The sequence below is a fragment of the Solanum dulcamara genome, chromosome 10, assembly GCF_947179165.1.
Source record: "Solanum dulcamara chromosome 10, daSolDulc1.2, whole genome shotgun sequence".
Lineage (NCBI taxonomy): Eukaryota > Viridiplantae > Streptophyta > Magnoliopsida > Solanales > Solanaceae > Solanum > Solanum dulcamara.
This window is the reverse complement of record NC_077246.1, coordinates 24,556,343-24,621,051: the sequence shown is the minus strand read 5'-3', so window position 1 is coordinate 24,621,051 and position 64,709 is coordinate 24,556,343. Positions and strand designations below refer to the sequence as shown.

General features: G+C 35.0%; 2 protein-coding genes across 4 annotated transcripts; both read left to right on the top strand.

The window, feature by feature from the left end:
- Nucleotides 1–27,794: 27,794 nt before the first annotated feature.
- Nucleotides 27,795–29,941, top strand: LOC129870550 (polygalacturonase-like). The gene is made up of 4 exons (XM_055945368.1): nt 27,795–28,452; nt 28,548–28,837; nt 29,184–29,412; nt 29,519–29,941. The coding sequence occupies exons 1-4, from the start codon at nt 28,015–28,017 to the stop codon at nt 29,735–29,737; spliced, it is 1,176 nt and encodes a 391-aa protein (XP_055801343.1). The 5' UTR covers nt 27,795–28,014; the 3' UTR covers nt 29,738–29,941.
- A 16,991-nt stretch (nt 29,942–46,932) lies between these two features.
- Nucleotides 46,933–51,164, top strand: LOC129870431 (pentatricopeptide repeat-containing protein At2g37230). Of its 3 annotated transcripts, none has more exons than XM_055945223.1 (2): nt 46,933–49,341; nt 50,828–51,164. In XM_055945223.1, the coding sequence occupies exon 1, from the start codon at nt 47,119–47,121 to the stop codon at nt 49,312–49,314; it is 2,196 nt and encodes a 731-aa protein (XP_055801198.1). In that variant the 5' UTR covers nt 46,933–47,118; the 3' UTR covers nt 49,315–49,341; nt 50,828–51,164. The 3 variants fall into 3 exon arrangements, with proteins under 3 accessions (XP_055801198.1, XP_055801197.1, XP_055801199.1); XM_055945222.1 differs by having other exon boundaries at nt 50,647–51,164; XM_055945224.1 differs by having other exon boundaries at nt 50,576–51,164.
- Nucleotides 51,165–64,709: the final 13,545 nt, after the last annotated feature.

Below are 64,709 nucleotides of genomic sequence, written 5' to 3'. Positions count from 1 at the left end.
CAACAAGGAATCAAGTGTTGTTATTCAACCAAGCCTAGAACTCACTCAAGTCTCTCTTTGGATTGAAGAGACCACCTTTATCCATGGTTAATATGATCTAAGGGACTGTATTTTAATCAAAGAGACCATATTTTTCCATGGTTAATATGATCTAAGGGACTGTATTTTATTTAATTAAGGTATGATGATGTTCCCTACTCTTATGTATTAGATTTTCTTGATGCTCTAGCTATACTCTATGGGTAAGACTCATGGGACGGTGATAGGAAGCTGTGAGTCCATATTTTACCCATTGTAATTGATGTAATTGATGAGGAGGGAGTATGTAGATGGATGTGTTTGATGTTTTATTGATTAAATGAGGGTTTAGTTATATTTTATTAAGGAAGCAACTTCCTTATGATAAAATGGAAGGCTAGGCATAGAAACTATGACTTGTATCATTCTTGCAAGCTTGTCGCTCGCCAAGTGTTTAATGAAATCTTAAATAGCTAAAGAATATATTGTACGTGCTTATATGAGATACTATTATTTTCATTGATGGTAGTATTTCCTGATAAATTTAAACTATGAGTTTATAAGGGAATTTGACATTGTTTTTTAAAGAACTCATGAATGGTGTTTGGAAACTATGAATTTGTGTTTATATGTATAATTTGAGTAATTAAGGGGATGGTTATTTGTGAAATATGGATTGGTGAGTAATATTAACCTCATAATTAGTCATGAGCCCACTTGGGAAGTAGATAAAGAGAAAGGTGTGGCGATACACCATTTATCTATCGTAATTGTTGAGCTTGTCGCTCCTAAACCATTATTGTGTTTTTGGCTCTATTGTACTTCTTGATTAGTTTCTTATACTGCCTATATGATGCCATGTTATAGATAAATTTATCATCAAAGGCATTTGACACAGCGACGTAAGACAATGAGTCCCAAAGTAAGGTATGTAAAGCTAAAACCTCTTACGCCATTAAGGCACGACCCAGCATCGCATGTTCCTACTATAAATGTCATATGAGATCACATGATGAAGATTCTTATCTTGCAAATATTTCCATGTTGGATGCCTAAATCAATAGAGTTGTAGTACTCTTTTTCTAGTCAGAAAGTCATATGTTTCACATTACCATATGTGTCTTCGATTAAAACTGCTAGCATCTATAGGGTATATATGTATCATAAAGTTAAAAGAAGAAATTTGACACAGATTATCCATATGAGTATATACCACATAGATCTATGATTCTTAAGCTAAAGGAGATAATTAACGAATGTTTTACGAGTTATATGATTTATGAGTTGCTTATTACAAGTTTTTGTATGCAATTTGAGATTATAGCCTACACTGCTGCGTGGGGTGGGTATTTTTAGGGTTACTACGTACGATGCTATTCTGTGCACAGAATTTAGATAGAGTCAATTGAAATTCTCATCGTGGATTCACCTGACTTATACAGGCCTGCGGGCATACCATATAGGAGCCCAAGGGGGCGTGCCTTGAAAGACCTCGTTACCCGGACTATGAGATATCACTTGTAGTCATGACAGTGGGCTACATATGCCATACAGAGTTCACAGATCGCAGATAGTATGCCATCATGTGACTCCCTGACAGTTAGTTTTACAAAGAGACATAAAGTTATATAATGAAGTAAAGATATCACTTAGGCAAATTATAGGAATATATATATATATAAAAAAAAAATTAATAAGCCATGTAGCGCTAAACGATGACCCTTGAGATTGGTCACAGCTCCAGTTTGGATTATGTCTCCTACATACATATGCTCAAATTTGCCTATCTTGATATTTGATTCATTTGAGAATTCTTACATGTCTGCTTGTTATTTAGTCTGCTTTACATCTCAGTACATGTTTTATATGTACTGATGTCTCTATTTTTATGGCGCTGCATTTCCATTGATGTAGGCTCTGGTATTTAGGATAACAGACATTTCCAATTGCCTAGAGATTTCTAGTTTAGCAGTGGTAAGATCCACCTCTACCTAGAGCTATTAGATATCTAGAGCCTTTATTTTGATATATATATACATATGTTGGAATGGGTATGTTGGGGCCTTGTCTCAGCCAATTATCAGATTCTCAGATGCACTCTTTAGAGGCGTCTTAAACTTAGTTTTATTTTAGTTGGAAGTAGCCTAGTGAGCTCTTTTGTTTTCTATGGTTAGTGTATGTCTTGGTATATGTTCTACTGCTTATGAGTCTACAGGCTTAGTATGAGTTTAATACATATATTTGCAAGTGCTCAAACAAGTCCTCATTGTCCGCTCCTTCCTAGCTGGGGTGTGACACACATTTAGGCTATCATAGAATTTCAACAAGTTCATGTCAAGTTCAAATCAAGGAGTTTACATTTCTATTCGACATTACAGCACACGTAGTCCTTTTATTACCCCCGATCTTTTATTAGGCTTAATTTACATATTTATCATCCCAAACCTTATTCTCATTTCACCCCAACTTAATCTACAAGATTTACATATTTTAAAAATTCACTTGCGTGAATCAATATCCAATCAATCAAGTATTTGAGTCTGTCCCTTCCAAATAGCCTCCAACATACCAAAATCTAACCATATTACGATTCACAATCAAAAATTGAGTCCAATAACCCCAAAAACATGACATTCGGGGGAAAAGGGTCAAAATAACTAAAAACTTCAATCCCGCAAATGGGGACTAAATCTAGAGATTTCATATAAAAATGCTCTTTGAAGTATTTGGAACTCACTGATGAAAACCATTTCGAAAATGGAGTTGAAATCAACTTAAAATCATCATTTTATTAAAAACCAAGTTCTTGAACAAAACCCTAATTTCTTTTGTTCCAATACCACAAATTTGAAGTCAAAATCCATAAGTAATCAATGGGTAATGAAGGTTCTAGCTCAAAATAACTTAACTGGGCTCCCAAAGTTCGAAAATAGTGAAAATGGGCTAATTCTCGACTTTTAAAAAGAACATTGTTCAAGTAAGATTTACCCTTCGCAATCGCAATGAACAAAATCTCACAACCACAGAGAGTTAATGGGTCAACTTGTTAAACTGACCCTCGATATTGCTGACATTACGCGATCGCGACTCCCCAGAAAACATAGCTATGTGATCGCTATATCCATCAAGCAATTGCAAAGAATGAGGTGAAACACCTACGCAGTGGCGACCAACACCCTTCACGATCACAAAGAAAGGTGTGTTAGGCACTAGAATACAGCAAAACCAGCAAGTCAAAAAAGTCTCAAGATCACGAAATCGACCCTTAGGATTCGTTTGGAATCCCATGTACACAAACTTGATTGGCTACCATACGAATTTTGATGTTCTGGACTCAATGGAATCACCAGAATTTAAATTTGAGGTTTCTTTGACACAAAATCTGATAAGTTGCCAAGAAACTAACTCTCAGCCTCAATGCCCTCAAAGCTACCAAAAAATACACAGAAACTCTTCCTAAGCATAAAATCATCTCCTGAATCTAATAGATCGTCGAAATTCAATTTCAAACATCCAAACTCTAAATGTTGATCAAAGTCAGCTCTAAACTCAAAAACTCATTAATTTCTAACTTAGGACCTCAAATCCTCGATATTACTCCAAATCTGTTTCCGTCAACTCTCCTAGATCAAATTCCACATTCTAGAGTTGATGGAATCAAAGGACTTCCATTTTGATATTCGAAACTCCAAATGACACCGAATAACCACTATTTCATAACTTAAGGCCTTCAAAACTCAAATCTTTCCAAAAACCTTAGTTTTTCAAAGAATGTTACAAATTCAACTTTGAATACTGATCAAACATGACTCGGAGTAACTATCGGGAGGGATAAAATGGTCATTTTGACAAAAATTACCAAAAATTACCTTCAGGGTCATTACACTAATAAACGCCTAAAGTGCTAAAAAAACTCCAGCTCATCAATTCCCATGCGTGGAAACAACCTAATATGCCTTGAATTTCTTGAAACTCTAGCGTTGAAGAAGAATCCTAAAAGTCCATCCTTAAACCTTTTGATGAGTTATCTTAGAAATCCTAGGTCTTGATCAAATATTATAGCTTAGGATTCATAATTATATGTTCAAATCACTAACAAATCATGAGAGTATGCTTACCTTGATGTGGAAGAAAGTTTATCATTTTTATAGATGGTAAGTCTTACTAAAAATCAAGTCTTGAACTCTAGGAGTGAGTTCTTGAGAAATTTTCTTGAAATTCTATGGATTCCATGGGTAGGAGGTATTGATTTGTTTGTTGATGAAGGAATCATCAATATTTTATGGAAAAATCTTACCTCGGATGATGAATGAACCTTAGAGAAAGTTGGAGTTTTGAGAATTTCCCTTTTAGGACAAATTTTTGTACTTGAGAGGTGAACCATGACCTTTGGGTACTTTTATAATACTTCTGGCGTGCACAATCACACAGATTACGTTTTAGGCACACAGCCGGTGCATATCAAGGCAGTAGCAACTGCCTTCAGTGCGCTATCGTGCAACTAACAGGTTGGATGCGCAGCAAGGTAGTATTCAGTTAAATGGGCATAACTTGTGTACAAATATCAAATTGATGAACGGTTTATTATGCTAGAAACTAGAATCAAATACCTTTAATTTGATATGTTATGGTACACATAATTGTTAATATTCTAATAGCTATGCTTGATTGAAGTTGACCCTTGTATTATCATATACGAGAACTTAATAGATAGAGAAGTTTTCAACTCCACTTTGTGCTAGAGGTTCTTTATGACTTTAATTCACATCTAATACACTTCTAATACTTAATATATTAAGTTTAAACCTAGGAAAAAACAAATTCATCGAGTTCAAATCAAATTTCATATGTAGAATAGTTTAAATCATAATCTGAAAGTTTGAGGTGTTACACATGTCTAAGTATAAGAAAGTAAGTTGTCTACCATGATTTAAAATAAGTTTCTACCAGCAATCACTTTCAAATAAGTTTTTGACCTATATTAATAACCTTTTCAAAATACATTACCTTACTTTTGATTGACACAACTAACAATGTATCCTCTATTTATGAGATATACTATATTAATTATACAATATATGCAAAAGATATAGTGTGTAAAGTTAATATTTAGCTATTTAGCTATTTTTCATCTAAGTGCACTCACAATAGACTAAGGAAATATTTCATACACAACACACATATATACAATGAATAGTTGGACAAAGAGATTAAAGAGAAGAGACACACTCCATACTCACAAGGAATTCATAATCTATACATGCAGATAACATAGGCTTTTCCTTATATTCTATTGCCACTATTTTCATAATGCTCTTGTTGAGATCACATAAGGACTTTTTTTAACTTGTAATGTAGGCTTTGGTCTGAGTAGGATATATATTTTTAAAAATAGTGACTATGTCCTCCTTAAACACAACACTTTTTTTGTCGCTTTTCACTTTTTTAGCCTTTACTCTCCTTCATTTCTCCATTTTTCTTTGCTTTCATTGACTATGGTGGATTCTTTTTATCACTAATAATTCTCTTTTTATTTTTTTTTTAGATTTTCTTTACTATTTTATTGTTTCCACGACAAGTCAAGGTCTAAGCATAACTTCTTCCCCACCTCTAACTTATGTTTGAAGCCTCGATTATCACCTTTCTTTTCACCGTTAACGACCAACTTATGCTTTTTAAGCCTCACATTTCACTTTCAATGTGAACAAGGAACAAGTTCAAGAGCAAAATTATTTTCAAACAAGGAGCATTAGTTTTCAGTAGGGGTGTCAACTGGGCCGGGTGGCCCAGTTTTCAGCCCCCTAAGACCAGCCCATTAAGGGTCCGGCACGGAAGAGATCGGACTGGGTACCAGCCCACCCTAAAAACATTTGGGCCGATCCGATCTATTTTTTGGCTTGGACTAGTAAGGGACCGGTAGCCGGGCCCACCGGTCCACGGACCGGTTCAAAAAAAATAATTTTTCAAATTTGGCCGTTCGGGCCACTTTTCAGAAATAGCCGTTGGGTGGCCCAGTGGCCATTTCTGAAAATTGGCCAAAAATGGCCTTTTTTTAAATAAAAATAATTATTAATTAATTTTTTTTTTATAAATACCTATAATATTTAATCATTTTTTCCTCCAACAATTATCTGATTCTCTCTCAATTTCTCAATTTTCTCTTAAAGTGATATCAATCTTTTATTATTTTTTGCAATTAACAACATCAAGTAGAAGTTTTCAACTTTCAAGTGTTCAATATTTCATCAATTTTACGATTCTTTATTTGATTCCGACAATTTGGTATAATCGTTCCTTCACTTGCTTTTATTTAGTAAATTAATTCTAGCATATTTAAATATTTAATTTTTGTGTTTATAATTTTTATTAGTTTAATTTACATAATGGATAGATTAAAAAATATATGTAAAATTATTAAAAATTTGTGTCCCGATGGAGATAGTGGTAGTAAGAAAAAAAGTTTCTTCGATAGAGGTAGTACAACTAGAAATTATCCTCGTATGTATGAAAGACCGCCTAGTGAATTTGGAGAAATAGGTGTAGCTGCACATGATATGAATGAAAATAAATATCAAGAAATTTACGGTATAGAAGAACCAAAGGAATTTCAAGTAGAAATAGAATAAGATAATAATGATGATGTGGATGTTACACCAACTAGTCCTGATGTAGATTTAGGTAATGCTCAATCTAGAACTGTTAATCTTCCTCCACGGCCTATAAAAGAAAGAAAAAAATACTAGTTTAGTATGATATTATTTTGAACTCATAGCCGAAACAACTAAAGTTCAATGTAAAGAATGTCAAAAAAATTCGAGCATAAGACCGGGGGTAATAGAGGTGAAACGGATCAATTGACTAGACATCTAGACAATGAGCATCCTGGTTGGAAAGAACGAATATGGGGTGCTACTGGGCCAGTACAAGGTAGAATAAATCCAAAGAGTGGAAAATTAACAGGGGCGTATAATAAAAAGAGGGACCGTGAATAGATAGGTAAAACGATAGTTGTAGATTGTCTACCTTTTTCATTTGCTTCTTTTGATGCTTTTATTCATTATATACAATTAATTTATAATCTCATGTTTAATGGTATCCCTAGAAGTACTTGTAGATTAGATACTTTTAGATTTCATGGACAATATGCATATTATTTACACTGGTTATTAACAAATCTTTCATGTAGAGTTTCACTTACTTCTGATCTTGGTCGTGCTATAAATAAAAATAATTATTTAACTGTTACTTGTTATTGGATAGATAGTAATTTTATTATGCAAAAACGTATTTTAGCATTTCAATATGATGAAGACCGAAGGCATAATGCACAATTTATTTTTGATTCTATATCAATGGTTGAAAAATATTATGGTCTTGAACACAAAGTTTTATGTATTTCTTTTGATAATGCATCTAACAACACCGCTGCTATTAATTCTTTGAAAATTGAGTTCCCCCCCCCCCCTTAGAAGATATTTTTCATATTAGATGTGCTTGTCATATATATAATTTAATTATAAAAGATGAACTTTATCTTTTTGAGCCAACAATTGAAAAAATTAGGCATGCAGTTGGTTTTATTCGAGGAAATAATAGAAAAATTAGACTTAAAAAATTTAAAAGAAAATACAAGAAAAACAATCTTAAACCAAGATTAATGCCCAAAGAAATTGAGACTATGTGAAATTCGACTTATAATTTTTTAAAGACTTGTAATATTCATAAACCCCTATAACTAAAACTTTTAATCAATATGCGTATAAATTTTTTGAAGTTATGTTGAAAGAATCTGATTAGACTAAAATTAATGATGTTGTTATATTTTAAGAAAAATTGTATTTGGCTACTCTTGAATTTTTCGGTTCTTATTATCCTACTGTTTCTAGTATTTTAGCTTATTTAGCCAAAATTTCTGTATTGCTTATAGAATATAAAATGAAAGATGATTACAAAAAAGTTGTTGTTGAAATGATAAAAAAATTAAAAATATTTTTTCCTATTCCTCATATTTATTTAATTGGTGTTATGTTAAATCCGTATATGAAATTTAATAGTACGTCTGAATGTGTTCGTCTTATATATACTTCTATAGAAATTGAAAAAGATGAAGATCCTATTATGTTTAAGGCGATGAGTGATACAAATAATGATATTCAAACATTATATAATCATTATATCGATTTACTTGATAATGTTACCCCTTGTCATATTGTTCTTCTATCTCATTCTTTTGACGAGCCATCATCTTCTAAAAGACATGCACGTGGTATGCATGCCTATTGTTTTTCTAATTTATCTATTTATAATAGAGTACAGTCTACATCACAATGGAACATACATCGAGACGAGCTTAATTATTATTTGAGACAAACTCTAAAGATCTATGATGAAAATAGTGCCACTACACTAGAACGGTGGAAGAATAATAAAAAATAATATCCAATATTATCAACTATGGCTAGGGATATGCTAAATGTTCCAATGTCAACTATTGTATCGGAGAACGCATTTAGTCAAGGAAGGTAGCAGATCGAAGACAATCGACACTCTTTGAGAAGCAATGCCATAAATATTTTAGTTTGCCTCAAAGATTGGATTAGATCAGAGCATAGGTATAAAGAAAAAGCAAAAGATACGGAAGAAAATGAAAAACTTGAAGAAATAATGTCAATTGGATATCCTTCGGCACAAGCTAGTCCAAATTACAGATTTGTTGATTTTGAAAATTATGAGTCAATTCCTGTTAATGTTAATATAGATGAATTGAAGAAAATAATTCAAAATATGTAGAAGTTACAATTTATTATATACAACTAGTTGTAAGTTTGTAACATGAATGTTTTGAATTTTAACAATATATTAATAAAGTCAAAGACTCATTGAGTCTTTGCATTTCTTATTTTTTTTCCCTATAAATTTTGTATGATTCAATTAAATAATTATTTTTACTTTACATAATCATATAAAGAAAATTAAATTTGTAGTCACTATAAGATTTCAATACTTGAAAAAATATTATTATAATAGATAGTATATTATGAGTATATTAGATATACATTTTAAGTATATATAATATATATTGTAAGCAATAGTTAGTATATTGTGAGTATATTAGACATACATTGTAAGTATATATAATGTAAGTAAATCACTATAATAGATAGTATATTTGTGAGTATATTTGTGAGTATATTTATTATAATATAAGTATATATATACTAATAGATAGTATATTGTGAGTATATTTGATATACTTTGTAAGTATATATATAATATATATAATTAATTATATCAATATAATATATAGTATAATATTAGTATATTTGATATACATAGTATGTATATATAGTATAATGTTAGTATATTTGATATACATAGTATGCATATATAGTATAATGTTAGTATATAATTATAATAGATAGTAGATTGTGAGTATATAGTGAATATAACACTAGATAGATAGCGTATTATGAGTATATTTGTTATACATTGTAAGTATATATAATATATAATATAAGTATATCATTATAATAAATAGTATATTGTGAGTATATTAGATATACATTGCAAGTATATGTAATATATAACATAAGTATATTATTTTAATAGATAGTATATTGTGAGTATATTAGATATACATTGTAAGTATATCACTATAATAGATAGTACATTGTGAGTATATTAGATATACGTTGTAAGTATATAGTATATTGTGAGTATATTAGATATAGATTACAAGTATATATATATATTTTTTTTTTTTTTTAATTGGGGAAGAGACCCTACACGAGGCTCCCACCTCTCGTGCACAGTCAGGGGTTAAGCAACACCCCCAAGCCTTAACATAAATAATCAAAAATAAAAATACAAGGAGGGGGACATAAACCTTACCTCCGATCCTATGGTGGTTCATAAGTCGGCTAACCTATTAAGGTCGGCTAACTCATCCCCAATACAAAAAGGGCTAACTATAACTAGAAAGCAGTAAACCTATGAGAGGACTCCTCCTGATACAAGTCGACTAAGAAAGCATAAATGAGGGAGACTCTCCCCTTCCATGAGAATACAAGAAAGTAACTTACACTAGTCCTATTCAATTATGCTACGACTCAGGCATAGCTACATTGAGAAGAACAAGTATACGAACCTTCTATCTCGCATGGGTTGAGGAAATTCTTTTCATCTTTGCCCTTTTTAGTCATATCGTACCAAGTAGGTCCAAGGAGTTATGTAGCAACAACAATAGCAGCTAAGGGGGGTGAAATGATAGGAAATAAATGGAGCCATAGCAGCCAGCTTTCTTGGGGTTGTAGTTAAGGAAGCTGAGAGACAGAGTATGTGTTGAATCCCTAGCTTAAATGTATGTCTGAAGGTGCTGTGTCTGTTGGTGCTCCATCTTCTTGTCTTCTCAACAATGAAAGCAGTCAAGGAGTTCCAAAATACTTGGATGAAAGGAGGCTGCTGCAGGTGTTGAAGGTATAAAACATGTATGCATGGAGAGTTGGTGGGAGTAGGTGAGGCCCTTGCAATTGTGGTTGTTATGTCCCTTTGTCTGTGACTTTGTTTACCTGCACAAACAAGCAAACAAATAGACAACCAAGTGTGATAGTTGTGGTGTTTGTTGCAAACCTGTAGGCAGCTTCTTGTTGTCTTCAAAGAAGGATTGAGCAACTCCTTTGAGGTTATCTTATGTGCCTGCACATAACAATTAAAGGAGCAAGGAGGTTCAAGAGTTTTTGGAAGCAGTGGATCTGCTACAGGTTTTGCAGGAATGGAATGTGTATGGGTGTAGGGATGCTGTGTTGGTGAGGTCCTATCTTGGAAGGATGTTGTCTCTCTGTTGATGCTTTTCATCTGCCAGGGTTTCCCATCAGTTGTTGTACCTGCACCATAACAGAAAAACAAAAAACCAACCAGACAGACAGGGGTCTTGGAGTTGATGGTTGTATCTGTGGTGTCTTCTATGTAGTTGTTGTTAGTGCATGTTGATGAATCAATCCAGCAACCTACAACAATACAACAAATAACCAAAGGCAAGAAAGAACTTGCACCAGCTAGCAACAAGGAAAGGACCTCCAAGAGTGCTTTGGAGTCTGTTAGGATTTTCAACGTCGCTCGACTAACGTCTCCAATTATCCGATTGAGTTGAAACTTCTTGAGATATGCACAAACAGTCCTTTCTTTAGTTCTGCAAGATTTGGTGATTTTTTGCACAAGTTGGAAAAAAGGCACCCTCTCAAGGCCTAAGGCAACTGACTTTTTCAAAGTCGCTCGCCTAACGTCTCCAATTGTCCGTTTGTGCTGAAACTTCTTGGGACTTGTCCCTACCTTATTTTCTGCCATCCTGCAAAGTTTGGAGGCCTTTGGACAGGTCCACATGGTGCAACTCACCCTGCACTTCATTCTCTGCTGTAGCTTAGTTACAGGTGTTGCAGGGAAGAAGTTGGCTTGAATGGGAGGCTGAAGAGAGGTCCTAACATGCCCTGCTGTAGACCTTGTTCTTGGAGATTTCAATTGTGTATTGAACCTGCACAAGTAAAACAACCAGAGGAAAACTACCTCCAGGACTTCTGCACAGCTAAAACTGTGCTGTAGTTCTGAATGTCCATTGTAGGCATGTAGTTTCTCCTTGTATGTTGCATGTTGTTGGAGTTGTTGTGTGTTGTGGCTTGTGAACATGTTTCCTAGTGTTCCATGTTTTAGTGTACCTCCAGCTATCTGCAAATGCATAGAACCAAGCCTGCAATACCAAAAACAAACATGCACAAACCTTAAATCGGCTAACTTTTTCAAGGTCGCTCGACTAACGTCTTTGATTGTTCGTTGGAGTTGAAACTTCTTGGGCTTTGCAATTACTGTATTTTCTGTTGTCCTGCAACTTTTGGAGGCCTTTTCCACAAGTTGGAAGTTCCAAATTGAGACTTGCTCCATCTTGAGAGTTAAGTCGGCCAACTTTTTCAAGGTCGCTCGACTAACGTCTCTATTTATCCATTTGAGTTGAAACTTCTTGGGCTCTACAGGAGGTGTATTTGCTGTAATCTTGCCCAATTTGGGGTTCTCTTGGTGTTGCCTGATGTACTTGTTTAGTGTTGGAGGTTTCCTCTGACTTATGTTGTTGATGTTAGGTTGCTGCTGCTGATGATTAGTGACATTCACTTCTGCTGATGTAATGGAGCTTTTGCAATTGATGTTGTTTAGTTGATGCAGGTCTATAGTGGGTTGTTGGTCCTTAAACATTGTTCCTGCAAAATTAAAACCAACAAGAAGGGAACTCCTAGAGTTGAATGAGCCTCCACCTGCTGTTGATGTACTGTAGTTGCTCCATGTGTTGTTGCTCAGCTGCTGCAACTCCACCCCATGGCTCAAAGTTGCATGATACCTGAACAATGAGGCACCCAACAGTAAACATAATTGGAACTTAAGCTTCCTTTTTGATGGTTGTTGAGTGTGGATCCATGTGTGTGATGTTGTGTTGCTGGTCTGGGTTGTTGTTGCTGTATGCTCTTGAGTGTTGTGATAGGTGGAAGTTCTTGTTCTTTGAGGGTGCAGATGTGCAGAGGGCACTCCTACTCTATCTTTTACTTCTAGCATTGTGATATTATTTCTACTGAAGCAATAAACAAGGGAGACTCTCCCCTTACAATAAGAAATAACTAGGTGGAATAAGTAAAACAAAATACAGTTACTTAGTCTATTACACATTGGGGATGAGATCAGTCAATAGGATAGTTTGATTCTTTTCAGAGTTTTCCTTCTGAAACTTGCCATTCCTAGCTTGTCCATCTTGATGTAACCTTTTGTTTCCTGTGGTAGCTGCTGGAGGTTGTAGAAGTGTTGTGTATCATTGAACATGTGGCTGCATTTTGATAAGGTATCTGCAGGATGGTTTGCTTCTCTGAATATATGTTTGCACTGAAAAAATTCCAATTGTTGGACCTGGAATTGTAACTTTGTAACATATCTATGGATGCTCCAAGGTGGCTTAAGGTCTTGTTTCAGCCACTTAGTCAATAATTCAGAGTCAACTTCCAATATCACTCTATTATGTCCATGTTGAAGACACCAAGTGAGACCAATAGTTGCTGCCTGCACCTCTGCTTGGTTATTAGTACCCAGTCCTAGTGGAGTTGCAAAGGCATATATTAAGTTACCATTGTGGTCTCTTAATATTCCCCCTGCTCCAATTTTCCCAGGGTTGCCTAATGCACTCCCATCAGTATTCAATTTCACAATGGAAGATGGAGGTCTGATCCACATAACTTTGGTCACTCTCATGTCTTGTTGACACTGTTCTAACATAGGAACCAGTTCCTTCCAGCTCTGTGGCCACTTAATGTAGGGGAAAGCAGTGTGCATCAGCATGTAAAGGTCCTTGACTATGGAGAATTTAACTCTCTTAGTACTAGAATTCTTTCCTCCATACTTATTTGCACATCTATTCTTCCATAAATGCCAACATACAAAGATAGGAGTGGCCTGCAATATGAGCTTCTGAGCCTCATTACTGGACTTGGCAGTCCACCACTTCATCAGTATGCTTCTCAGTGAGCAGGTCCCTTGGATTATTCCCCATGAGCTAGAGAATTGTTGCCAAATATGCTTGGCAAAATTTCCAGAAACAAATATGTGATCTACATTGTCCAATCCTGGTCTGTAACAACAAGAACATGCTGCTGGTGCTGCTCCAAACTGGACAATTTTATCATTAGTAGGGAGTTTCTGTCTCACAGCTCTCCATAGTAAGAAAGATGCTTTGAAGGGAATGTTAGCATGCCAAGTGCATCTATCAATCAGGGTCTTGGCTCTTTTCTTCCTAACTATTTCCCAAGCTGATTTAGAAGTGAAGTTACCATGTGAAGTCAACTTCCAGCAAGCTTGATCATCTGTGTTAGAATGATGGTCTACCTCAGTACTTAGTATCTGCTGCACCAGTTGAGGAGGGGAGTATTTTCTGATTTTTTGCACATTCCACTCCCCATTCTCCATGTAATCAGATACTCTACTATTGTTGAGTCTAGGTAGATGGTTGTTATGATAAGCTAGGGGGCCAATACCCAGCCAATCATCCCACCAGAAGCTGCATGTACCAGAGTTGATGTGCCAGTGTATATGCGGCTCAATATCACTTTTATTAGCCATCATGTGCTTCCACATAATAGACTGACCGTTGTTCCATTTTTTTATAACAGGATTAGCTCTTTGGCAGTACTTAGCCTTCAGAAACTCTCCCCATAGTGTCTTTTTGGATCTGAAAGTCCACCATTGTTTGTACTGTAAGGCTAAGCACACATCTTGTATATTTTTCATGCCAATACCCCCTTCCTCCACAGGATAGCTGAGAGTCTCCCATGATGCCCAATGATATTTCTTCTTCTCTTTGTCCCACCCCCAGAAAAAGTTAGCTATGAGGCTTTTAATCTGATTGATAGTTGTAGCAGTAGGTCTGATCGCAGATAACAAGTAGATTGGTAAAGATTGCAGCACTGATTTCACCAAAGTTGCTCTGCCTCCAAAGCTCAGTATTTTATTCTGCCAGCCTCTAATTTTGCTTATAACTTTGGACACCATACCTGTATAGTATATGATTCTCTGTCGTCCAATGTAAAGTGGACAGCCCAGGTAAGTAATGGGACCATGTGTGCACTTGAAGCCTGTGATCCTGCCTATCCTATCAATAATATCAGGATTGGTATTAAGAGGAAGCATGAACTGGCTCTTGTCCTTGTTGATTAGCTGGCCTGAAGTTGTTTCATAAACCTTCAAAGTCTTGGTAATAAGAGTCATGGAAAAGTTGTTTGTAGCAGTGAAGATGATCACATCATCTGCAAAGCTCAAGTGGTTCACTTGTGGACCCTTTCTTTCCATATGGAATCCAGTATATAGGTAGTGTTGGTTAAGATTATTCAGCATCCTGGATAACACTTCTGGTCCTATAATGAATAAGGCAGGTGATAATGGATCTCCTTGCTTGAGACCTCTTGTTGAATGAAAAAAACCATGTCTCACCCCATTGATGATGACTGAATACCAGTTGTCAGACATGATCCTCCATACCATATCAATAAAGACTTCTCCAAATCCCATCCTTCTCATGACCATACAAGTGAAGGACCAAGAGACCCTGTCATATGCCTTGGCCATATCCAGCTTAATCACTACATTGTCCCCAACTGTGGGCCTCTTAATGTTGTGAATAATCTCCTGAGCCAGCATTATATTTTCTGAGATACTCCTACCTTTAACAAATCCTGACTGATTGTCAGAAATGAGCTGAGGTAGAATAGAAGCAAGTCTGAGACAGAGGAGCTTGGATATGATCTTGCTAGTGAAGTTGCTGAGGGAGATGGGCCTGTACTCTGACAGTTTGTTGGGGTGTTCAGTTTTAGGAAGTAGAACCAAACAAGCATGTGATATGTACTTGGGAATACAGTGACCATTGAAGAAGTGCTGCACCAGCTTCAGTAGATCATCACAAATGATATCCCAGCATGAGTGAAAGAACTTACCACTCATGCCATCTGGCCCTGCAGCAGAAGTAGGACTCATAGAAAATACTACCTCCTTTAGCTCCTCCTTTGTAGGTATGGAATGTAATAATTCATTCTGCTGATCAGTAACTATCCTTGGGATGCATTTAATCACATCTTCATTGATTTGTTTCTCCTCAGCAGTAAAAAGTTTCTCAAAGTGTGCACAGGCTGCACTTGCAATATTGTCATCACCCTGGATAGAGTTTCCTTGTTCATCACTGATTTGATGGATGAACAACCTTCTTCTTCTCCCTCTGATGATGGCATGGACGTAATTGGTATTGGCATCTCCATCTTTGAACCAATGCAATTGAGTTTTTTGTTTCAAGATGGACTGCTCTATCTTCAAATATCTAATATACTGGGCATTTATCTGATTCAATTTGGCTCTATTATCTTCAGAATTGTCATTGATGATATTCTCTTCAGCTTGTATAACCTGTTCCTCAAATTCTTTAACTGAAGCAAATATATCACCATATTGCTTTCTAGACCAGTGGCTAAGGGTATTAGAAACTCTTTTCAGTTTTTGATGGAAAGTCCTCATTGGATTTCCATCCACAGGTCTTTCCCAGCAAGATCTTACAGTATCAATGAAGTTTTCATTTTCAGCCCAACAGTGTAAGAACTTGAAATATTTGATGGTAGGACTTTGTCTTTCAGTACATTCCAAAAGGAGAGGACAGTGATCAGAACCTGTGGAGGCCAGGTGATTAAGAGTGCTCACAGGCATGGCCTCTAACCAAGCATCATTGACCATGGCCCTGTCAAGTCTCTTCCATATTCTGGCATCTGCATCTCTCTTGTTGCACCATGTGAATTGTTGTCCATGAAAACCAAGATCAGTGAGTCCACAGGCTTCTATGACACTAATGAACTCAAAGCTCTTGTTCATGTTGTAAGGTTGGCCCCCCATCTTCTCTTCAACATGAGTAATTACATTGAAATCTCCAATGGTGCACCAAGGTTCTTCTCTATCAGAGAATTGCAGCATCTTGTCCCATAGATCTCTTCTCATGTAGTCTTTGCATTTGGCATATACAAAGGTTGTGAGATATTGTTTAGGCCAAGCTGCATGACTGATCTTACAGGTAAGCTGCTGTTCATCCTGATCCAAAAGATTACACACACAGTCTTTATTCCAAAATAACCATATTTTGCTGTTGGTGTTGGACATGGCATTATCCATACCTAGCTGAATTCTGTAAAAGTGGAGTTGTGATATGTTGGAGAAAGGTTCCAGTATTGCAATCATAGAGAGCTTGTGGTAGTCTTTCAACCTTTGTAGTCTGTCTAAGGCACCTTGAGTATCAATACTCCTTGCATTCCAGCAAAGTGTACTAATCATCATAATTTGTGGGATTTAGACCTTGTGTTGATGTTGCTTTTGAAAGCAACATTATCTGAACTGCTGATGAAACTTTGTTTGCTCTTCTTCCTTTCCTGCTTACTTTTGGATGGTGGCTCATTCTTCTCCTTTTCTTGCTGATTTTCTTTCTGTAGTAAGGCTGTCATAGTGGATCTGAATGCTTCCTGTTGGTTTTCCTGTTGTTCATCCTCCCACTGGTCAGGATCTTCCTCATCTTCAGAATGAGTGACCCTATATTCATCAGACAAGTCTTCTGAACTGTCTTCTTTACTAAGCACCTGCCTCTCATTGGATAAATCATGAATTTGGAGAGGTGTGGCCTGAATTTCATTGGATGTATCTTCTGTTTGCAGAGGGGTCACATGAATACCTGATTGTTCTGGAACCAGAGAATAGTTCCCACTTGGTTGCCCTGCTTGCATCTCCTTGATAAGCTTCTTTTTAATAGCACCCCTTTTCTTCTTGCTAAGAGATAAGGTGGATTTGTTATTGAGGATTTGTGCATCTGTACTGTGATTTGTCATACTGATATTAGGAGTTTGGTCCTCTCCCATATTTTGTTCAGTAACTAGTGCCTCAGTTTGTTGCCTCTGACCCTTGTTGACCTGAATATTAGTCACATTACCCTGAACTGTATCATTGAGATTGTTGCTTCTGAGCTCATCTTCTTCTTGGGAATCAAATTGTTGTTCTTGTATTCTTAAATTGCTAACATTCTGAGGAGTGGTTGCAGGGGATCTATAGTCTTTTCTATGGTCAACCAATAGAGATTCCCTCCCCCTGGTAGCCCCTTCCTGCAGATTAGTAGTTCTCTCCTGTATTCCCCCTTCCTCAACCCCACAGACTTCTTCAGCCAGCACAATAAAATTGTTTAATACATTTAAATTATTGGGGGAGCCATGGGGTTGTGGGAGCATCAAGTCAATACCTGGGACTTTGTCTGCAGTTTTACTTGCTCCATTTTCCTGCATTACCTGCTGCATGGGGTTATGGGGATTGGGATCCAATGTAGTGTGGGGAGAGGGGGGTTGCCTCTGGACTCCAGAGTCAACATTACAAGTTGGGATATTACTAGTATTAGATTTAGAATTTAGAAACATACCTGCTTGCTGCTGATTTTTCCTTTGATGGTTGTTGTTAGTGTTATGTTGGAGAGGTACAGAACTTTCCCCAAGTAACATGAAGCCTTGTGTTTTATGCTGTTGTGTATGTTGTTGGTGGTGTTGTCCATGGTTCTGCTGGACATGGTTAGTGGGCTGATCTTGTGGAACAAGATCAGCATAATTGTTAGAAGTAACATTAGAAGTAAGAATCTTACCTGGGCCATTATTGTTCTGATGTGCTGGAACATATTTGCCTTTAGCTTGAGCTCCTGTGGTTCTGATACCTTGGTTGTGCTGAATAACTTTCTTGCCTCTTCTCCTTTGAGTTTGCCATTCTGCATGCTCTTGATTTCTTTTTTCAGCTTCAGCCCTGCTAGTGTTTTGTTGTTCCTTAATGTGATGGTCTTCCTGGTGCTGTGTTTGCTTGTGCTGATCAGTATCATGGTGCAGGGCATTTCTCTTATCAGTGATGGTTTTGTCTGTGTTTCTGGCCTCCTCTTCTTGCTCATTCTTTTTCTTATTGTCATCGTCTCTTCTTTTAACAGTACAAGCATTTATGGTGTGACCTTGATGTTTGCAGTAAGTACAGTAGTCTGGCACTCCCTCATATTGAATGGTTTGCCACCTGCCATCTCCATTTTCATCTTCATCAAAGCCCATCCAAATGTGTTGGGGTCTTTGTTTGGTTAGATCAATTTGGATTTTGACTTTGGCTACACTACCCCTTGTTTTCTTGTAAGTGGCCAAGTCCAAGAACAAGACCTTTCCAATTGGAGACAGTAAAGGGGTTACTACTTTAAGTCTATAGCAGTGCCAAGGTAGTTCTGGTAATATAGCCCATATGGGAACTAGAGGGGTTTCTTCTTCAGGCTTGAAAGTGGGAGTCCATAGTTGGAGTCTCATAAGCTGCCCATTTATATACATTTTTCCTTTAGACCATACAGTAGAGTGATCATACTCATTGTCCAAGTCTATGTAAAGGTGTCTAGCATTAAAGTGAGTAAGTTTCACTCCTCCTTTAAGTTCAGTTTGAAGGATGAATTCCTTTCTGATAATTTCCATTTTTGGCATTGTGTTGGTAAATTTACCTACTAGAGTATATTTACAGTCAGAGGCTAGATTCACCATGAAATCTTCTTTTGTAAATACCACAGCAGGATATCCTTGTTTTGTTGTGATTTTAGGAGGGGTAATATCAATATCATCAGCTTTCATAGCCTCTTGAGCTCTTAACTTGGTAGCTAAAGTGTGAGGGATGACAGGGTTAGGAGGGGTGGGTAAATTAGTACTAGGAGGCTTATTTTGAGTAATAGTCTGGTTAGGATTGGTTTGGCTAGGCTTGTTTCTAATGTTAGCAGCAGCTGTATTATTGGAGTTATGCCTTTCAAAGTTGTTTGACACTCTCATGGGGTTGTTATTAGGGATATAAGGTCTTTGGACATTTTGCTGGTTCACATTGGGATCCTTAGACACTTGTGCAGAATGTTTGTTTGTATACACATGTCCATTGGATGTGTTCCCCTGCTCATTGTGCTTATCTACAACATCAACAGGATCAACAAGATGAACTGGAACCTGCATAAGGTTAGTAGCAGCAGTACCATGGTGCTCATTTGCAGTAGGGTGCAACTGAGCTCCCATGACTTTCAACATATTGCCTTCACAATTCATGGTATTACCATCTATCCTTTGCGCAAAATTATCAACAACAGCGACAGTACCACTTTGCAGGTTCTTGGACACAGTCAGATGCTTATTTTTCAGAGCATTATCATTTAAACTGGTTTCATTTTGCTCTACAATGACCCTATGCGTTTGAGTCACATTGTGACTATGATCAGCATCATCTAATGTTTGTTGATTGACATGGTTAGAAGACTTACCTGGAGTTGCATTTGGTAAGTTACTGTTGCATTGCTGATCAGTGTAATTAACCATTGAACTTTCTTTTGGCACTTGAGTGTACTCCTCAATATTATTCAATACATAAATTCCTTCCATTTCCTGCTGATGTTGTTCATGAGTAAATTCCACAGCCACCACTTGATCAGCCATTTTACTGTGTTGTTCAACTTGTTTGGTGTCATGGCGACTTTTTAAATTTGAACTCGTTGGGGATGATTCGAGGCTTTCCCGATAGCTTGGAAGTTGCATATCAGTCTCTTGAATCTTTTGATATTGGTCTCCAGTCAATTGGTTCGCCGGAGCTCCGGCACCGCCACAGTAGTGTTGACGACTTTTTGAAATTGAGCAATTTGGGGAAGATTCGAAGTTTCCTATCTGGATCTGATGATGCGCACTTACATTGTGGTTCTTTTGGTGTTGGTGTTGTGCCGGAACACTCGTCGAAGCTCCGGCGATAACTCTACTGTCAGTGTTCCTGGAGGTATGCGAAGCATTTGGTGAGGAACTGAGATGACGCTCGTGCGTGGGAAAATGCGCGGCATCTTTTAGAACATATTGGTATTCATGTTGTCCGATTTGAGTCACCGGAGCTCCGGCGCCGCCATCACGTTGTTCGCCGGCGAGGGTTCCTCCGGCGAAACTTATACCCAACGGTTCATATTGACATGGAGAGCAATCCCCTGCTACTGCGCCATCACGATCGTTGGCTGAATCTGCTCGAATTTGAAGGCGCAGTTCCTGCGTGTGTGAGGCGCTGCTTGGAGAATTCTTTTGCTGAGTGCTGTCTAAAGGTGCAATGAAATTTTGAGATTTTTGGACCACATCTGGCCCTTGTGTTGCTGAATTCGATTCTGCATTCCTTTGTAATCGAATCAATCCTGAATTGTGCAAAAGAATGATTTTTTGGGCACGCTGCAGTTCTTCCTCAGTAATATGAACATCCATCGCTTTAGGATTTTGTAGATTGGATGAGCTGCAGTTGGAATTTTGGAATGTAGTAACTTGCATTAGATTCGTATCAACACGATCTTTTATCCTGTCTTCCTTTCGAAATTTTCCGACGTCCGGTGGTGGATCCACCGGCATTTTCGTTTTAGGACTAAATTGCCCTTTCTAGAGAGTGTTTGGCTTAGAAAGATGTTAGAGTGAGAAAGCGATGGATCTATAAGTATATATATCATATATAATTAAATATATCACTATAATAGATAGTATATTGTGAGTATATAAATTTTTTATAATTACTTCTAAATTATATAGATAACGATACACTATATTGATGATTGACTCAAATTTTTGAATACATAAAAGGAGCAAAAAAAAAAATCAAGCTCACCGGGCCTGGCCCATTAGGCCCGGACACTATACCCTTAATGGGTCATGAGCCAGTTTTTTAACATGTTTCACTGTTGGGCTCGAACCGAATAAACCCAGTAAGGGTGTCCTTTAGCCCCGCCCAGCCCGATATCCGGTCAACCAAAAAATAAATGGGTCGGTCAATCCACTTAACAGGTTTAGTTTTCATTTGCAACTTGTCGATAAAAATGATTAAAAACTCAAAATAGGAGACTATGAATACTAATATCATTTGGAAGAATTATTTAGGCACATAATGCCTTTTGTTACACAAATAAGGACTAAGCATCTCTCAACTAGCTATCTTTGGACATTTGACATGACTATCCATGGAAGTTCTTTCATGAACAAACATAGAAAAAACACAAATTCCTCTTAGAAGTTAAGAAGTAAGGCACCTTTTATTAAGGAACTACTCCTAGCTAGCTCTACCTGAGAAATGAATAACTCAATTCTTTGCTAGACGAACTTCTCGATGCACAGTCGGGGCTGGCTTTTCTGATTGCAACAATCGATCTATTCCCTTGAGTAGGGAAGACTGTGCAACCAAAATCTTTGGTTTGATTCTTAGGCAGGAGTCAAGACAGAGAACTTCGTATTTTGGGAACTCTCTAGGAGTCATTTTTAACCTGGAATGCTGTTAATAGATTCTACAGCAATAGTCCCTCGACCCAAACCCCGTACCTGTCCCCGATGAAAGTTAGGATGAAACCTGCTTTTCCTCAAAACCAACTCACTCTAAAGAAAGGAGCATGCTATGCTAGCATAGAATAGTTGTACCGAGTGAAAACTGTTTTTCTTAGGATGAACCTGCTCCAAATAGAAGTACTCAATTCGTTTTTCTTTCTTTTTTGAGAAAAAATTGAGGAAGAGGTTTTTCACTTAGTCAATAACACTTGATATCATTAAGGCTTTTTGTTACAACTCCCAAAACCTGTACTCTAAATATTTAGTAATTTTTTAATATTACAAAATGTCACGACCCGAATCCGGGTGTGATGGCATTCATCTCAATTCACCAAGACAATTCAGCCTAAAATTTAATGAAAAGTAAATGCGGTAGTAATTGAGATAAAGCAAGGTTTAACTTAGTCAAAAAAATAAATAAACAATCTCAAAATTCTCCAAGACTGGTTGTCACGTATACAAACCACTAATACATTACCGAACTTTGAAAGAAAATACAGTCACAATGTCTTTGTCTCTAGAATATGACTAAAACATATTAAAGGAGTAAGAGGTGTCCGCTAGATGGATGTAACAGCTACCTCAACACTCGAGATGATAGCCTCAGACGTGGTAGAGAACACTAAGAGATCAAGCAGGTTCGGGCTCACAACCTACACAAGTGTTGAACCTCCTTGCTTCCCCAACAATTGATTTACGTTATTAATCACCTTACAATGGGTCAAGATTACCTTAGAAAATTAATTTACGGAGCAAGACTCGAAGCCCCTCCTTGCTTCAGCCATGGCCGAAAGTTGCCATGGCTTGAACTCTCTTTCTTTCTCTATTTTTCTCTCTAGGTTTGTTAGGGTTAAAGATAAGAAAATGAAGTTCTTAGTCATCAATTCAAGCCTATATACACCACTTTTGAAGGTGACACATGTCAGCCCCTAAGGTTGACACGTGTCTAGTCCCAAGGTGACACGTGTCCAGCTCCTATAGGTCCACCTCATCCATGCACCAACCAACTGCTCCCACGTGTCTTGGTGGGGTCCTCTTTCCAAGTAGGTGCATCACCTACTTGAACTAGGTGCATCACCTACTTACTTTTTTTCGTAGGTTTGTAATATCGTCTCACTTTAAGAACTTATGTGATCCTTGCTACTTAAGCTCGACATGTACTCAAGTAGCTTAATTATGTACGACGTCCAAGTCGGTAGCTTACGCAAGTAGGTCGATTACCATGACTCATTACTTGGCCTCCAACTCCTTTTAAATCCTTCCAAACCTATTTCCAACATCACTACTCACATAGAGCTAGCTTATGCAAAATATGGGGTGTTGCATCCTCCCTTCCTTCTGATTATTTGATAACATCATGGAGAACATGGATCATATGGTAACTTTAGAGAAGCTAAATAAATGTTCCCATGTACCAAGAATGCGGGGTATAACAATTTCTGTCCATATTACCTGCCATAGAACGTGTGGCCCGTCTCCTCAATATACATATCCTGCCACGGAGTGTGTGGCCCGACCCCTTTTATTTCATAATATCTGTCACGGAGCATGTGGCCCGACCCCTTTCATTTCATATCATTTTCAGTCTCAACACAATATGTCAAAACCAATGCAATCAATTCATGTTCATATAATTCACGATAATAACATGACAACAACAATAATTTTTTCTATCTCACATCAACATAGTCATTTCACATGTCCAAAATAAACTCATAATCACAACATATCAATTCCACAAATACATGTCATTAAACCACCATTTTATACCCCTCATCTCCATTTTTAATCTCAATCATACAGTCAATAACCCAGTCCAATTCTCATTACTCCCCAGTACAAATAACACGGAAATACAAGCATTTACAAGCTTAAACAGAGGTTTAGAAATTCACTTGCCTCAATTAAATTGAATAATCACTTTAAAACTTGAGCCTTTCGTAACGCTTTCGAATGATCAAAATTTGTTCAAATACACAATCTTCATAAGCATACAAATCCAATGACACCCATATTGCTATATTTATTTTCGGATAAAAAATTGGTCAAAAAGTCATCCCGAGTCATTGAAGTCAAATCTAAAATTTTCTTTACGATTATGTTCACTCATGACAAAATAAACTCACATGTCAAATTTTAGCTAAAACGGATCGTTATTCGATCCCCAAATCAAGATTTTATGTGAAGAACCCTATGATCATATTTTCTTATTTCAGCCTTATTTCTCCACCATTATACCCTAAAAATATGTTCATAATCACATAAAAATTTAATGGAAAGGATGAGAATAATTACCTTGACGTTTTGGAATAAAAATCCTTATTTTTCTCTTCTCCTTTATTTTTCTTTTCCCCTTTCTTTTCTTTCTTCCTTAGTATGATTTTTTTCCCAGTTTGTTCGTTTGCTTTCAGGCCGCTGCTTTCTACTCGCATCTGATGGCTTAATGCCATCAGATTTTATATATATATATATATATATATATATATATATTATTATTATTATTTTATTATTATTATTATTTATTTTCTTCTTTTTCTTTTCTAAATTAATCATGTACTAAAAGTGACAAACTCTACTAACCTATTTTATTAAATATAAGAAAAGTGGTATAAGGTATTAAATAAATTAACACTTTAGCCCACCGATTAAATTAATTCTCTAAAATTGTCCCTCAACTAATTAACCGAAGTTACCGAAAGGTCTAAAATTTTCAACTTAAATTTACAAAAAGGGTCTTCTATGAAAGGAGGAAGACTGGTTCTCAAAATTACCTAACGGGTCATTACACAAAAAGAGATATGCATGTCAACACATGCCGTTGGAGTGTTGGTCAGTCAAAAATTCTCATATTCAAAAGATGATAAGGGCGAAAATGAGGATGTTGAGGTGGATGTATGAACATAATAGGGAAGATAATATTAAGAATGAAGATATTCAGAATAAGGTACAAATGAATCATATGGTGGATAAAATGAGAAAAAAGAGCCTGAGATGGTTTAGGCATGTAAATAGGATGTGCACATAGGACGCAATGAAGAGATGTGAGAGGTTAGTTGTGGTGAGTTTGAGGAGAAGTAGAGGTAGGCCGAAAAAGTGTTGGGAAGAGGTGATTAGATAGTAAATGGTGCATCTTCATCTTTTCGAGGAAACAATCTTAAATAGGAGGTTATGGAGATCATGACTTTAGATAGAAATTTAGTAGATAGTTGAGCATTGTCTCATTTTCAAGCGGGGTAGGCTTGGGGGTGGGTTGATGCATTGTATAGGTATACATGTTTATACCAGTAGTTATAGCATTTTCTCATAATTTCATGTCTTGCGACTTTGTTGCTCCTTGTTATTAAATGTCCTTTAGTTATCATGTTAGTTGCTTATTCTTATGGATAATTTTGAATGCTATGTTATGCCTTTTCTATTATTTTCTATGTCTTTTTTTTGTATTTTTGTTTACCTGCTCTGGTGTTCGTTAATCGAATCAAAGGTCTTCTAGAAATATTTTCTTTATCTTCTCAAGGTACGAATAAAGATTGAGTACACTCTATTCTCCCAAAACTCTATTTATAGAACTACACTGAATTGATTGTTGCTGTATATTAGACTATGTTTAAGGATAATTTTAAAATAGATTCCATGGAATGTCTAACACCTTCTCTTGGAAATAATAAAACTCTTATCTAGAATTTCATGAATTTTGGAGACTAACAGACGACATATCAATACAAATAGATTTTCTAAAATTAGGTGAAGACTATGAACATTTTCAAAATCAAAGGAAACACAACCATAAATTGTGAACTATTTTAATCTGTTTAAAATGGGGTGCAATACATTTTTTCGCAAAGTTGATCAAAATGGTATATATGTCAAATTTGATATTAACATTCTAATACTAACCTCAACAATTTTCAATGGTTAAATTTGACTCAAAACCTACAAAAATTAATTGGCCCACTTTATCTTCTTTAATATGTTTTGTTAACCCAATAATGGTATACTCTTCAATTTTCTTCAACCAAATCAACTAAAATAATTAGAAATAGAAAATCTAACCTTTGTGGAATATAATAATGAATCCTTAATTTTCTACAATAGGAGGAGAAGATCAAGAAGCAACAGGAGAGGTAGAAGGATGGAGAATTTTAGCAAGTGTTTTCAATTCACTGTTCTGTCTTAGAAGATCGGTATTTTATTTTAAAAAATACAGACCTCCTTTTTGAAATTACAAAATAATAAAATGCACTATTCGAGGTTCAAATCCATATCTTTTTTGTGATAGGATATATCTCTATCACTACTAGACCATTTATGTTTATTGGTTAAATACTATATTTTTATACTGTTTGAATTTATATTTCTGAGAGGCTAATTTTAAATAAAAAAATAACTTTTTAAAAAAAAGTAAAAATTGCAATTTTCCCCCAGTTTTTGGGGATTATAAAACCCATCTCCTTAGGTCTATTTTAGGCATTTTTTTTAGTAGTAATTTCACTATTTTTATTAACGAGGACAAAAGTTATTTAAATTTATGGCGGTAATGAAAATTCTTGGCCTTTCTCCTTGGGAATTTATTCTATATTAAAGACTTCATTACAAAGATTAGATTATGATATTGACACATTACCAGTCGGGAAGTAAGTTTAGCTACTTTCTGAAAGAGGAGTACAACAACAAAAGATTAAAAGATTTCTTTTTAAGAAAGAATATTGATATGACAATATCGTTTGTATCGAACTAGGTGGAAAACTTGATGAGGAAACTAAATTTTACTTAAGAGTAGGAGATATCCACTTCTAATACCTAATGCAGGTAGTGGATAAACGACTTCTTATAATTGAGATTGTGAGTATGATTTGTAGGTTCTTTTAATATTTCAATATATCCAATTTAGGTAACACATTTTCTTTTTTACTTCGTTTCTAAAAAAAATAAAATAATTTTATTTGAATCAACATATGTTTTTATAACCATACAAATATTATGACATATTTAATATCATAAATTTTAAAAGTTCATCTATAGCCACAATTTCTTCCGTTTGTTATTACTTGACCCGTACTGATCTTCTTTTATTACCCCCTATTGAACCGACACATGCCTTAAAAAAATTTAATTAAAAGTGTATTTTACTAAATTAAGCTTATTATTTGGGACTCTAAATTTGACTATTACTACTGCAGTTATTTAATATTAAGATTAAAAAGAAAAAAATATAATAATTTTTTCTTGAGTTCAAAATTGAACATGTAAATTGAAACAATTACTTGTATGGGAGCTAAGTAATGAAACAGAGGGAGTAAATGATATGACATATTTTAAAGCATAAATTTTAAAAGTATTCAATTTTTCCAAACCATGTAACAATTAATTAAGGTATAATACATATACCTGTCATTTAACTTAGTTTCAACTATCATCTACTCATCTATGTCCTTTAACTTAGGATGCACATAAGTAGACACTTAAACTAGTATAAAGTTGAATAAGTAGACAACACATCCTACATAGCAATTCGCCTGAGATACACTCAAACTGATGTATAATGCCATGTAAGACGTATATTATGTCATATAGGATGTGTGTCTACTTATTTAATTTTATACAAGTTTATATATTTACATGTGCACACCAACAATTGGAGGACATACGAAATTAGTTAAAGCACTAGTTTTTATATTATGTGATTAGTTAATTATATATATGCGTTGTGTCAGAAAGTCTTCATGTAACTAACTTTTCCGTTAAACATGTAGAAATCCAATTGATTATCGACTTTATAATGTTGGATTTTGGACAAAGTCTTCTTCAATAAGACCAAAAATGAATTATAGTTGTCCCAAAACCTAACTCACGTCAGAGTCCTAAAGGATCGACATAGTTTTTTCTCCTAATTTTTTAACCATGATAATGTGGGGTTTGGCAAGTACATTAAGACTGATCACTAGCAAAAAGTCTATAAATTCCCCTAAAATCCATCTTCAATTCCACATCACCCTCCAATTAATATTTGATCAGCCTTGTGACTTGTTGAATAAGAAATAAGCTGAAAATGAGTTTCCTACTCAAAAATCTCCCACTTTTTTTCACAATCTTCTTCTTGTTGTTCAACTCTTCCATTGCTATGTATAATATCAAAAACTACGGAGCGAAATCGAATGGAAAAATCGATTCATCCAAAGCCTTTATGAGTGCATGGGATGCAGCATGTGCATCTACTAGCCCAGCCACCATTTACGTACCACAAGGAAGTTACTTGCTTAAAAATGCATATTTCCACGGCGAAACATGCAACAGTAAGGCTATTACCTTACGCATCGATGGCAATATACTAGCTCCATCAGATTATAATGTCAATCGGAAGGAAGAAAATTGGATTAAATTTGAAAGAGTTAATGGAGTTTCCATCTATGGAGGAACCTTAGATGGACAAGCTACTAGTCTCTGGGCTTGCAAAACGTCTGGCAACAATTGTCCCCAAGGAACAATGGTACGTGTTTTTATTTGTGAAAAAAACAATAATTGAAAAAGAAGGTTGGGCAATTACAAGTAACACCGTATTAATTTAAACAATATGTTTGTCAGGGACTTACATTTTCCAACTCGAGCAACATAAATATCAGTGGATTAACATCAAAAAATAGCCAAATGTTCCACATATTGGTAGATAGTTGTGAGAATGTGAAGCTACAAGGAGTTAAGGTTTCGGCTCCGGGAAACAGTCCCAACACCGATGGAATTCACGTTCAATATTCGTCTAGAGTTACCATAATGAACTCACGTATTGGCACCGGAGATGATTGTATCTCAATTGGACCTGGTACCTCCAACTTATGGATCGAAAACATAGCATGTGGCCCCGGTCATGGAATAAGGTTTCAACAAACAAAACATTTTATTTCCAATTTATAATATTTTGACTATGAATTTCGGTATATATACATTCTTCAAAACACCCTTGTGGTCGGGCCCTTCATAGTACACCGGGCTGCTCTTTTTTATACATTCTTCAAATATTTTAAAGTAGAATTTACAACTAGTACCATAAGTCAATGTAGTAACTTAAGTCGTTCAACCTACCACAGGAAATGTAGTAACAAAGCCAACTTCATTACTACTAAAGTTAGGCTATTTCTGTTCTGAATGGGTGTTTGGTACTTGTTTATTTTCTTCACCTAATTAGATTGGATAATAGTATTATAATAATTACCTTTGGTGCAGCATTGGGAGTTTAGGCTGGGAAGTACAAGAACCTGGAGTACAAAATGTTATAGTTAAAACCGTCACTTTCACAGGAACACAAAATGGATTGAGAGTAAAAACATGGGCAAGATCAAGCAATGGATTTGTCAGAAACATTCTTTTCCAGCATATAGTTATGACAAACGTTCAAAACCCTATCATTATTGACCAAAATTACTGCCCTAACAATGAAAATTGTCCTCATCAAGTAAGTGATAAATTATTTTAATTTTTTGTTCTTAAAAATTTATAGAGGACTTCTACTCGAAAGCTAATACGTATATTGTTTTTTTGTTTTCTTAAAATATATTTAGGGATCCGGTGTGAAAATCAGTGACATAAAGTATCGAGACATACGCGGTACATCAGCGACAGAAGTTGCAGTGAAATTTGATTGTAGCAAAAATAATCCATGCAGTGGGATATCATTAGAAGATGTAAATCTTAGCTACAGAGATCAACCAGCTGAAGCTTCTTGTGCTAATGCTGGAGGAAGAGCTTCTGGTTTTGAAAAACCGAATAGTTGCTTATAGGTTAATTAGAAAATATGGATGAAACCAATGATTTCATATTTAAATTTTCTTATAAGCAAGGTAGACACCATATAATATTAATGGAAGAATGTAAGTTCAAAAGTTCAGTTATTTTTAAGTAGAAACCGTGTTTGCTGGAAAATCGTGTGGGTACAAATCAAGTTAGATGTGTAAAAAGAGATAGTAATACATAATTAACTCTTTTAACTATAATATTTTTTTCAAAGAGATTGCGGGGATCGTTTTAGTATAACTTACATGGGAAAGGATTTAATCCCTTTAAGAAATAAAGTTTTTATCGGAATACGAACCAAATCGAAGGACCCTTTAATTATTTAAGACTCTCCATTCATTAGATAGAGAAGATCACCAAGATTTCGCGATTTGCTGTCGAATTTATTCCAATTCCAAGAGCTCGGATTGAATCGGTATTGATTTATCGATTCGATCATAAATCCCATAGTGTAATGCGCAAATTACATCTTATCTTTATCCTTTTTTAATTTACAAAAAATCCTTCAAATTTGTCATATCTGGATACATAGGAGCCATCCGGATACATTAATTGTGATACATTAGACAACTTGACTGTTACTTTTAAAAAGGTAATAAATGTCAGTTTCACAAATTATGCAAAAAAAATGATATCAATCTCTCCCAAAACTTTAGGAACTTCAAACGATTCAAATTTCAAATTTTCTTCTTCCAATCTATCTCAAATCGTAATAAATTTTCTTCTTCATCCATTTTTTTTCTTTTCAGTTTCCCTAAATTTTCTTCTCCAATCTATCCCAAAAGATAGAATTTTTTTTATCACATACTTCATACCCTGCATTAATGAAACTTGTATTTAAATTTGTAGCAGTTATGTATCAAGTATCAAAATTATATAAATGATACGTAGGATTTTATGATCCACAGACCTAGGGTTATGTATCAAGAATAATCCTAGGTTTGTGAATGATACTAGATAAATGTATCTGGTACTAAATTGTACTTAGATTTGTATCAGTTACAGAACCATACACATGATATATATAATTTTATGATTCACAGACTTAAGGTTATGTATCAAAAATAACACTAGGTTTGTGAATGATACTAGATGAATGTATCTGTTATAAACTTTTACTTATATTTAAAACAGTTATGTATTAAGTACAGAACCATAAAAATGATACATATAATTTTATGATTGACAGACTTAGGATTATGTATTAAGAATTGTTTGTGAATGATGCTAGTTTAATATATCTGGTACTAACTTGTACTTAATTTTATAGCATTTATGTATCTAGTACAGAACCATACACATCATATATAGAATTTCATGATATACAGACTACGGGTTATGTATCAAAAATAACCCTAAGTTTGTAAATGATACTAGTTGAATGTATCTAGTACCAAATTTTACTTAAATTTGAAGAAGTATGTATCTAGTATAGAACCATACACATGATACATGAAAATTTATAATTCAAAAACTTAGGGTTATGTATCAAATATAATATTTGAACACGATACATTACATTATAAGTTATAATGTATTATAACGCTGAAAAATACAGATTATACATGATTTAAAAAACTAAAAAAACACTAGATACATTAAAAATCAAACATTTGGTAAAGAAGGAATTTTCCATAAAATTACCGATCTAGCTTTGCTACTCCTTTTTCTCCACAATAAATTTAGAAGAAGAAGACGCATTCTTCTTCGACTTCTTCTTACCAACATTCAGATTCATGACTTCTAATTGATGTAATTAATCATGCACTTGTTCGGATCTGTTTTCAGCCCAATCATCGCCATCAGAATCATAAACATGATCAATGTTAGCTACATTTAACTGGGTAATACCAATACTAAAAGAAGGAGCATCATCCATATGTATCAGGACTTTGAATAGACAAAAAAAATTGTAATTTGAAGAAAAGGAAAAGCTACCTATTGAGGAAGCTGATATAGATTGACTGGAGAAGAACTAATTTGAATTTCAAACTTATAATTATCTGCTAAGATTGTAGGAATGAAAATAGAAAGAAATTGGAGGGATGAAAAAAGGAAGAGGGAAACGTGGGTTTGGAGGAGAGAGAAGCAATGTATCCGATGGAATTGAATTTAGTAAAAGTAGGGATTTTTTAAATATTTTGAAATGGTAGGGAATAATAGAAAATATGATAAATAGAGATGCGTAGATAGGTAATTTTTCCATCTTGTTAACCCTTGAACAATTTTAAAATAGTATATACAAACCCTTTTCAACCAACCAACTCCAAACTATAAAAATCAAAATACAGAAATATAACCCTCAGACTCTAGAAATCAATGGGACATTAATGCTCAAAACATAATCTGTAGAAAAGAGTGCATCAAGAATAGTATGAGTACGAGAAATACATGTACTTAGTAGGTATCATAGGTCAATCAACAATGGTGAGTACAATAATTATAATCTCAGAATACGTTCCTTTAGTCTCGCATCGTCCACCGCAGCAGTCACCATGTTTGCTACAGCGGACTAGTTGTGCCAAAATCACCCTTGCTATGGCGAACCCCAGTGTCCTAGCCTACCCTCCGAAGACCCCCCCAACTCAGGAAACTTTTAAAAAATATATTTTTTACAACACAAATTTCAACCACAAGATATCATGACATAAAATGATTGAGGTAGCCATTACGAGTACATGATATAAACCACTACTAAAAAGAGTTTTAAAAATGCTAAGCCAAAAATGAAGGATAGCGTCGCTCCAAACAATGAATGCAATGTTGTCCGTCACTTTTTTTTATATTTTAAAATTTATATTTATTTTTTCACAAAAGTGACAGATAGAACCTCTTTGTTAGTTGCATTTTTTACAGATTTTTGTGTCACAATTATTGAAGAATAATTTATATTTATTTTTTAATAAAAGTGATAGACTCCGTTGTTATTATTAAAAAAAATAAAAAATATTTTCATAAAATAATGGACATCGATCAAAATCTTCTCCCCCAAAACATCAACGTTCAGCTAACCAACCAGCTCTTCCGGTCCCCAATGATGACAAATGTTATAGGTGCGGCAAACCTGATCATATTGCCAAGTATTACAAATTTGCCAAAAGAGTTAAAAATCTCAATCTGAATGAATCAGTCCTCAAAGAGATACAACATCTCTTACTACAAGAGGACTCTAATAGTGTTGATAATGAAATCGAACAAGATTTTAGCCAAATCGATTATATATATATATATATTGAGCTCAATTGTGAGAACTCAATTTCAATTGATCCAACCCAAGACCCATCGGACAGCCCGACCCAATTTTTCCTTTCTAATCCTAATCGTACATCTCACTCAATCCAACAGTTCAGAACATCTTCTTTTCATTTTATTTTTTATTTACCAAGACCCCAAAAATCCTAAAACAAATTCAATTTCTCTAGATCAAAATAAGTTGTCTCTCCTCTCCATCTGTCCGTTTCTCACTTCCACCATCTTACATAACTATTGTCAAAATGCTATTTATTTTTTCTCCTTCCTCATGAGTCATGATCTATGTTGCTCCAACGTCATTCGTCTACTTCTCCACCGACCGATGTTCATCTACAAGAGAGATGAAAAATTCAAGAAGAATATTTGGTATTTAGATAGTTGCGCCAACAACCATATGTCAGGCCAAAAGGAGTTGTTTTCTGAACTGGATGAATCTAATGATAGTCAAGTAACCTTTGGTGATGAATCACAAGTTTCTTTAAAAAAAAAAAAGCAAAATCAGAATTTCTTAGAAAAATGGAGATAAAAAATTTATTCCTGATGTCTACTATGTACCAGCTTTGAAAAGCAACATCATCATCCTTGACGAACTTTCTGAAATAGGATATGAAGTGCAGATAAAAGATTGCTCAATGACCTTGAGAAAAAAATAGAGAATTTGTTTCCAAAGGTTAATATGATATGAAATCGTCTGTTCACTATTAATATCGAGTCCGGTGATGTAAAGTGCATGAAGACATCTATAAAAGATGATTCGTGGCTTTGGCACTTGAGATATGGAAATCTTGAATTTTCTTGTCTAAAGCTATTAGCAAAAGAAAAATGGTGAACGATCTACCAAAAATAAATTCACATGAACAATTGTGTGAAGCTTGTATCAAAGGAAAAACTCACCAACAAAGTTTTGAAGTTGGAAAGTCCAGAAGAGCTAGAATACCACTTGAGATTGTACACTCGGATTTAGCTGGTCCGTTCGACATACCATCACTGGGTGGAAACAAGTATTGCCTAACTTTTATTGAAAATTTCAGTAGAAAAAGTAGGGTATATATTCTTAAAGAAAATTAGAAACTCTTGAAATATTTAAAGATTTTAAAGCGATGGTGGAAAAACAAAGTGGGTATTATCTAAAGATACTCAAATTTGATAGAGAAGGTGAATACACTGCAAATCTATTTGAAGATTTCGTTAAAAAACATGAGATTATTCATCAGTTGACTGTTTGATACACACCTCAACAAAATGGAGTTGCGAAAAGAAAGAATCGTACCATTCTCAACATGGCAAGAAGTATGGTGAAAGCTAAGTATTTATCAAGAAATTTATGCACTGAATCTGTTCAATGTGCTATTTATTTATTGAATCATTGTCCAACGAAGAGTGTATAATATATGACACCAAATGAAGCATGGAGTGGTCAAAAGCCTGGAGTTGGACATCTCAAGATACTTGGTTGTATAGTATAGGCCCATGTTCCTGAACAATTAAGACATAAGCTTGATGATAGAAGAGAAAAGTGCATCTTTATTAAATATGATAAAAGAAGCAAAGCTTACATGTTGTATAACCCCTCACTAAAAAGGTCATCAACTCAAGAGATGTTGAGTTTGACGAAGTTGATTACTGGAAATGGAGCGAAGAAGAAAAGAAAGTTGAAAGATTATTCTTTTGTGATGACGATGATGATGATTTTATTGATCAAAATGAATAAGGTGACGGACAAATTCCACCACAAATTCATGTTGCAATAACTCTTTCAACATCTGCATCACTAATTAGCAACAGCTCAAGTGAAGCTCCCACGAAGACACAAAGTCTCCATGAAATTTATGATGATACTGAGCCCATTGAGACATATCTCAATTATTCCTTATTTTGTTTGATGGCTAAGTGTAATTCAATAATATATGAAGATGCAAAAGAAGATATTAAATAGAAGAATGCAATGAACGAAGAAATTATTGCCATCATAAGTAATGACACATGAAAGCTAACAAGTTTTCCAGAATGACATAACCCTATTGGAGTCAAATGAGTGTACAAGACAAAAGCCAACAAAGAAGGAAAAGTGAACAAGTACAAAGAAAGACTCATTGCAAAAGGCTACAAACAAAAATATGGAGTATTTTATGATGAAGTGTTTGCTCCGGATGCAAGGCTTGATAGTAAGGCTTCTCATAATAATTGTAGAACAAAATCAATGAAAGATTTATTAAATGGATGTGAAGTGAGCATTTCTAAATGGCTACTTGAAAGAAGAAGTTTATATCCAGCAGGCGCTTGAATATATAAAGCAAGTACATGAAGACAAAGGTTATCGTAGAAGAAAGCTTTGTATAGATTAAATCAAGCTCCGTGGGCATGGAATATTAGAATTGATGAATACTTTTAAAAGAAGGGATTCATGAAAAGTAAACACGAGCATGCATTGTATACAAAGAAAAATAAGTTCGGTGGCATCATGATCGTGTGTCTATATATGGATGATATGATTTTCACTGAAAACAATCCAGGTATGTTCAATAACTTTTAAAAAGCTATGACTAAAGAATTTGAAATGACAGACATTGGTGAAATGTCATACTTTCTTGGAGTCAAAATAAAATAAATGAGAGATGGCATATTTATGTCTCAAAAAAAATGAGGAGTAAATTCTGGAAAAGTTCAGAATGCAAGATTGTAAGCCTGTAGCCACTCCAATAAAACTAGGCATGAAGTTAAGTGTTCACTTAATAAGCGAGCTAGTTAATCCAATTTTCTTTAAAAGCGTAATTGAAAGTTTAAGGTATTTGACTAGCTCGCAATCAAGTATTATGTATGCAGTTGTAATGGTTAGCCGATTATGGAGTAGCAAAAACAAGATCATTGAATTTCCATAAAGAGAATTTTGAGATACATCAAAGATACGGTGGATCATGGTCTCCTTTATACACACTTCAAAAATTTGAAGTTGGTTGGTTACTCAAACAGTAATTATGGGAGAGACTTAGATGATCGAAAAAGTACATATGGATACTTATTTCATCTTGGCTCAGCAGCATTTTTATGGTCATCGAAGAAATAACAAACTATTGCTCTTTCAATATGTGAAGCAGAATACATAGCCGCTGTAGCATATAACTATCAAGCAATTTGGTTGAACAATCTTTTAAAAATATTGTCTTTTTACACAAGAAGACCTGATCATAATTTATATCAACAACAAGTCTACTATATCACTCGCAAGAATCTAGTGTTTCACAGTTGAAGTAAGCACGTCGATACAAAGTATCATTTTATCCGTGAGCAAGTGAAGAACGAGACAATAGAGTTAATCTATTATCGCACAGAAGATCAGTTGGCAGACATATTCACGAATCCATGAGAGCATATGTATTCCACATGCTCAAAGAGAAATTTGGAATGATAAGCTTAATTTGAGGGGGAGTATTAGAATTTAAATTAAGCCATATAAAAGTGAAAAATGGTTGCACCAAAGTTGATGGAGAGTTAGCAAATTTGAAATCAAATTGCATAAAGTTTCTATATGATAATGAAATCTTATAGAGGTGAAGTATTTGGTCAAAAAAGACGGTAAGATCATATTCCAAAAGCTTCTATATGACGGCATTGTTTTGCTATACATATGTGTGTGAGGCATCAATTTATAAGAGAATATATGTGTGAGAGTATTAAAAAAATAAAACTATGTGTGCGTATGTGAATATGAAGAAATAGATTCTTTATATATTTTGAACAAAGACTGATAGAAGTGCCACAACACTTAGGTTGATTGTAACACCCAAAAAATTTCTACACAAAGATCCGAACAATTCTTCACATGCGTATAGAATCGAACTTTGTGACTTCTAGTTGTATATATGAGTTAGGATCAATTTCTAAGTATTTAAAGTATATTATATTTGTTTTAGGTTTATAAGAGATCTCTAACACCAAGCCAAGTCCAAAGAATTTCCAGTAGCTAAGTCTTCGTATGAGTCTGAGATAGAGTCAACTTCAAACGCTCATATCTCCTAGTATCTAACGAATTAAGTGTCTTATGACCTATCATATTAAAGGTCTTTGAGTCTTCTTTCCAACTCCACCAAGGTTGTCTTATTTTGAACTTGGAGTAAAACATTATAACCTTTTTAGTAGAAACTATCACTGCAGTAATTTTAGGCCTAGCGCGACATGCTACTATAGCGCCCAAAATCAGTTGTAGTAGTTTTGGCTCTGGAGCCGGGCACCACTATAGTGCCCAAAATTAGCTGCATTAATTTTGGCTCTGGCGCCGGGTGCTACTATAGTGCCTGTAGGGTTCTGAACCCATTTTTTAGATTATCTTTTTAGGAAGAGCATCTTGGACAATTACCTAAATAAACATATACGGGCTTGGACATGTTTGGGAGTCATTTTTCAGTCTTTTACCTTCGAAAAATCCTAAACTTCACCCTCCTCTTTCTCAAATCATCTCCTCCAATTTTTCTATCAAACTCAAAGGATTCAAGGCTCCTAATTAGAAATCAAGAACCAAGATTTCTTAAAGTTTCACTCTAAGGTATGTGGGTTTCTTCATCCATGGGTCTTTCCACCCATGGAGCCTAAAACCCTCTCTAACTAATTCCTTTGATTTCAAGTATAAATTCTTTATGGGTACTTCTAATTTCTTCTTATTAGCATGAAGCATGATTGAAATTATGATTATTGACTCAAATTGCATTAAATTTGATACTATTGCGTATTGAATAACAGTATATCATCTTAGTTGACACATTTATTGTGAATCTGATGAATTCTAATAACTGTGTTATCATTGTTAATAATTTTTTAAATTGCATATTGCCATTGGCGTATGGTGTTGTTGACATAGAAAATAATTCATCATTGACGTGGTTTTTCCAAAACTTCAAAAATGCATTTGGTGAGAGGGACAATATGTGTGTTGTATCAGATAGGAACAAAAGCATAATCAAGTGTGTAAATATGGTATTTCCCAATGTCCCTCACTTTGCATGCATATGACATATATGGAAAAATGTGTGTACTAACTACAGGAGGAACAAAGCTTACTAAGTGACCTCTTTTACTCGATGGCAAAGGCATACCGAAAAGATGAATTCAAAAAATTAATAAAAAAAGTTGAAAAAATTGATCACCGAGTGACAGAGTATTTGAAAAATGTGGGGTACGAAAAGTGGTCAAGGGTTCATGCAACTATCAACAGGGGGAGAATGATGACTTCTAACATCGCGGAATATATTAATGGATGTCTTGTTGAAACACAAGAGCTGCCTATAATTGACTTTTTGGAGCAAACGAAAATGTTATTTGGTGCTTGGAACTGCAAAAATGGAGAAATAGAAGCTTATACAAAACATACTTTAGGTAGGAAATTCGAAGATATCCTAGTATCAAACACAATCAAGTGTTCGAGAATGAAGGTACACACCAGTTATTTTTAAGTAGATATCTACTTGATACATAGTTGCTTGATACATACCTATATGATACATCAGTTCTGTATTTCCTGTAATCATTATTTCCTGATACATCAGTTTTGTATTTGATACATCAGTTCTGATACATACCTGTGATAATTATTTTCTGCAGGTTGTTGCTTCATTAGAATATATTTATTCTGTTTATCAATTAAGTATAAGATACATTGTGTGTCTTGAAATAAAAACATGCAATTGTGGCAGGTTTCAACTAGACGAGATATCATGTCCACACGCAATTGCAGTATTGAAGAGCAAGAACATTATAGACATGCACCCATACTGTTCTGATTACTACAAGCCAGAGGCGTTGGAAAATACTTATGAATTGTCAATGGTTCCAATGCCAGATAAAAAAGATTGGTCTATTCCAATTTTTTTTGAAGAATTCATCTTGCCACCAAGATGCAAAAGGATGCCAGAAAGACCAAAGAAAGGAAGAAAAAAGTGCTCTACTGAGAAGATAAGAACAAGCACAAATTCTTGTAGTCGTTGTGGCCATGAAAGCCACAACAAAAAGACTTGTAATTTCATTCCCAAAGAGAAATGATATTTTGTTATCCTAGGATACATTCTATTTGGATCATGTCCTTACATCTACATAGTTTTGTTTACAGTGTAGGGTTGTATTTGATATATATATCAATTAACCAGAATAGTAATTGAATATCAATAATTGATACATGGATGGATGTCACACATCGTATTGGGGTAGGATGGATGAAATGGAGGCTCGCCTCCGGTGTGTTATGTGACAAGAAGGTGTCACCACGACTTAAGGGCAAGTTCTACAAAGTAGTGGTTAGACCAGCTATGTTATATGGGGCGGAGTGTTGGCCAGTTAAGGTCTCCCACGTGCAAAAGATGAAAGTTGCTGAGATGAGAATGTTGAGATAGATGTGTGGGCATACCAGGAGCGACAAAATTAGAAATAAGGCTATTCGAGACAAGGTAGGAGTGGCCCCGGTGGAAGAAAAGATGCGTGAAACGCGACTGAGATGGTTTGGACATGTGAAGAGAAGAGTCCTAGAAGCACTAGTGCGGAGATGTGAGAGGTTGGCCATGGATGGTTTCAGAAGAGGTAGGGGTAGGCCGAAGAAATATTGGGAAGAGGTGATCAGACAGGACATGGCGTATTTACGACTTACCGAGGACATGACCTTAGATAGGAGGGTGTGGAAGACACATATCAGGGTTGAAGGCTAGTACATAGTGGCATTATTCCCCCTTATCCGTAGGCGTATTAACGCACTATAATTTCTTGTACTCTGATTTATGTTACTTATGTTATGTATGTTATGTTATCTTATGTTATTTATGGTATTATTTGACGATATCTACTATTTTTTGGTGCTTTGATTATACTATTATTTGAAACTCTTCTGTTATCTACTTTCCTACTTTTAATATTCTTGTCTGACCTTTTTTTCTATGCTTTTATTAAGCCAAGGGTCTTTCGGAAACAGCCGTCCTACATTGGTAGAAGTCAGGTCTGCGTACACTTTACCCTTTCCAGACCCCACGATGTGGGATTTCACTGGGTTGTTGTTGTTGTTGATACATGGATGGTTGGTAATTATTTTCATTGTAATTTACTTGGTATTGATATAGTAATTTCGAATCTGATACATGAGAATAGCAGATACATAACCATTCGACGTATTAAGGGTTGATACTTTGAATGTTGTTGTATTAGTTTTCAACTGTATTGTGGTTGATACATAACATATTGTATTGAAATTAAATGTAGATGTATCAGAATCATTAAATCTTAATACATTATAATCTGATACATAAATGTAGATGTATCAGGAGCTATAAAGCTTGATAAATGAGATTCTGATACATAAATGTAGATGTATCAGAATTATTAAATCTTGGTACATTAGAATCTGATACATAAACAAGATGTATCAGAATCTATAAAGCTTGATATATGAGATTCTGATACATAAATATATGTATCAGAATTATTAAATCTTGATATATTATAATATGATACATAAATAATATGTCTCGGAAGCATTCAAGTATGATACATCAGAATATGATACATAAATATGAAAAAAGCTTAAAAATCTGCTAAGTTGCTGAATAGAGAAAAAAAATATTTACTATTGGTGCAAAAATATAATTATACACTCTACTACTATAAAATGAAAAAAAAATTACTCGACGTCCATCGGTTCTCCATGACTAGCAGAGATGAAATCTCTCTTAGGTTTTTTTGGATCATCGTTTTCGCTAATATAATCATCATTGGCCTTCCGACAACCATATTTCCACAGTAGTGCGCCATATCTTGAATGAAAGAATTCGGCTGTAGTCCAGTAGTTGGAATAGAAATTCCATCACTAAGATATTCAGCAAAAATAGCCAGAAAAATACCACAATTCCTGCAAAGAAATGAATACACAACTTTTAAAAAATTGACCTATTAATAATTTAAATATGAATATTTATTAATACTCACAAGCTATCACTTCCTTGTTGCGCAATGCCTTTAACGTATTCAACTGCAAAAGGGTGATGTGATTCAAGCATGTTTCCAGTTGATTTGTCCTTGTATAAATCAAGCGATGACCAATCAGTAAGTTCATTCTTCTAAAAAAAACCACTATCTTGGAGGTATGTAGGTAGCATTACTGCTATCTTTTGAATCTCTAAGGAAGGGTTGCTAGTTCTTCTTCCAGGTGATGAATCATAAATGCGTATCAACCTCTGTTTCAACATAACCACCGCAAGAACCCAATGAAAATTCCTATCACAATTTATCGGGATGTATACCTCATATATCAAATGCCAGGGAAACCCGACAGGTATTGAGAAACCTTTTATTATGTTCTTCACAGATCTCTCATGATGAGCTATAACAGATGCCCTTTCCATATCTTCTTGGGTAGATATGTCAGGTGGAATGTGATAGTATCGTGTGTGTGCAGATTCGATGAAAATTTTGAAAATACAGTTTGTTCTTGTGTATTGATACTGATGGACCAACTACATCTTAAATTTCTTCCGAAGGTAGTAAAATATTACATTGATGTGCTACACATTTTAAGAAAGTATTAGTTATACAAACTGATACATAGTTTTTAAACATGGTAGAAACTGATGTACTGGTTGTATCTGATATATAATATCTATGTATCAGAAATTGTGACTGACATCTAACAGATGCTCTATGAAGAAATGATTACCTCATCATTCTAGCATCTGTCCGGCTGTGACATAAGGTAGAACCAGTTCTTATCTTGAGGAAATGCCACTACAAAGTCCATTTTATTAAACCTGAATGAAGAGAACTTGGATCTGTAATGTTCCTCCTTTGATTTTCTAAATGGAAACTTATATTAAAATGACAGAACATATATAATAAACAGCTTGTGTTGATATAAGTTCTAAATATAATACTTACTTGTTGGCATGCGATTTTAATAGTCCTTTATCTATCCATTGGGAGTATTCCCATATAAGCTCGGTTAGGGGATGATAGCATATGCCAAAATCTTCAAAAGGGTGTGTTTGATGCCTAACTAATGTCATTTTTTCTTTACCCTTTTCACTCGACCCAAATTTTATTAGATACGACGATTGTAAGATTTTAAAAGATAGCCTACTTCTTGGAAGAGGTATCTTCGCATCATCTGGCAATAGATTGGGTTTTGATAGAAGAGTGGTGGGTAGCTGGCTATCACGTAGTAGACATTCATCCTGAACTATCTATTCATGACTAACAACATTCAATGGCATGACAGGTAATGAAAGTCTGTATATTAGAGCATCTATCACATCCAGAGTTTCGGGTGATATCGATGTTGAAGTATTGAATTCCTAATTTTGAATAATTATAAAAACATAATGAATTTAGTATACTAAAATTTGTTTAATTTAATGAATCAGATATAATTGATTCATATTACCGATGCACTTGATTTGATTTTTTTTATCAATCTGCTCAACATGCTCTTCAACTTTATCAATATTACCAACAGACTCTCTTGCATCTTTCGTGGCATTATTCTAAATGAAATGTATAACGTCAGTATTAAACTTATTAATGTTTAATATATCACAATCATTTATCAAATCAACAAACACAGGAAAAGGATCTACTCTATCTAGTTTCATTTGGTGTGTTGATACATCCTTTAATTTTGATGGAATAATGGATGTTTTTGGTTCCTACAAATGTAATAATAACTATTATTTAAGAAAATGACTGTTGAAATGATACATTACCTTTAATAACTTTGGTTTGAGTACATTACCTTTAATGTATCAGTTGACATATGCTATTGAAAAAATTCTACAGCATCTGATACAATGTTGTGTTCTGATACATCATCTACCTATTGTATCGTGTTGGATGGTTCAGCTTCCTGCAAACATAATAACATTTACTTATGATATATGAGCATGGAATGTATCAATAACTATATATCATCACAGGTTTAGCAAATACAAAATATATGTAACAAATACAATGTTGTGTTTTGATACATTACCTTTAATGTATCAGTAGAAATATGCTATTTAAATTGTTCTGGTTCATCTGATAAAATATTTTGTTCTGATACATCATCCACCTGTTGTATCACGTTGGATGGTTCATCTTTCTTCAAACATAATAACATTTACTTATGATATATGACAATCACAAATAAAATTAAATATCTGATATATGAAAATGAAATGTATCCAGTAGTTTAAAAGTATATCAAAATATAAATATCAATAATTACGTGATGTATCTACCTTAATATCTTCCTGGACATGAGATTGGTCATTTTGAAGGGAGGTCAGATTTATTTGGATCATTGTGCTCCTCTAATACAATAGGTGCTTTATGTTGTTCCACCACATGAAGTGGTTGAACAAAATCATCTTTTTTAATTTAAGATGATGTGCAGTCATGTGGTGCACTATATTGTCGATGGCTTTCAAAAGATCAATATGATTTGAATCAATTTTATTCTCTAATCGTTTGAACTTCCGGTCAACCTTAATACAATAATATAAAAAATCAGAATGTATCAACTTATTAAATGTATATTGTGTGAGATACTTCTTATAGTAATAACTTACGTATTTCTTTAGAGACTTCTTTATGTACTTCTTTAATGCTTTGAATTACATATGAATAATTTGCTCCGAATTACCGAAAGATTCATCGCCTACCACTGACTTTGTCGTTGGTTCTATATCAGTAGAAACATGCTTTTCTGCTGGATTTGGTGGTATGACATCCTTATGCATGTTATTTGTTTCTACTTGAATTGGTTCTTTAGCACGGGTAGTCTTCATTTTTTTGGGAGGAGGTGGAGAAGATGTATCAGCAACATGACTGGATCTTTTTAATAATTCTGTGGGTGGTTTTGTTGAAAAGTCCTCAAATCCGGGGACTTCTTGAGGTTCTGTAAAATTGACCTTGGCAGCTGATGTAGCAGCTTCAGATTGATGTTCAGTGTCAGGAATGACAATAGATTCTATTTCATATTGAGATGGCACAATGTTGGAGCATGGATACTGCAAAAAAGATTTGTTGCTAATCAGAAAATAAATTAATAAATACTATTGTATCAAGGTTAGAAATATAAAATGTATCTTAGATGTTATGTATAATGAGTTAGTGCATAAACGAATAATCTTCAGGGCATATACCTCACTGAATATGGTAGACATGAAGATCTCAAATTTTGGCTTGACGGTAACAACACGCCAATTAAGAATTTTGGAAATTTTATTAGCCACTCCTACAATAATTTCAGAAGGCACCTGAGATGCACATTCGTAGATCTATGCATTCAGAGCGTATGGCATGCCGCCCAATTGATACATTTGTTTGGCATTTGAAAACTCCTGCCTCATTTCTTTTATCAAATTGAAAAATGTTATTTTCCCCCATGGGTATTGCTCATACCTACCATCCTCTACCATCTTAAAATCATCAACAGAAATAAGTGAATCACCTAGTTGAGAAAAAACAAAAGTGTGGATGAAGTAGAGAATGACCATCTGAACAGCGTCTTCATTTGTTTCTCATCCTCCAACCAGAAAATGCTGAACGAAACGTGCTTTGTTGACCCTATTTTTTGCACCAGGAAAATATCTAGACAATAATTTACTTGTTGGTGCATCTGGGTACCTAAAATCATTGATATTATCGATACATCGCAAACCAATAATAATAGCAAATTCCTTTATTGTGAATCAGAGTATATTACCCTGCATATGACAAATGTGCAATTTCTCTTTGTTTGTTTGCTCTACCTCAAGAAGTAAGAGGCATTTGATGATTTGCCCTTGAAAATTGCACTGTGGCATATCTAGGTAGTGACCAAATTTGATTTGCCTAAATAACTATATAGCTTCATCACCTATTGATGATTTGAAATCATTAATAAAATTAGTCGCGTATGCAGTGCCGAATCTCAAGGAGTGGGAAGGGATCTTCTTGATGACATACTTCATTCCCTATAATGACATGGAAACTGATTAAATACAACTTAATCTTGATACATAAACAGGATATATCAGAAGCATTATAGCTTGATACATGAGAATCTGATACATAAACAAGATGTATCAAGAGCAGTAAAGCTTGATACATGAGAATCCGATATAAAAACATGATGTATCACAATTATTTAAACTTGATACATAAGAATCTGATATATAAACTAGATGTATCAGAAGCAGTAAATCTTCAGAAAAATGACATTTAAAAAAATTAATATAAACACGATGTATTAGAAGCATTAAAGCTTGATACATGAGAATCTGATACATAAACAAGATGTATCAGAAGCAGTAAATCCTGATACATAAGAATTTGATACAAAAACACAATGTATCAGAAGCATTAAAGGTTGATACATACGAATCTGATACATAAAATTATATGTATCAGAAACAGTAAATCTTCAGAAAAAAATGACATTTAGAAAAAAACACATCTTATATGAACTCATACCTTTGGGAGATTAGGGCGTGTTGTAACCCCTTCAATCTTGTTGTCGGCTTATTTGGGGTGCATGTTGAACTTGAGATTTCGACTTCAATTTCTCACGTAGCTTATCCATCACTGATTGATCATTACGATGTTTGGATCTAACCTCGTCCGGTGAAACAAGAATTTCTTGATTTTTATTCAATTGAGTGAGACCAACACTAGAAGATGGAGCAGATTCCATGTGTATCAGTGAACAATATGAGTAAAAAAAACAAAAAATTACAGAAAAAATAGAGGAAATTGAAGGAGGTGAGATACCAGTGAAGGAAAAACTTGAATATACCTTACTTAGAAGCTTGAAATTGAGTAATAGATGGACTAAAATTGGGAAAAAAAACTTCCGCCGATGAGGCTGAAGAATATGCGTGAATTTAGGATAACTGATATAAGGTAAAAGTGATGTATCAGTGAAAGAGTGAGAGAGTTAAAAAAAAGAGAAATTTTTGATAATTTTTCAACTAGTAAGGAGTATTAGTAAATATGGTAATATAACATGTGTAAATGGATAATTTTCTCTAATAAAATAGCCCCTAGGCCCACAACCTAGTGGCCTTTATTCTTAAGAAAAATGTAGGAGAAAAATGCCATAGTCCCTTATCTATAGGACTAGGTCTAAAAATGGTCATTTAATTATATACTTATCAATTTTATATTTTAAGTATTCAAAAATTGATTCTTAATTATATAGTTATCAATTTTAGTTCCTTAACTATATAGTTACTGATTTTAGTCCTTTAAATATTCAAAAACTTATTAGTTATGGTCCCTCCCTATTGTATACAAATAACTTAAGTTTATATTAACATAATCCATGCCTCCATAAAACTATATCTTTAACCCATTTTTCCGGTTGTTTTTCTCTGTTTTACTATTTTTTTTTCAAATTACTCTTATGAACAAAATCTTAACTTTAATGATTCAAAATAAAATTCGTGAGAAAAGAAAATATAAATCATAATTTTATTCAATGGAGGATAAAATAAAACATATTATTGCTGCTAATGACTTTAATAAGGTCTAAAAAAAATTACAAATCTATTATTTTATAAATTTCAACTTCTAAAAAGTTAAACAAATTTCCTTCACGGAGACATGAATTCTATTAATATAAACATAAGCTATTTATATAAAAAAATGGACATAAACCAAATTTGATAAGTTTTTGAATACTTAAATGACTAAAATCAGTAACTGTATATTTAAGAGTCTAAAATTGATAAGTGTATAGTTAATGAATTAAAATCAATAAGTATATAATTAAAAAACCAAATTTAAAATTATTTTAAATATTTAAAGGATAAAAATAGATAAGTGCATAATTATTAGACCTATTCCTATAGATAATGAAATATTTATGACATTTTCTGTAACGTAGGGGATATGAGTGAATCGTAAAGAATTCCTAATGTGAAAAAGAAAAACTAATTCTTCCTTAAAAAAAATATATGCGAAGAATTGAGGCATAAATGAAGCAAAATAAAGATGTAAAGTAAGTATATTGTTCGACACGGTTCGAAAACCCTAAACCCTGCAGCCTCCCCCCCACATCTCTATACATGATACCGAAGGTTTAGTTTCTTGTACATTTTACAGATCGCACAAACACGAAATTGGAAAAAAAATGGCTTCTTTTTGTGCATCAAGAGCAGCCATTTTCAACCCGAAGAAGCTTCTCACTATTTCGCCGACCCCACTATGCTTAAGATCAACATCCTTCTACTACTGCTTTGAATCCCTCAACAACCATGATCGAATTCCAACAGGTAACAATCCTAAACCCCAAGAAAAAATAGAAGATCTCATTTGCAGAATGATGTCTACTCGAGCCTGGACTACACGTCTACAGAATTCCATTAGAAATATTGTTCCTTCCTTCGATCATGAACTTGTTTACAATGTGTTACACAGTGCCAAAAATTCTGAACATGCCTTGCAGTTCTTCAGATGGGTTGAAAGATCTGGTGTTTTTAGGCATGATAGAGAAACCCATTTCAAGATTATTCAAATTCTTGGTAGAGCTGAAAAGCTTAATCATGCTAGGTGTATACTTCTTGATATGCCTAATAAGGGTGTTGATTGGGATGAGGATTTATGGGTTTTGATGATTGATAGTTATGGTAAAGCTGGGATAGTTCAAGAGAGTGTCAAGTTGTTTCAGAAAATGGAAGAGTTAGGTGTTGAAAGGACTGTTAAATCTTATAATGCTTTGTTTAATGTGATAACCCGTCGAGGACGATATATGATGGCCAAGAGGTACTTCAATAAGATGGTTAATCAGGGTATTGAACCCACTGGACATACATATAATCTTTTGATTTGGGGCTTCTTTTTATCGTCAAAGGTGGATACTGCAATTAGGTTCTTTGAGGATATGAAGAGTAAGGAGATTATGCCTGATGTAGTAACTTATAATACGATGATTAATGGCTATAACCGGGTTAAGAAAATAGAAGAGGCGGAGAAGTACTTTGTGGAAATGAAAGCAAGGAATATAGAGCCAAATGTCATCAGTTATACGGCACTGATTAAAGGATATACTTCAGTTGGTCGAATAGATGATGCATTGAGATTGTTTGAAGAGATGAAGAGTTTTGGTATTAAACCAAATGCTATTACTTATTCGACACTGTTACCTGGTCTTTGTGATGCTCAGAAAATGTCTGAAGCTGGAATGATTTTGAAAGAGATGGAAGAGAAGTATATTGCACCCAAGGATAACTCTATCTTCATAAGGTTAATCTGTGGACAGTGTGAGGCAGGTGATTTAGATGCTGCAGCTGATGTTCTGAAAACTATGATCAGGTTAAGTGTTCCCACTGAGGCTGGGCATTATGGTGTCCTAATTGAGAATTTTTGCAAGGCTGGTATCTATGACCGAGCTGTCAAATTTCTAGATAAGCTTATTGAGAAAGAAATCGTCCTGCGACCACAGAGTAGTTCATCTATGGAACCAAGTGCATATAACCTGATTATTGATTACCTATGCAATAATGGCCAGACAGGCAAGGCTGAAACTCTTCTTAGACAGTTGATGAAAACTGGGGTTCAAGATCCTGTTGCGTTTAACAATCTTGTCTGTGGGCACTCAAGAGAAGGGGTTCCTGATTCGGCCTTTGAACTTTTGAAGATTATGGGCAGAAGAAAGGTTCTTTCTGACAGTATTGCTCACAAGTCACTTGTTGAGAGCTATCTGAAGAAAGGGGAGCCTGCTGATGCTAAAACTGCTTTGGACAATATGCTTGAACATGGACATGACCCAGACTCAATGTTGTATAGATCTGTGATGGAGAGCCTGATGGGAGATGGAAGGGTTCAAACAGCAAGTCGAGTGATGAAAATCATGTTGGAGAAGGGAGTGAAAGAACACATGGATTTAATTTCTACCATCTTGGAAGCCCTTCTCATGAGGGGCCATGTTGAGGAGGCCCTTGGAAGAATTGAATTGTTGTTGCACAACAGTCTCTCACCTGATCTTGATGGTCTCTTGTTGGTTCTATGCGAGAAAGGAAAGACTACTGCTGCTCTAAAGCTGTTAGATTTCGTTTTAGAGAGAAATTGTAACATAGATTTTTCAAGCTATGATAAGGTGCTGGATTCTCTTGTAGCTGCTGGGAAGACACTTAATGCCTATTCTATTTTGTGCAAGATGATGGAAACAGGAGGAGTTACAGATCACAAGAGTTGTGAAGAGTTAATTAAGAGCCTCAATGATGAGGGAAACACAAAGCAAGCAGATATTTTAAGAAGAATGATACTCGGAAAGGAAACAACACTTGACAGCAAGAAAGGGAAGAAAAAGACTGCCATTGCTACCTGATTCGTGTAATTTTTCTGTAGGTTACAGGTTAGAATTTCTGAATCACATTTTGACATTTCTGAAAGATGATGACAGAAATTTTGTTTTGTAGCAGAATAATATGAGAAGCCATTTGACATTTTCCCTTTTTTAAGCTTTTGCATTTTGAATTCAGATATTATATCTTTATGTAGGAATTTATCTTTTAGATGTGCAATTGCCTATAACCATAAGCTATCTAGAAAATACATAGGGTATGTGGTTTGAGGTCTAATGACATCTACAATCTGATGAGCCATCAATTTGTTTAACTTTCATGAGTGGCCTTTGTTCGATTTATTCTTTATAGCTTGCTTTAGTGAATATAACATAATTTTTTTTGTTTTTTCCCATCTTTCAATATTATACTAAATGATGTGTTTGTTACATTTTCAATTATATGGAAGAAGTTGATGCTATGGTGAAAGAAAAATATCTTCGCATTTCCCCTGTTTTTGTCCAGTGACCTGCTGTGCTCGACAGAAATTGTACAGATCTAGTTATTTTTGCCTTTTCTGGTCAGTGAAAAAAGGATCAACAGGATTTCATATACAGTTGGTGTACATTTACTCCATTCTTTTGAATGTCTAGCCCATCCACACTATACATTGAACATAATGACTTACGTTCTACAAAAAATAAAAGATAGAATTACTCTCTATTACCATTAGCTTCTTTGCCATCATTGTAAATGGTTCTTTCCTATGTTTGAAGTTCACGCCCTTTGTGTATTTATTCTCTTTCTTTTTATGTATGATGATCTTCCTTGTATTTTTCAATCACTATTCTCTTGCCATCCCTGTTGAACATCAATTTCCTTGCTCTTATCTTGTCTGTCTCCCATGAGATGAGTTGTAGACCTTTATCCTGTGGCATTTAAAATCTGAATTATTCTGTTGTCTCCTTCCATGTCTAATGATGGTAAGTATCTATGTGAAGATTGCACTAAGATGCTTTGCTAAAAAGAGAAGAAGAGGAAAAAGAAAAGATTCAACAAAAAATAAGAGGAAAAAAAGAAAAGAAAGACATCTTGTTGATGGTTTGATCTCTTTTTACTGGCTAACTGCATATACCTGTTAGATAGCAGCAAATGAACTGAACCTGAATGGACAACTAAGCATCACATTTTGTTTATGAAATGAGCCAAGTTATTTATTTGACACGTGTCATCATTTGTTCTGAAGATTGTTAACAGCAATTTTATGTAGTATGAAGCATGACATAATTTTTGGTGTGTTCACAGTTAGGTTATCTTTTGCCTCATGTTACTTAGCTCAAACTAAAGGCCTCCAAAATCGGTTGCTGTTGTTACAGATTTGACACTACATGATCATGGTCAGGTTCTCTATAGCTAAAAGAAAGACGCTCCTCTCTGCCCAATCATTAGCTTCAGCAACTAGGGATTGTGGGAGTCTTTTCTGTTGCGCTTGTCTACTCAATTATTTCTTTCCAGAACATTTGTTTACTGTAGTTTTCATCCTTCATCTCATTTCAGTTAGTTATGCTAACGATGGAACAATCCTGGATGGTCCAAGGGAGAACTTTATGAATGCTGGCGGGTGATATGCTCTCACTCATAGATAGTCCAGGTGGATTATGCAAAAAAGATATTATCAATGGGTATATGTATGGCTTAGTTAAATGTGTCACATTGGCTTGCATAACATGTTGAAGTATGACAGAATACTTGGTAGTGTGTCGTGTAGCAAGTGAGCTTTTGTTATAAATTGACTTATTAGGGGGCCAGCCTCAATTTCCAGGCCTGTATAGCAAATGCTTTATAACAATTTTTGTTCAGAAGTGAAAACTTCTACTCAACCAGTACAAGATAATTCTCCCATCTCATCTGGGCATTAGCGAAGAGTCGTTTTCATGCTTCTGAAGCAGAAGAGTAATTGCAGTTTCTAAGTGTCTGATAATATGATAGATAAAACAAATTTTAGACTATCTGTTACAACAATCAAACGTTAAGTTGTTGCAATTGAGTAGCTCTTGAAAACAATTTCGTTGCCAAAAATTATAATAATTCAAGTTTGAGCTTCGAAATGACTCTTGAGCCTTGCAAATTTGTTTCGAAACCCCTGCAGTTAGGTTGTTTGTGGTAGGGATGGCAGTGGGGCGGGGTGGGTACGGACATGGGTTTAGAGTTATGCGAGGCGGGGTGATGCGGGCGGGTTGAAGTAATTATTATCAAAATTAATGCAGGGCGGGTTGCGGGTTTAAGGTATCAAATAGGAATCCGAAGAAAATTAAATCTTTGTAATTAGTAAGAATAAAAAATATAAATGTTTTATATTAAACTTTGACTTTAATTTTAACTTTTTTTAAAAAAAAATTGAATTAGACAAATGTTAATTAGAGTGAATTAGCGATTAAAAAATAATTGTTGAAATGTTAACTAGAAATAATTAATTAGTTGTTGAGATGTTAATCAGCAAAAAATGAAAAAAGATTTATGAATTTTATTTTTCATATTAAACTCAATTAAAAAAGAAAAAAATTATGCGGGGCAGGGCAATTTAAAAAATTTGCGGATTGAGCTCAACCTGCCCCGCTCCATTCCCATCCCTAGTTTGTGGAGCACTACTCTTTATTTTGCTGGTTCTATTTGTAAGACATCTTATTCCATCTAAAATATCTAGATAGATAAGAAAAGCGAGACTGAGATGGTTTGGACATATGAAGAGGAGATGCACAAATGTACCAGTGAGGAGGTGTGATAGGTTGGATATAGAGCCCGTTTGGATAGGCTTAAAAAAAGTAACTTTTATGTATAAAGTGCTTTTAGAACTTTGAAGTGCTGAAAGTTATTTTTATAAATAAGCAGTTGAGTGTTTGGATAAAAGTGCTTATGATGTGAATTTTAGGGTTAAAAGAATAAAAAAAAGTAGTTTGAGAATTTAGTTAAAATATAAAGGATATAAAAGTAATTTCTATAGTCAAAGAAAATGACTTTAAGCACTTTGGAAAAAAAAGTTAGAAATCCTAACTTTTCATTTCTGACTGACTTTAAGAACTTTATGACTTAAAGTCAGCATTAGGCAAACACGTCCAAAAGCTAAAAAGGGGCTTTAAGTTGGTTTTGACCAACTTAAAGCCAATCCAAACGGGCTCATAGTGGGTACAAGGAGAGGTAGAGGAAGCCGAAAATATATTGAAAAGAACTGATTAGATAAGACATGATGTAATTTCAAGTTACCGACGATGATACGATATCAAAAGGTACAACTCATACAAGGACATTCACTTGAAGCAGAGCCAAGGAGTTACAAGCCTCACAAGCTATTTCATTAAGAAAGAGGCCTTGTGCCTTGTGAACCCTTGAGGAGAAACAAAGGTAAGCCTACAACACGTTGGTGATCAAGTGGAGCGAAGAATGAGGCCAAAATTCATGAGACGCCACAACACCACTTGTGACGCCGCAACACAATTGTGCGGAGCGAAGTGAGTGAACGGTCTCTAATCAAAGAGTCAATTCCTGGGAAAAGGACCTTGTCCTCTTTCTCTTTCATCGTGAAAGATTCTCTTGAAAATCTTGACTTGCAAGCGGAGAATGACAAGTCTCACCCCCTTTTTGGGTCGGTTTCGTGATTTTATGCTTGGAAAATGCTCTTGTATTGCTAGGCCCCCTTTCTTTTATCAAAATCTAGCGTAACCAGAGAACTCAAAGAAAACTATAGCTGAAGAATGGAATACAGATTGACAAGCACAAATGGGTAGGCTTGGCTATTAAAGCCTCTAGTGAGTTAGAGACAAAGTTCGAAAAGGTCAATTTTTTGATGATTCCATCACTCTCATCAAGCGTCACAACCCCAAACAAAACACTCTTCAAAACTGTCTCAATTGCGGAGAAGAGATGCGATTACATCACCCCACTAGCGCTTGCAAGTGGTGCCGCATCTCCAGCTAAAGTTGTTAAATTTTTTGAATGAAATGAGAAATTTTGAAGAACACAAAGCAATCAATGTAGAGAACCTTCCATTGCTCAAACTCAAGCTACAATACAATGAGAGGAAGATATCCAAAAACTACTACTTGACTACTATCACTAACATGTGCATTTATAAGAGAAGAGAATTAGCTAACAAACTTCTAACCGACTCACACTACTAACTTAACTAACCACCTAATGTCAACTGTCATACGATTAAGTAACAATTATGCATTTAACCAGCTTCTCGACATCTTCTCTCAAGCTAGGCTTATGAAAAACATTTTTCATCCCTAGCTTAGTGAGTAGTATCCATGTTGCATACAAGTGAGTCCTTTTGTGAGAAAGTCAGCAGGCTGCTCTGTTGTATACAAATACATAGGTTGAACCAGTCCTAGTGGAACCTTTTCTCTGATAAAGTGGAAATCAATGTCTATGTGTTTAGTTCATTCATGAAAGAATGGATTGACAACTATTTGAATTGCTGATTTGCTATCATTGTATATGGTTAATGACAACTTTACTTGTACTCCCAGTTCCTTGAATAAACCAACCAACCACACAATTTATGCTACTATTGACGCCAAACTCTTGTATTCTGCCTCAACTGAGCTTCTTGAAATAGAATCCTGCTTCTTAGACTTCTATGAGATCAAGGAGTTTCCATATGTAACCATGTAACCAGTTATGGCCTTCCTATTATTTGGGCATGATGCCCAATCTGCATCACAATATGCAGTCAATTCATTTGTACTAGCAGATGTCATAAGTATCCCAAGCCCTGGTGATTGTTTAACATATCTAACAACACTCATTGTTGCATCCATATGAGATGTCTTTGGATTATGCATAAACTAGTTCAAAAGTTGAACTGCAAATGCAATATCTGGTCTAGTAATTGTTAAGTAAAGCAACCTTCTTACTAGCCTTTGATATATACTAGGATCATCTAGCAACTTATCCTTTTCATCAGCAGGAGGAAAGTGCAAATCAAACTCTGCAGTTGTGAGTTTCTGATTCAATTCAATGAGGGATCCAATAGGCTTTGAACTTGACAAACCCATGTCTGATATTAGTTCAAGATAGTACTTCCTCTGATGCATCAAAATTCCAGTGTCATTTATGGCAAACTCAATTCCCAAAAAGTATCTCAGATCTCCTAAATCTTTGGTCTTGAAATTGTCTGGGAGGATTCCTGTTGTATTCAGGATCAGCTTGTGATCATTTTCTATGATTAGCAAATCATCAACCTAAACTAGAACCATCACTGATCTTTCTCCTTGATGTTTGGTAAATAAGGAGCAGTCATGGTGACTCTGTTGAAATCCAGAATCAAGTAAAGTTGTAGTTAACTTGATGTTCCATTGTCTGCTGGCATGTTTAAGTCCATAAAGTGACTTGGTGAGCCTGCACATTGTCCCCTGCTCACCTTCATGGACAAATCCCAGAGGTAGTTCCATGTAAACTTCTTCATGCAAATCACTTTGAAGAAACGCATAGAACACATCCATTTGATGAACTTCCAAGTGATATGTAGTAGCTAATGATATGACAGCTCTAACAAGTCCCATTTTTACAACAAGAGAGAAGGTTTCTTGATAGTCCAAGCCCTTCTTTTGGTTATAACACTTGGCTACCAACCTAGCCTTGAACCTATCAACCTCCCCATTTGCCTTATACTTTATTTTGTACACCCACGTGCATCCTATTTCCCTCTTGCCCTTAGGAAATTGAGTGACCCTCCATGTATGATTATCTTCTAGTGCTTGTATCTCACTCTCCATAGCTTCTATCCATCTAGGATCTTGTATGGCTCCTGATAGGAAGTAGGTTCCCTTTCTTGAGAGAATTTAGTAACAAAACTCTTGTAAGGTGGTGTGGTGCTTTGATAATCCACTGCATCTCTAATAGAATATAGGAAACTTCTAGCTACTTGCTTCTTTGTCAATATATAGTCTGTATGCCAAATGGGAGGCTTAGCTGTTCTGTTGGACTTTCTAGTGACTGCTGGTACAGTTTTGCTCTAAGGAGAAATGCAAGGTACAAGAGCAGTATGAATTGATGGTTCCTAATCCTGAGTAGAAATACCTTCTGCATGGCTATCTACAGCTTGAGTAACTTCAGAATCCCTATCAATTTGCTCAGAAGGTAATGTAATGTCAGTTGTATACTCTGCAGACCCAGTAGCAACATTAGGTGTTTCATTTCCGATGACTACACATAGTTTGTGCTCAGAATCCTCTACATGTGAATGTAGATACAAGAAGTTCTGGGCCCAATAATCTGGTGCTTGAAAAGGAAATTCATTCTCATGAAAGATAACATCGCTGCTTACAAAAATGATTCTTGATCTATAGCAATTTCTATCCTTTCTGTCTGACAGCATAACCAAGCAACACATCTCTCCTAGCCTTTGGTGCAAACTTATCATTTCTTCTCAAGTTTGTAGCAAATGCAAGACAACCTATTACTCTTAGATGTGCCAAAGAAGGTTGTTTGTTGTACATCTTCTCATGTGGTGACTTGTTTCTTAGAACAGACAAAGGTATCCTATTGATAACATAAGTTGTAGCTTCTATACATTCTCCCCAAAATCTGATTGGGAAGTGACCTTAGAATTTGATAGCTCTTGTTGTCTCTAGTAAGTGTCTGTGCTTCCTTTCCACAACTCTATTTTGTTTTGGATTGTGTGGACATGATCTTTAATGAATAATACTATGTAACACAAATAGACCATGAAAGTTAGAATTCAAAAAATCTCCACCATTATCAGACCTGAACATCTTGACACACTTCCCAAATTGGTTCTTTATAATTATCAGAAATTATTTCAAAACTACAATCACATCAGAATTTAAAGAAATCAGAAAAGTCCATGTCCATCTAGATTTATCATCAACCAAAGTAAGAAAATACCTCATTCCATTGTGAGTAGGCACCTTATATGGACCTCAAACATCCATATGTACCAAGTCAAAGATAGCATCTACTGTATTACTACTTATAGGAAATGGGATTCTAGTTTTCCTACCTTGTGGAAAAATGATGCATTAATATATAATAAAATTATTACAAGTATTAAAAACCTTTATTCTCCTAAGAACTTCCATGGGAAAAGGTCCTAGCCTTTTAAGCCAAAGTACTGGATCTCTTTCTTCATTCTTAACTACAGACATGATCTTAATCTCCTGTTGTGGCTTTGACCTCCAATTTAGCACATACAATCCATCCTCTACATCACCAATCCCCCCTTCCCAAACAAGAGGTCCTGAAATATACATCAGGTGGGGAAAAAGAAAACACAACAATTCAATTCTTTTGTCAGTTCTTACACAAGAAAAGGTTAAACTTGAATTCTGGTATACACAAGACATCACTGATCATTTCATTTTTATTCAACTTAAAATCTCCCACATGTGACACTGCTACTGAGTCTCCTGTAGGTAATTGTACCTTCCCTATGTTGCCTAGAATGCTCTTAAGATGTAAATAATTGGGATTGTATATCATATGGTCTGTAGCTCCTGTGTCTATGATCCATTTCAAATAAGAAATAACATTACTTTCCAAATTGACACTGCTATTAGCATTATTGTTTGAGTCCATAATGATATTATTCCCTTTCAGAATATTGAGTATCTGGTGAAGCTGATCAGGTAAGGTCTTGTTTAATAGTTGAAGTAATTGTTCCTGTGTGACCTGTTCATTGTACATTTGTTCTCCCATAGCTATGTATCCTTTATCTCCACTAGATCCTACATATTCTATGATTGTGTATGATCCCGACCTCCTCCTAGCACTGCATTTACTTTCTTTTTCCTTTTGAAGTTATCTAGATACCCAATCAGAAAGTAACAATCTTCTTTCACATGTCCAGTAGCATGACAATGGTCACATTTCTTCAGCTTGTTGCAGTCTGTTCTAGTATGTCCCCTCATGTTACAGTAATCACAATACAAGGATTGGAAGTTCTTTCTTGGATATTGATTTTACCTGATGTTCCTTGAAGTATACATTGTCAAAGACTCCATTTTCTCATGGATATTCCTTGCCAGTCCCTTCTGACTTTCATCTTGTATCACTAAGGCATAGGCTTGGTTTACATTTGAAAAATTTGGCATCATCAAAATTTTATCCATTTCTTGTGAGTAGGCATCACTTAATCCCATTAAAAATTGCAATAGACGTTGATATTGCAATTGTTCTACATAGTTCTTAACCTTATGACAGTCACAACTAGGTGGGGGGAAAATTGAGTCATATTTATCCCACAACTTTTTCAGTTTTGTATAATATGCAGAGATAGTCAACACTTCCCATGTAAGAGTAAATATGTTCATGTGCAATTGATAAATTCTGAAACCATTGATCTAATCAAAACGCTCTTGGAGATCTAGCCATACCTGATGGCACTGGATGAGTACAAAATCCCACTGAGTAGCTCCTTGGATATATTGCATGTAAGCCAGGAGATGACAACTGCATTGCAACGATCCCATTTCTTCTTCAAATCTCCCTCAAAGTCATTGTGTAGAATAGAGCCATCAATGGATCCCAATTTGTTTCAACCAAGTAATGCGATCTCCATAGCTCGACTCCTGATGTATAATTTTCCATCCCGATGAAAGTGCTCCTGGTACATCTGAACTACTCAAGTAAAGCGGGTGATTTTGATCAATTATCACTGAGCTTCCACTATTGAAAGCTCCTCCTTGTGCTCTGCCATCCATTCCTCTTATAACTCCTTTCTTGATCTCCATAGTTGACAAAAAGCTCAAGCGGAATCTCTCAATCTATCCCAAAATCCTGATATAAATCCCTAGATTCATCTTTCAAGCTTTGATATCATGTTAAATTCAGTGAATGAAATGAGTAATTTTGATGAACACAAAGAAATGAATGCAGAGAACCCTCCACTGCTCAAACTCAAGCTACACTACAATGAAAGGAAGATATCCAAAAACTACTACTTGACTGCTATCACTAACATGTGTATTTATAAGAGAATTAGCTAACAAACTCTCTGAGAAACTTCTAACCAACTCACAGTACTAATTTAACTAACTACCTAATGTACTTTCCATACAGTTAAGTAACATCTGTGCATCTAACCAACTTCTCAACAAAAATGTGATGTTCAAGTCTATTTTGCATTGTCTTGCAAGGCCATTTTTGAGCCTAGTTGTAATCAAAAGCCAAAACAAAAAATTGTGGCGCCCTAATCTAGACTAGACTTAGCTTGAATATTAATGAGAAATCCTCTTTTTGGTTTGATCATTTAGATATAGTTAAGTTAGCGTACAGTGTAATTTCTTAGTTGATTGATAACTTCTTGTCCTTGATTTCACATGGTCACTTATGGGTTCAAATAGTATAGGTGATTTGATTGAATTCAACTGAGAGGTGATATGTTGCCCATAAATTCATTATCGCTTTTGTTTTGCTTCTATGTTTTTCTTATTTCTTTCTCATGTAATTTTCTTTAGAGTTTCCTACTTAGGATCCTATCATTTGGTATCAAAGTTAGGCTAAAGGTGTCATTTTCTTTAGAGTTTTCTACTTATGATCCTATCATTTGATATTAGAGTTTAGGCTAAACGATTGTTTCCCCAATTCTTAGTCCTTAGCTTCCAAATTTGAAAATTACAAAATAGTTCAATATGTGTTTTGATTGTGTTTCTAATACTACATCTGAGTTTTCTAGTGTTGCTTGAGTCTAAATCTGAGATTTTATCTTGTTTGGAGTAGAATTGAAGTTTTCACCATTGTTAAGTTGACAACCTTGAAGAACAAAGAAATGAGTATGAAGATTTGGGTTGAATTGGAGGTTCAATTATATTGGGGTTTGTTCTCCCTATCAATAGCAGTTCAAATCTAAAATTTGGTGGAATTCGGAGTTGAAATTGGTAGGTTCAAGTTTTTAATGCTCATAAGTGTTGATAGTGATCTTCATAGCTTGAAGAAGAAGAACAAGATTAAAAAAGTGAGGTTTGAATCAAATTTCGCTTGTGTCAAGTTTGCGACCTCACAGATTCCACTTGCTACTGCATCCAGTGTCGCAAGCTCCAGATAGAAAACTTGTTAATTTTATGGAGTTTGCGGAATGAATTTGTAACCGCAACAAGCCCCATATGACGCCTCTCTAGTCGCATCAAGTCCCGCGATATTGCATCTCTCCAACTTCAACATACCTCAGATTTTAACATTCTAGTTTCTTTTCTTTCCATTCCAATCCACTTCTTTGACCCTCATAGCTAATTAACACTAGTAATTGACCTTACTTAGTTGTTCATTATTTCTTGTATCTAAATTTTCATTTTTTTTCTAATTCCTTCTAGCTTTTCTTGTTTTAACTCATTGATCACTCCTTGGATCCTCTTATTAGTTTTTATTGAATCATCTGTTGTTCAATTGCTAACAATCTATTCCTCTAAGTAGTCTTAGTAACGTCATGAATTGATTGGACAAAGTTAGTTCTCTATCAACTTTGAAAGTGCACTCGAGAGTGGTAAGGATTGAGTGCAAACACGAGAGACGCAAAAACATTTGCTACTATCATTGTTTGTTGATTTTTGTAGGTACATTGTCTAATCCAGGTGATCATACTCAAGAAGGGCAGGGCTCAATGACTATCATAAATTCACTTGCCGTGAATCAAAATCAATTGGAGTAAATACAAGGTAAAATGGAGAAATTGGAGGCTAGGATGACCCACGTTGAGAATGTGAGTCGGGAGATTTTGCCTTAAATCACTCATGGTGAAGGGACAAGCAAGGACCTAAGTCATACGACTACTCTTACTCCAGGTCAAGTATATATATATTGTGTTCTCCCCTACACATTCCTACATAACCTCAAATCTTCTAACAACCTACTTTCCAAACATATAACCCTTTTGCCTATGTGAGAAAAACCACTCCCCATCCAAACTACCAACCATATCTCATTCGCAAGAGGAACACCTCCTTTTGTGGTGCCACAAGTACCATCTCTTGCACCTCCACTAATTTTTCCACAAGCACCTTTGCATGTAACACCCTTTCTACCTCCACAAAAACTTCACCAAGACTTTTACCTAGATAACCAATTCCAAAATCCTTTGTATGATGACATGAATGATGAGGCTACTATGGATAGATGGTGGGATGGACCCCAACATGGGGTATGGAATAATAATGTGGCACTTAGGGATAGGGTACTTCCAAAGGCTTTGGTTGGAACCAACGCATGAGATGGAAAGAATATAGTGATAAAGGTGACCAAGATCAAAGTTTGAGTACCATGAATGTGAGTTTTCCCAAATTTAAAGGTAGTAGTGATCCGATTAGTTCCTAGAGTTGAAGTTATAAAGTCAGAGGATTTTATTCACCAATAACATCTCGGATGCTTATAAAGCAAAACAATTCTCTTACTAAATTTAAGTGCTATGCATTTAGTTGGTGGGAATTCATGAAGAAAGATAAAGGTCAAGATCATATCTATGACTTGCCTACTTGGAAAGAGTTGGTAAAGCTCATGGAGTCGAGGTATATGACACCTAACTCTTATCAAGAGGATCTTAAGAAGGTGTATATACTCCAAAAAGGCACCAAAAGTGTTGAGGATTACAATAATGAGTTTGAAAATGTGATGATAAAGTCCAAGATTGAAGAGCATTTGAGCTATATAATGATAAGATTTGTCGTCAACTTGACACATCACATCTCCCAACAATATAGAATCTTGGACGAAGATTTTCATGATGCTTCTAAGGTTGATGAAGACTTCAAAGAAGACAGAGATTACAAGGTAAAAGTGTACCATAACTTCTTCATGAAGCAAAAGTAATGATAAATGGAAATTTTCATCCATTCGGGAGAAATCAAAATGTAGTGATCAAGATACCTAGCTAGACATGATTATAAAGCAAGATAGGACGACAAATCTAAAATATGTAATCATTCAAAACCTAAATTTTCCTTATCCTTCTATTATTCAATGTTATAAATATCAAGTTAGAGGACACATCGCAAGTAAATATCCCAATAAGGGGTCAACTGTTGTGCTACAAGATAGATATAGTTATGATGATAAGGAAGAGTGTGATATGGTGATTGAGGAAGATGATCCTAAGATTTAGGATAATGGAAAATCCTTGGAGGGTGATTAACATAAGTTTGAGGAAAATGTGAAAGTTGTTTGTCTCATGATCAGAAGGGGAGAGCCTCTAGAATGTGATGATGAGTAATTTGAGGAAAATGTGAATCTTTTTGCATTGTGAGACAAATCATGGGGGAACTTGCGAAAGGGTAAATTGAACAAAATGAGAATCTATTCCATGCTCAATATAAAATCGTAGAAAAGGTACGTTCCTTGATCTTTGATAGTGAGAGTTGTACAAATATGGTGAGCAATATATTGGTTGAACATATACAACTTCCTACATATAGGCATCCTAGTCCTTATAAACGCCAATGGCTCAACAAAAGTGGCGAAATGAAGGTAACAAATAAGTAAGATCAAGTTTGGCATTGAAAAATATCAAGATAAAGATCTTTGAGATATTGTACCCATGCTCGTGTGTCATATGTTACTTGGGAGACCTTAGCAATGTGATATGGATGTCCATATCATGGGAGGTCTAACAAATACTCCTTTGTATTTGAGGGATGAAAATACACTCGCACCATTGACTCCCTATCAAGTGAGTGAAAACTATAGAATTGTAAAGGAACTCTGGGAAGGAACAAAGGCATTGGTAGTCAAAAAAGGAAATAAGGAAACCATGATTGTGCAAGGAGTGAAAGACTTGTCTAAAAATAAGAAGAATATGTGTATGACTGTTGAGCCAATTAAATTCTTGAAGGGTGTGGATGAGGGATTCTTCTTAGTGTGTCTCGTCAGCACAAATTTATTATTGCATGCTAGCTAAGATACTAGCACTTTGTGTAGTATCGTCTCTTATATTTTGTAGGACTATGAAGAACTATTCCCCAAGGATATTCTTGAAGGACTACCTCTTTAAGATGTAATAAGCGCCAAATTGATTTTGTGTCAGGGTCTCTAATCTCCAATCGTCCATCTTATAGGATCAATCTGGAGGAAACTAAGGAGTTATAAAATCATGTCGAAGAACTCCTTGATAAAGGTCCAGTCAAGGAAAGCCTTAATCCTTATGCCATTTCGGTGATCCTTGTTCCCAAAAAGTATGACACTTGGAGGATGTGCATTGATAATAGAGACATCAATAAAATTATAATAAAGTATCGACTTGCTATTCCTAAACATGATGACATGTTGGATGAGCTATGTGGATTAAGTGTATTTTCTGTGATTGATCTTAGAAGTGGCTACCACCAAATTTGTATGAACCCCGGTGATTAATGAAAGATGGCCTTTAAGACCAAGTTTGGTCTATGTAATACCTCGAAAGTCAAAAAGTTGATTTGAAAAAAGAAAATGTAGAAAAAGATTCTGGTGCCAGTTTAGACGAGGCCAACCTACGGACCGTAAGAGGCATTCATAGGTGATCCTAGCAGTTGGGAAAATTTGAAGTTTGAGAGTTTTTGAATGAGCCCATGGAATGGGCCGTACAAAGATTAGGTTCCAAAGGAGATGGTCGTAGGCAAGGCCCTGAAGGTTGATAATTTCAGAGTTTCAGGTTAATTCCTATGGACTAATAGGACGGTTCGTAGAAGATTATATGGCTCGTAGGTGAAGATCGTGGAAGGTGAACAACTTAACAATGTCTCAGGAAATGTTCCATGATAGGGTTTTACGGACTATAGAAGGGTCTATGAACCATAGGTGGCCCCATACTTGAGATTCAGAAAATTGGGTCTCAGGATTGTGTGGGACGAAAGCTACCTATGAATCGTAGGGAGGTATATGACCCATAGAGGGTGGTCGTAGACCAATTTCCAGTAGCTTAGAATTTTGGGCACGATTTCTACGAACCTTTCGGATGAGCCATAGATTTACCTACGACCCGCAGGTAGGTTTTGTAGGTCAGTTCCGACAGATTTAATTTAGGGATATTTTGGATATTTTCCATTCTTTAGCACCTAGGGTACATCATTTTGGACTTCTTTCCAGGACCTATATCTACCTAAACCCTTCAAATATTTCCAATTCCCTCTCATTCACCTAAAATTTCCTAAGGCATTTAAGGATTCTCTCCCAAGGTTATCTTTTTCTCCAAGCTAGAGTTTCAAGGATTCAAGTCTCCCTTTCAAGATTCAAGGCTAGATTTCAATTAGGTATGTGGGAATTTCACCCATGGATCCTTTTCCATCATGGAGTCCAAATACTTTTCCATCATTTTAATCCAAGTTTCTAGGGTTTTGCTGATCTTGTAGTGGGTTCCATCATTTATGATTTATTTCACTTCACTTGATCTTATTATGCATAAATTGATCTTAATTACACATTTTTGAAGGAATTTACATGAACTCGTGCATTATGCTTACTTCATGACTATGAACTATGATTGTAAGGATGTTTTAGCAAAGTATCTTCATGATTTTTATGAAGACAAAGGTTGCTTCAAAGTAAAGAATTAATTTAATGAAGGATTTCTATAATTTTTATGAATGAGCATATCATAATTTTTTATGCTTAGATAGGTACCAGTATGAATATGTTATGATATCATGATTTGTTAAAGAAGGTATTCTTATGATTTTCATGTATTTATGATGAATTTGGTCTTACAAGTCTATTTCTATTTTTGATGACTATATTATGATTATGCCTATTTTTGTTGAGAGTTTACCTAGCACCGAACGGTTATTGGGATGGAGGCTCTTCTATTAGTAAAGGTCCAGTCTCTGGTGGCAATCTCTTATCCCATAACTACGTGTTCTGTAGGACTGACTTATTTGAATCTAGCTAGTGGATCCACAATAGGTCATGTTTATGGTCATTCTCTATTCGGTGTAGGAAGTATGACACCAGACTCCATGTCATACCTCATATTATTTATATCGGTTAATAGTTTCTCTCACTATGCTATGTTTCTAATTATGATCTATATATGAGTTTTTCGTTGACCATGTCTCATATTTCTAATGATGTTTTAAAGGATTTTATAATATTTTAGCTTGATCATTGCACTATCACATTTTATGTCATGTATTGCAGATTCTCCATACTTAATATATTTTATAGTACTGACCGCATATTTCTTTTGCCAATTGTTTTATAATAAAGGTCACGATGCTCTCACTCACGCTCGTGGTTAGGACAGATTCCTCTCAGCTTACAGTTTGGTGAGTCCTTATGTTCCGAGGACGTTGATGTTATGTTTTCATTCAGAAAGTATTTCTTTAGATTGTTGGTGATCTAGGGCTTGTCCTATGCCTCATCTATGTCATTAGAGGCTATGTCAGACTAGTATGGCTTATTTCTTCTTTCCAAATATTATTCTCACATTCTTTTATCTCGAGTTACTATGATAAGACTTTTA

What these genes read in the sequence shown, in the direction of transcription:
- LOC129870550 (XM_055945368.1), top strand. Translation starts at nt 28,015, where the DNA reads ATGAGTTTCCTACTCAAAAATCTCCCACTTTTTTTCACAATCTTCTTC. An exon ending in ATTGTCCCCAAGGAACAATG is followed by an intron (nt 28,453 to 28,547) that starts GTACGTGTTTTT and finishes TATGTTTGTCAG; the next exon opens with GGACTTACATTTTCCAACTC. An exon ending in GGCCCCGGTCATGGAATAAG is followed by an intron (nt 28,838 to 29,183) that starts GTTTCAACAAAC and finishes CCTTTGGTGCAG; the next exon opens with CATTGGGAGTTTAGGCTGGG.
- LOC129870431 (XM_055945223.1), top strand. Translation starts at nt 47,119, where the DNA reads ATGGCTTCTTTTTGTGCATCAAGAGCAGCCATTTTCAACCCGAAGAAG.